Source organism: Cyprinus carpio, chromosome A6 (genome assembly GCF_018340385.1).
Source record: "Cyprinus carpio isolate SPL01 chromosome A6, ASM1834038v1, whole genome shotgun sequence".
Taxonomy (NCBI): domain Eukaryota; kingdom Metazoa; phylum Chordata; class Actinopteri; order Cypriniformes; family Cyprinidae; genus Cyprinus; species Cyprinus carpio.
The window spans coordinates 33,010,955-33,083,043 of NC_056577.1; the positions used below are offsets into that span (position 1 = coordinate 33,010,955).

The 72,089-nt window shown below is 33.9% G+C and overlaps 3 protein-coding genes and 1 long non-coding RNA gene across 6 annotated transcripts; 2 read left to right on the plus strand and 2 right to left on the minus strand.

Annotated features, from left to right (window-relative positions):
• The first annotated feature begins 5,867 nt into the window (after positions 1–5,867).
• Positions 5,868–41,120, plus strand: LOC109057630 (eyes absent homolog 2-like). 2 transcript variants are annotated; one of them, XM_042759089.1, is made up of 16 exons: positions 5,868–6,155; positions 20,685–20,738; positions 20,835–20,875; positions 22,414–22,533; positions 22,620–22,736; positions 25,786–25,862; positions 26,146–26,326; positions 26,787–26,923; positions 27,631–27,714; positions 30,517–30,606; positions 34,555–34,613; positions 35,735–35,895; positions 36,861–36,975; positions 38,176–38,297; positions 38,375–38,475; positions 39,680–41,120. In XM_042759089.1, the coding sequence occupies exons 4-16, from the start codon at positions 22,431–22,433 to the stop codon at positions 39,758–39,760; spliced, it is 1,428 nt and encodes a 475-aa protein (XP_042615023.1). In that variant the 5' UTR covers positions 5,868–6,155; positions 20,685–20,738; positions 20,835–20,875; positions 22,414–22,430; the 3' UTR covers positions 39,761–41,120. The 2 variants fall into 2 exon arrangements, with proteins under 2 accessions (XP_042615023.1, XP_042615022.1); XM_042759088.1 differs by having other exon boundaries at positions 5,873–6,155; positions 26,784–26,923.
• Positions 23,933–30,585, minus strand: LOC122145382. The gene is made up of 3 exons (XR_006160314.1): positions 30,446–30,585; positions 30,172–30,289; positions 23,933–24,336 (listed from the first exon to the last, which is right to left on the minus strand). It is a non-coding gene; the product is annotated as an uncharacterized LOC122145382 (long non-coding RNA).
• Positions 41,121–57,972: 16,852 nt separating the features above from the next.
• On the plus strand, positions 57,973–64,887 carry LOC109057669 (1,25-dihydroxyvitamin D(3) 24-hydroxylase, mitochondrial-like). Its single transcript, XM_042759090.1, has 12 exons — positions 57,973–58,400; positions 59,313–59,503; positions 59,591–59,684; positions 59,769–59,862; positions 59,944–60,035; positions 60,191–60,302; positions 61,374–61,519; positions 61,876–62,042; positions 63,482–63,560; positions 63,794–63,991; positions 64,081–64,192; positions 64,310–64,887. The coding sequence occupies exons 1-11, from the start codon at positions 58,161–58,163 to the stop codon at positions 64,189–64,191; spliced, it is 1,524 nt and encodes a 507-aa protein (XP_042615024.1). The 5' UTR covers positions 57,973–58,160; the 3' UTR covers position 64,192; positions 64,310–64,887.
• Positions 64,888–70,238: 5,351 nt separating this feature from the next.
• On the minus strand, positions 70,239–72,022 carry nat8l2 (N-acetyltransferase 8-like 2). Of its 2 annotated transcripts, XM_042759092.1 has the most exons (3): positions 72,004–72,022; positions 71,851–71,912; positions 70,239–71,088 (listed from the first exon to the last, which is right to left on the minus strand). In XM_042759092.1, coding segments are annotated over exons 2-3 (687 nt in total). In that variant the 5' UTR covers positions 71,852–71,912; positions 72,004–72,022; the 3' UTR covers positions 70,239–70,402. The 2 variants fall into 2 exon arrangements, with proteins under 2 accessions (XP_042615026.1, XP_018930447.1); XM_019074902.2 differs by lacking the exon at positions 72,004–72,022 and having other exon boundaries at positions 71,851–71,995.
• Positions 72,023–72,089: the final 67 nt, after the last annotated feature.

The window sequence follows — 72,089 nt, forward strand, 5'->3', positions numbered from 1 at the left end:
TCTTCCCACAGCTCCACATCTATTATTAAATTTGCTGATGATACTGTGGTTCTGGGCCTCATTTCCAACAATAATGAGACCGCATACTTGGATGAGGTAGAGAAATTAACATCATGGTGCCAGGACAATTGTCTCTCTCTGAATGTGAGCAAAACTAAAGAGCTGATTGTTGACTTCAGGAAGAGACAGCAGCAGCAGCCTTATACTCCTCTTATGATCAGCGGGACCCCTGTGGAGAGGGTGAGCAGCTTCAAGTACCTCGGTGTAAACATCTCCGAGGACCTGACTTGGACTACACACATTCAAACACAGGTTAATAAGGCCAGGCAAAGACTGTACCATCTGAGACAGCTGAGAAAATTCAGGGTTTCACCTGCAATCCTGAAAACTTTCTATTCAGGGGCCATTGAAAGTGTATTGACTCAGTGTATATCAGTGTGGTATGGGAACAGCTCTAGTCAAGACTGCAAAGCCCTGCAGAGAGTTGTGCGCTTAGCTGAGCGCATCTCAGGGTCTGCTCTCCCCTCTCTGCAGGACATCTACCTCAAACGCTGCAAAAGCAGAGCTGTTAAAATAATCAAGGACTCCATTCACCCCAGTAACCATCTTTTCACTTTGCTGCCATCTGGTAAGCGTTTCCGTAGCCTGATGTCAAAAACTGAGAGACTTAGGAGGAGTTTCTTCCCCCAGGCCATCAGGCTCCTAAACTCAAAACCAGCCTCTTAACATCTTCATGTCTCCACTTAATATTCACTTTATCAGTAAGACATTCATCGTTCACTACCTCACATTGACATACTGTAAGTGTCAACCTGTTTGCACATTTGCCTCTTGTACATTCCTGTGTATCTTATTATTTAAGACTACAGTTTACTTTCATGCACATTATTTTCCACTATATATTTAATTCTACAGTATACATCTCTTTATATATTTTATATTTTATTCTTATATTTTTATTGTTTACTTTTATTTCATTCTTTCTTAGCTATATTTATGTATATTTTCATCTGTGTTGTATTCTTTAATAATTGCACTGTCCATGGAGTGGACTTGACTCACATTTCACTGCTGGTTATATATGCTCTATATAATTGTGTATGTGACAAATAAAAATCTTGAATCTTGAATCTTGAATCTTGAAATACCCAGTTACACTATACAGTTAAATTCTACAGAATCCTCTAGCAGCCGGGACATGAATATGAGGACAAACACCACAAGTACTCAATACAAAAGTATTAGTGCAGTGTATGCATATATAAGTTTGAATATGCAGTGTAGACATATAAACAGTTTTTTTTTTTTTTTTTTTTTTTTTGTAACTAATGGAAGGTGAGTAAATGTTGATAGAATTCCATTTCGGGGTCAACTATCCCTTTAAACTGTAAAGCAAAAAAAACACATGGAAAAAGTGCTATTTTAGTGTGTAGACAGGGCAGTGGAAGCAAACTGGATGTGACTGCAGTGGCTTTTGTTGTGGCGGTATGTAGTGAAGGTGGGCTTGTAGGGTCAGCTGAGTCTCCAGAGAGATCACTTCTATCTGAACTTTATCGGCTGAAACATCTGTTGTAATTTCTGTCAAATGAAACTTTTATTACCTGATCATTAAAGTCCTGGCGATGGAAAAAACAGATGTCGGTGCTGTTCTTACGACCACTGCGTTTTATGGTGTTGGTGAAAATTGAACCAAAGGGAGGCCTCCCCTCCACCTCCATTATAAAATTAAGGGGGAAATTATTTCCACATTCCACGGACAAGAGGGGCACTAGCGGGGCGCTGAGAGACTAGCGGCCGGTGTGTGACGGGTTAGCTGAACTACTCACAGAACCACCACAGACTGAGAGTTTATTAGTGCTGGGAAGGGCTCTACTGTGTTTATTGGTGCCGGACCGAGACTCGAGTACATTAAAGGAAATATACTTTATGACATTGACTTCAGTCATGTACAAAACCAAAAGTCACAATGATAGTGTTGTCGCTATGTGGTTGCTAAGGTGTTCTGGATGGATTGTTGCATGTTGCTAGGGTGGTTGCTAAGACATTGCAATGCGATTTAGTTATGCGGCTGCAATGGCTATTACTATGTGGTTGCTAAAGTGTTCTGGGTAGATTGTAACATGTTGCTAGGCAGTTTTGAGATTATTATAGGTGGTTGCTAAGACATTACGATGCGGTCGCTATAGTTTTTAGTTATGCAGTTGCTAGGGTGTTGCTATGTGGTTGCTATGGCGTTCTGGGTAGTTTTTAGCAATTTGCTATGAAGTTTCTAGGTTGTTCTGGGTGCTTGCTAAGACATTACAATACAATTGCTATAGTATTTAGTTATAAAGTTGCTAGGGTGTTGCTATGTGGTTGCTAACGTCTCCTGAGTGGATTGTAGTTCAGTTGCTATGTGGTTTCTAAGGCACTGTGGTTGCTAAGACATTGCAATGCCGTTGATATAGCATTTTGTTATTCAGTTCAATTCATGTTTATTTGTATAGCGCTTTTCACGATACAAATCGTTGCAAAGCAGCATCACAGAAAATTAAAGTTTCTACATTCTACATCTGGCAGCTGGAAACAGATGTAATCTACATATATTGAGGAGCAGCTTATCAGGGGACTATGTCAAGGTGATGTCCACATGGCAGATATACAGAAAATTAAAAAAACACACGCAGTTGGTTAATGACGTGTGTTATGCAGTTCCAATGGAATCGCTAGAGCACTGCTGTGTGGTTGCTAAGCTGTTCAAGGTGTTTTTATCATGTTGTTATGCAGTTGCTAGGGCAATGCTGTGTGGCTTTTGAGCTGTCCTGAGTATTTTTACCATGTTGCTATGTGGTTGCTAAGATTGCTAAAGGTTATAAAGGTCTTCTGATCGGTTTGTTGTTTGTTGCTATGCATATGCTAGGGTGTTGCTATGCAGTTGCCGAGGTGTCCTAAGAGGTCATTGGTGCATTGCTATGTGGTTTATAAGATGCTCAGTGTAGTTTGAAACACGTTGCTATGTGGTTGCTATGGTGTAGTGAGTGGTTGCCAGGGGATTTCTACAGTATGTGGTGTCTAAGGTGTTCTGAGTCTTTTTTAGGATGTTACTAGGGTGATTCAAAGCAGTTGCTAAGGTGTTTCAGTTGTTAAGTGGCTGACCCAAAAGTCAGAAGTGTCCTCAAAGTGAAAATCATCTGAAAAAGAGGTGAAACAACCTTCTTCAACAAGACGCACGATTCAGGGAATCGTTCATTTCTGGAGCAAAGATGCTGCAGAACTTTATTACATTATTCATTAAAGTATAAGCAATTTAAATGCGTATGCTCTGCTTTTTCTCTAAATATATTCACTACCGCTTTATGGTTTTAATATTAGTACTGGCATCAGCAAAATTCAGACTTAAATAGAAACGAACTTCATCTCTTTTGGGGAAAATTTACATGATGTTTTGGAAATGGGTTCTAGTTCTTTGCTCGTGAGGGATGGCAGACAGAAGTGAACTGGTGAATTGAGAGGAAACTCTCCCTGATCTCTTGCTGTTCACAGCGTGTTTGACCGGCTCAACAAAACTCCAAGAGAGGAATAAAGATAAAGACAATGGCTGCTTTTATTTTCTTTTTTTGGCGCACATTCCACAGAAAGCGTTGAGATCGACCACCCTCCTCGTGAAAATGAATCACGGCCAGACAAATTCGTGTCTGGGTTGCGTTACTTAACTACAGACATAGGTAAGGTTACCAGATTTTTCCTCATCCACGCTCACTCTCTCCTGCATTCAGACTCTTTCTACCTTTCTGTCTAGGGAGCCAGACTGTTGCCATCTCTGGAAATAAATCTAATCCACTAGCATATCACACACATCTGAATCACTGCTTATTGTAACCAGATGATGGTCACTGTATAAGGTATTTTTTAACATTAATAAAGTGTGAACTTGATTTGACCCCCGGATATAGAGTGTTGTTACAACTACATGCACTACAATCTGATATCTGTATTTGATTTTAATTGCATTAATAGACAGACCGGGGCTAGTTGGCATTTTTTATGCCAGTTTATTTTTTAAACCCACAGACACAAAACTTAAAACTCTTAACTGCTAAAAGCTATTGAACAGTTCAGATACAAAATATCATTAACTAGTTAAACTAGGTGTTTGAACACAGCATATACAACCACTGATTGTAAAAACCTGCATTTGCACAATTAGACATTTGATTCAAGGTGCTTGTGACAACTTTCTTGTGTGACAACAAGCCCCTATCATTGTATTTTGAGATGCTTCTTTCAAACATCAGCTGTGTGAGAACTGCTGAGAATAAACAAAGGACTCATAACAACATATCTTTAAGGCATTTTCAACATCACTGTTGAGACGCTCACATTAATCTCTTATCAGATTATTTACAAGCCTTGTAAACTAGTTCAAACTCACCTCACAAATCTGGTATGTATTGGGAAACTAGTCAGTGAAAGAAAGAGAAAATGCCATTAACAACTTGATTGGCCTGAATATTTTGTTTGCTTCACCTCATGTTTAACAAAGTAATAATTGCAAAAAAGAATACAAGTTAATAGATTTTTATCAACTTTCTTAAAAAGACACAACATCTTATGGAAAGCTGTATCCGACAGGGAATACATGATTTATTTATTTATTTATTTTTTAAAAGGTAATTGTGACTTTTTTCTCACAATTCTGAGAAATGTTTTTATAAAGACAGAACTGTGAGATATAAAATCAGAATTCTGCATGTTTATATCTTGCAATTCTGACTTTTTTATTCATGTAACATCCACATAGTTTCCAATGACAAAATAGTTTATATAGAATACAATTTTACTTGAGAGTTGCTATCAAATTTTGTATTTCATAATAAAGGTATATTTACATTTATGTACATACTTATGAAGAACATGGGTATGAGTATGAGTATGAACATGAGTATAATGAAACACCACAACACTTCTAATGCAAATGAAAATGTACACACATAATGTAATACCTGAGGACATTTCTGCTGATAACGATATGATAGTGATTTATCCTTCTCTTTTAACCACTTTTGAAATGAAACTTTGGAAACAAACTGTCACTGTCCATTTCCAAGGGAACCTCACTGCTCATAATAAAAGGGAACTCTGCAAAAAGAGGAACAAAAATCATCATGTTTATCCAGTTAGGTTAAAACTAGTTTATAATTATTCTTTCACATTGGCTGGAAATCATATATTATATTTGATTTCAAGTTACTTTTTTACATCACAGTTGTGTGAGGCTTCATTCATAGCAATTTACTCATGTAAATCTACACTGTATGAACACTGTGCCTTCATAATGAAGTCATACATCATCATCATTTAAATGTGATAATCAGGATTTACTCTGTAACTTCCCTTGAAACATACATTAATAACTTTGCATACAGTTATGGGGATCATACTTGTGTTTAAACCATTGAGATAAAGTTTCTCCTTCACAATCACACATTTGTTTTTCCTATCACTGACTTGCATTGTTTTTATACTGAACTAAAGATATTTTCTACCCCCTGCTATTAAACACACAAACCTTTATGTACTCATAAATTTCCAGTAAGACATGATTTAGTGTGTTTTTAAACAATGTAGATTCAATTTTTGTATTTTTTATAAACTTTTACAAAATCATAAATAAATTATATATATATGGCTGATTTATATAGTATTAAAGAGTCATGCAAATGGACTTTTATGTCTGTTTTTCACGTTTTGCTTTATTAGTGTGGTGCATTTTCTAAACTTTAGCCCTTACAGTACAAGCATAGATCAATCTGCGTGAGCAGGACGGTCTCAGTGTGGTGGAGCTGCACGCGCGCGTTGAGGACTCGAGCAGTAGGAGGAGGAACTTCATCTCGCTCATTTATTGAATGTTTCTTCACATCAGTGCGCACTCGAGTTCGCCACACACACAGGGAGCGAGACACAAGAAGCAGTGCTCTCGATCACACGGCGATCTGAGCGCGCGCGCAGCCGGATCATTCAAAATTTCAAAATTCGAATGTAACAGCAGCGGCGAGATGCGACATTATATCCGTCTGTCGGCGCTTTGAGCAACGCGCGTCACGCAGGATGGAGAGGAAATTTTGCTGAACTTAAAGCAGTTGTTTGTTTTTTTTATTTGCTTTGCTTCAGACATGGTGAGTGCATTGTTTACTCACTGATATTGTCTTGTTGTGTGTTGTATTTGTCAATAACGAACAGGTAATACTTCCTGTCTTTATAATGCTTCGTACTATGAGTTATGTTGTTAGAAAATCTCTTAAAACCAGGAAAGTGCAGAGGGACGCGTTTGTTAACATTTTGAGGATGCTGAAAGGAGGGTTGAATGTGCAGATATCTAAATACATTCTTAAAAATAAAGTTTAATTTAGGATCACAGTAGTGTTATAGTGGTATGTCATGGGAGAACCTTTTTATTTTTTTTTCCCTTCCTTGTGCATTAAATGAAACCTAAACACTGATCTGAAGAAACAATAAAGAAACATCACTATTTTTAGAACCATATAAAAATTCAGAACCCTATAACTCTGTTTTTAAAGGAGTGCAGATAAAGGATAGATCTAGTACTGTATGCAGTGCATTGAGTATTTATGTTTTATTTAAGAAAAACAGGCACTTGCATTATTCATATTATTGATTGCATTCATATATATTGCAGAACACTTTAATCAAACAATGTAAAAATGGCTAAATTTAATCATGCTATAGTTTGAATTGAATAGAAGATTCTAGTTGAGAGGATTCAGTTTAACTCGAGGATTTTGAATAGTTACTAACTTCAGAACCTTCTGCTATATCAAGAGCTATATTTGGCTCTGTAGAGTAAAATAGATTTAAGATAGATGAATAGATAAAAAATCTGGATGTGTTATAGATTTATTTTATTATTTAATTTTTTTTTGTTTCTGGGTTCTTTAAATAATCTAAACATAATAATAATAATAATAATAATAATAATAATTTGTAATTCATATTTTAGACATTTCATAAACAAAACATTTTATGCAAACAGAATTAAAATTACTACAATTTGTATACAATTTGAATAAAATATTTATTTGTAAGTCAAAGTGTTCCAAATCAGGTAGATACACATTTTGTATTTGTAATCATTTGTATTAATGTAGTACCTATTTTTAAATCGAGACTTAAGCATCACACTGACCAAATGCACAAAAGGAAAAAAAATAAAAATAAAATGACGATCACACACTTTTGGGACCTTTTTCCATCAAAAACTAGTATCTGCTACTAAAGTGAAATTTAAAAGTGCAATGAATGTTGTTTCTATTTTTGTTTATATCATGGGAAGCTCATCATGATTAAAATGCTAACACGTTTTTAACCAATTTACTTGAGTTAAAATTCAGTGTAATATTGTTTCAGATCACTACCTGACATTGCAGTAGTTTTTAATGGGCCACTACTATTATCAAAAACCAAAGAAACTTTAATTAGTGCTATTCAGAACCGTCTTTTAAGACCATTGGACAGAATACTTTGTTTTTTAGATCTAAACTTCTGTGTCATTCTTAAATTAATTTTTGCTTCACTCTGTACAATCATGCTAATAATAATAATGTAATAGTAATGATTTTTAGTCTGATTTTAGGAGCCTTAGTTTATGCATACGTGTCTATTCACACAAGCAGATTTCTTTTACGAAATTTAGCTGTTTGAACTAAATCAATGGTGGATTTCACAGAGCTGGATGATTACTCTGAAATCGCCGAGGCGATGTTTAAAGTCAGGAAGCTAATAAGGTAATTTTAGGGTGCCTTGCTAAGCATTTTTCAAAGAGAAGCATTCATCGTCCTCGAGAAGCTCTCACAACCCCCTGCTCAATACATTCACCGCTTTGTTTCACGAGAACGCAGGGCACTGTTGCACAATTCCAAATTATTAACCATTCAGGTCCACAGAAGACATCAGGAATCGGATGCAGAGATCCAAAACCAGTTACAGATGTAGCACTGATCCTAAACGTCAATGCGTAATTCTACCATCATGACTTTGCAACACCACAAACAAGTCCAAGAAATATTGACTCATGCACGGCAACTCAGCAGATTCTGTTTTTCTAACAACATAAAATGAATAATATATCTCATTTGCACAGGCATGCAATGCAATTATCTTTGACTTTGGTAACTCAACATATTGTGATTATTTTGAAAAATATTGTGATATGATGAACATTTATCATCTGGTGATTTTTAAATATTAAAACTGAAAGAACAAAAGGGCATTACATTATTAAATTATTCATATTAAATTTAATATCCTGCTGCCAGTAGAAATCCAGTCCGTTCACACTTGATTCCACTTTAAAAGAACCAAATTTATAGAACTTAAGAACTTAAATTTATTAACCTATTAAATTCAGTCTCCTGCTGCTGATTGAAGTGGTTACTTTCCCGATCTGTTTAGATTTTAAAATAACCAAATTCAAACCTCTTTGACTATCACAAAAATTTATAAAAAAAAAAAAAAATGAACACCATTCTCTTTGCATTCACATTTCACATGCTTTGAAAATGGAGTCAGATCTCTTATTCTCAGTATGACGATGGAGATTTGTTGTATGTGCATTACACCATTTGGTAGCATGCAGATATTTTTTGTTAATTTATTCAAAGCCATTTATGGATAGGTCAGATCACAAATGAATTAGTCTGAAATCAGACATAAATGCACCCAACACTTATTTAGATTATTTTTCCCATTAAAAATTGTTATACGCACATCAAAGGTCATGTGCACAGGGGCAAGTTTGTTTTAAAGCTCTCGTTTTCAGTGTATAATAACATCAGGTCTCACTCTAAGCTCTCTTTCCGTCATGGTTCTGATTACTAACCCTAAGAAATTGTGAATAAGCTGCACAATTCCTGCTCGAGCAGGCAAAGCGAGGCCCGAGTTCCCCATCCTGAGACGCCCCCTCTTAAGAAAACACAAATTAATTCCTAAAGTCCTCTGTAGCCAAAGTTTTCTGGAATGATAAATATTTTCATAGGAAGCACAGCTCTTCCTGAGTTTATCAGCGCTCGGTTCATTACGGGCCGGCCGGTGTTAACCCCTCGGTTTTAGGGTGAGGCTGGAGGCCTTGAACTCCGCTTCTGCTTTGAATTGTCAACCGATCCTCTGCTTCCAGATGGAAGATAACCTTGCTCGTAATGAGCAAAATATTTAGCTAGCGCCCACAGAGGGATTCCCGAAGTCTTGTGAGTCTTGCGCAACTGGATGTGATCAGTAGCAAAGAGCCGTTGTCACAGTTAACACTTTGCCACATCATCAGACAGTCGCGACTGTGGCTCGGAGTCCAGGCCAATGAATATTTCACTGCTCAGGATTAAAGGTATGAAAAGCCTATAATGCAAATATAGGAAAAAGGAGCCTACTGAACAAACATGCATTTTAATAGTGCAAAATACTTACCAAGAATTTTTTCTGAATCTCTAGTCTGTCTTTTCCCAAAACAGCTGTTGATTTGAGTGTACAGGAATGCTTTAGCAGCGCAGTTACGGGCAGAGGCCCGACGACTCACTTTGATCAGACAATGCTCTAAATGTCTTTGATTACAACCAAACTTTCTTTTGTAAAGCGAAGAGACTGTTGTGATCAAATGTTGGATGTTTTGGGTGATTTGCATTACCTTTGAAGGTTTAAACATTGATTGTTGATTATGGTTGGCTTTCCAGACAAGAAATATCAGAGGATTTGTAAAACTGTGATCTGGAGGTCCTTTCTAAAATGGCTATTATTTATTTATTTATTTTTTTCGAGATAGGAATTATAGCTTTAAAGCCATAAAATATTACAGAGTATGTATACACACACACACACACACACACACACACACATACATACATATATATATATATATACATATATATATAAGTGTGTGTGTATATATATATATATATAGAGAGAGAGAGAGAGAGAGAGAGAGAGAGAGAGAGAGAGAGAGAGAGAGAGAACAACACGATCAAAAACAATATTTTTGCGGTTTCAGTACCTTTGCCAAGTTACTAGGGTGTTGCTATGGTGATCTGGGAGGTTTCTAGGTGGTTGCTTATTGCTCCGAGTGAAAAGTCTCTGATATTTACGTCTCATGTTCATCTTCATTGTAAATCTGTGGGAATTGCATCATTTGGTTAGTTCAGATCATTAGCCAAATGATGAGTAACACTAATAGTGATGCTTGACCTAACAAAAGACAATATACTGTGTGGAGAGATTGTGTATGTTAATGTGAATAGGAAGCAACATAGTTTTGTAGTTCCCTTTCAGTCTGTCTCACACACACACACACACACACACACACACACACACACACACACACACCCACACACACAGTCTTCCAAACTCCTCCTTTTCTCTACAGTCTTATTCAACAGCAGCTGGTTCTTCAGCAATTGCCAACCTTTAGTCCCTATCTTATATCTTAAGACACACACACACACACACACACACACACACACACACACACATATGCAGCCAATGTCACATGCATCACAGCCTTTTTTTATTATTTTCCCTTTTTATTTAGAACATGATGGATGCAAAGCAAAATATAACATTCATGCAACAAATGAAGGCTGATATGAAAATGACGTCATTACTGTTGATTGAGTGATGGCACCCAAGCAAAATGACGCAGTACATACCGTTATACCCTCCAGCGCTGATGCGAATAATGTTTATATTAGGATTTTTTTGTGACACTTACTGTGTTAACAGCTCCAGCAGTTGATAGTCAAGAACAACAAAACTCAACACTGCAGTCAATAACTTTTCAACATTTGAATGATTAAAAGATTTCAAAAAATTAACTATATTCTCTCTCATAATCGATTTCCAGGTGCCAACTGAAAAACTTGGACCATATACAATGTAAACAAATTAGTTCTCTTGAATAAGCTGAAATGTTCCTTGTATCTGCCACTCAGACACGTTTACACATGCTAACCGCCCTCAGGGCAAATGAGCAGGAACTTTTTCAACAGGTTTCTTTTATAAAGTCATATATCATTCAGTGACTGTCCACAACAATGTAAGCCGAGGATATTAGCACTTGCAGCTTGCCATGTTGCAAGGTTAGAAATTCAAGACTGCTAACTGAATAAACTACTTAGTCTTCCTGGGCTGCACACACATTATGTAGACGACTGTTTTGCAAGTCATGCGAAAGCTCAGGTTTTAAAATCCAAGTCAAACAAGCAGCAAACTCAATTTCAAAGGAATATTCCAGGATAAATACAACTTAAGCTCCACTGAATAGCATATACTTTAAACCAAAGTATAACATTTGTCATAACTGCAGTATGCATAACATTTGTCATCCTGCAGTATGCATGCTACGTACTTGAGGTGTGTTGTTACTTTTCTAAGCATCCAAGCTGATGATTTTCACCTGGTGGATGATAAAACTTGAATAAACTCTTTACCATAGTGACTTGGGCTAGTAAGAGATCATCAAAACACCCTAAAAACACTCTTAATTCAGTAAAACCACCCAGACAATCTTAGCAAATGAATCGCAACACACTTGCAGCGTGTTTCGAGCTTTGCAAATGCAAACACCACTCACAATTTCTTTAGAAGTGAAAAAAATCTAGCTTCGAAACTGGATGAAAAGCATGTTTGCAAGCCTGAAAGATGATTTTACCATTGTGAAAAAGAAGTACACTTTAGCTTGTGTTTGAAAAGATTACTTATAGAAATAACTTAAATTTTTCTAATATACTTTAAAAGAACTTGCTATAATATATGCTCACTGAAATGCATGTTATTTACAATGAAATAAAAATGTATTAAATGCAATTATATTATGGATTATGCAAAATTCTATTAAATGCAAGTAGATTTTGTCCCCCAAAATAGGACCTAAGTATATATTTCCATGTAATTTCATAATAAATTTGAAATATGATTAAATTGCACTGCCAAACATACAAGCATTTATGGTAAACTAAACCATACTTAAAAGTATTTTCTGTCAAAACTTGTATGTCATGTATTTAAATATATTTGTATACATTTGTAATGATGAAATTGCAATTTAGTACATTTCAAATTTTACTTTAAATGTTATATCAAATAGCACACTACAGTTAATCTAATCAAGTGCTTTAGTATGGTAGTCAACACGTCAAAATAAGTGTACTTCTTTAAAGCACAAGTGCATTTTTTTAAAGTGTGCTTAAGTGTATTAAGAAACAGTTGTGAAAGTGTACTGTGGCCTTTAATTTCATTATTGTATTATCTGCAAGCACAGTTTTTAAAAATATATACTTTCAACATCTGAAGTAATGAAATGTTATCTCAGAATAGCTGCTCATTCGTTGTGCATGTGATTTGCATGCAGTGAAAACACACAGCTCAGTCTCTCTCTGATGCACTCGAGCTGTTTTAAAGCAGTTTGAGCCTCCCGAATACAACAGGCCAGATGTGTTACCTGACCGATCCTCTTATAAGATGGATCCTGGGAGGTCCACCAGCTGTCCCCATCCATGACCCACGTCTCGGGGCAGTGCTCCGGGGGTGAAGGGTCCAGCAGACCTGGAGGCTGGCGGCAGTAGGGATGAGGGGGATGGGTAGGATGAGAAATTGGGAACCTATGGAACGAATGTCTGAACGGAGGGGGTCAATTACACATCAGTCGGGGGTTTTTGGGTGGGAGAGGGGATCCTTCCATACAAGCTGGCATGAAAGGTGGTTTTCTCCTCTTGGAGGCTGTCATGTGGAAAGCAGAGCCCACCATGGCAGGCGGTTAGTATTACACACAAACATGGTGGCCAGGAACGTGCGGCCGAGCCCAGGCTGGGCTTTTTAATAACAGAAGCCAATAAATTAAAAGTCTATCTGCACGATGGAAAACTGATAGCTTTCCGAAGCTTTTCCTCATGGGATTTTGTGTGTGCTCATTTGTTTTGCACTTTGTCTTTGCTGTATTTTCTGGACGACAAGTATTGAACAACTAAAAGGAACTTGGAAAGAATAGAATGCTTTAGAAATGATTCTTTTTTAAAAACAGAATTGTACGGCAGTTTATATAGTGTAGTAGTAAAAATGGGTAAATATGTCTTGATTCTGGCTGAAAAGCAACAAGTAACTTAAAGATAAAAATGTAAACATGATTCTTGTTTTAATACAGAATTTTACACGGCAGCAGTAAAACTGTGTAAATATGGACTTTCCAAAATGTATTTCGTGTATGCTAGCTCACTTTACTTTCTGCTCTCTACTTTAAAATACAGCATTGTCGTTATTCTGGCTGACATGCAAAGAGGAAGTTGGAAAGAATACAATGTTTTAGAAATGGTTCAATTTGAAACCTGTTCTACACTTTCTTTCCTGTATTTTCTGGACAGCAAGTACTGTCATGATTCTGGCTGAAAAGCAATGAGGAAAGATTCTTTTTTAGTACAGAATTTGCACAAGAGTTTATTTTATGCATTGGTAAAAATGTGTAAATATGGACTTTCCGTACTGTATTGTAGCATGCTAATCTGTTTTACACTTCTCTTCGCTGTATTTTCTGGACAACTAAATGATGCATTTTATGTTTATTTTATGCAACTGTACAAATGTGCAAACATAAAAATATAATGAAATGATAAAAATGTGTAAATATGAACTTTCTGCACTGTATTTTACTTTCTACTTTCTTGTCCAGAAAATACAGCATTGTCATGATTTTGGCTAAAAAGCAAAGAACTTCTCAGCAGAAAAGTTTTGCACAGTAAAACATTTTTATACAAAGAATAAAATGTTTTAGAAATTATGCAACGGTAAAACTGTGTAAATATGGACTTTCCACACTTTTGTGCGTGCAGTCCCGTTTATTACTTTTCTTTGCTGCATTTTCTGGGCAAATATTGTCATGATTCTGGCTGAAAAGCAAAGAAAAACTTGGAAAGAATGAGTTGTTTTAAAAATTATTCCATTTGAATACATATTTGTACAGAAGTTTATTGTGGTGGGACAGTAGAAACATGTAAATGTAGACTTTCTGTATGGTGTTTTGTGCGTGTGAAACCCGTTTTACATTTTTCTTTGCTGCATTTCCTGGACAACAAGTATTGTCATGATTCTGGATGAAAAGTGCATACACTACAAATACTCAAACAAGCTCTTTGCCACTCAGCAGAAAAGTTTTGGTTCAAAGATTAAATTGTTTAAGAACTGATTGATTAGAAAACAGAATGATACAATGGTTTAAGTTGTGCAACAGTAGAGATTTTGGCATAAAGTGAAAAAATAGTTGCTTTGTAATATCAGTTTGACTGTTTTGAGTCATATTTTGCATTTCATAAGTTGAAACTGTTTTTGCACTAATGTCAGACTTTGTTCGTTTTGAATAATCTTGAATAATCCATCAAATTCCAAATAAAAAGAGAAAGTAATCAAAGCGCCTCTTATTTGAAAACTCCTTAATTCCCAGATTTTCTAAAAATAGGGGGTTACTACATAGTTATGTAACGCACACATCATTTCTAATTGAATTCCCGGCATCTATCATAATTTATAGCATTATCGCTCACCTCTGTATTGTACATTACATCATTGTGCATATATGTCTTCATCGAGCCTGTGCAACACTTATCAGGGTTCCCATGCTCTGCAGTGTTCAAGCATTGATGAAATCTCTGGACAGTGATGTAAGCGCCGCCGCATCTCAAGAGACCATTACTAGGCTGTTACAGCCCCCCCATCACTCCATTAGCGAGCTAAAGAGCAGACGCGTGTGGCCGGCCGGCTTTATTTACGAGAGTCCGAGTTCAAAGGCTGCAGACAAGCTTGAGCCCCAAAGGCAAGCATCCACAGACGAGCTGTTCAGTTTGTGTGTGCGTTTCAAATAAAGAAACGCAGCTTAGCGCATCAATTGAAAAACTCCCACAGCATCCAAAGCCAGAGCCCTGAGGTTCAACACTATGCCGCAAATGAGCTAGAGTACTTCTGATGTTTGAATAAGACTATTTACCAAATGTCTATTGCATCACTGAACTATAGTGTGAGGAGAAGTGTGAGGTGAGGAGACTCAATGACAATCACTTTTCACTAGAGTTCACAATACGAAACTACTGATTTTAATGGAAAAGTCACATATTAAGAATACAGAAAAACACATGAAGAAAATTTTTGCCAGGAAAAGTGAAAAAAAAAGTAAAAAGTAAGTTTATAACAATGAATTAATTATTTTAGCTAGCCAGAATAAGTTTAATGTTTGGATAAGATTATTTACTAAATGTCAATAGCATCACTGAACTATAACGAGATGAAGTGTACGGTTTTGAGTCTCAACGTCAATCACTTTTCACTAGAGTTAACTATTAAAGGCCATTTACGCCACAGAATAAAAAAAAAAAAATAAAAACTGTGACTTTTTATCTTACAACTCACTGACTACAATTCTGTCTTTTTTGTTTTCACCACAGAACACAAAAGAAAAAAAAAGTAATTGCAACTTTTTTCTCGCAATTGCAAGTTAATACTTTTTCAAAATGTTGACTTTATATCTTGCAATTCTGACTTTTTTTCAGTCAGAATTTTGAGATAAACAAAAATCACAAGTAACTTTTTTTTACTATTTTTTTTTTTTTATTCTGTGGCAGAAATGGACTTGATTTCAATGGAAATGTTGCATATCAAGGATGTACAGAAGCAAAAAAAAAAAAATGTGCAAGTAAACGATTTGACACGCGGACAGAATTGTCAATAGTTTCTGATGAATATAAAATGTGTTCATATTGGTCTGCTGCTACTGCACTTGTTTTTCAACCTGCAATGCAGGTGTTAGCAATGATTTTTCAGGAAATGTTGAAATCAAAAAACTGAGATTTTTTTATTTTCTTTTTTTTGCAAATCAGACAGAAAGCAAACTCAAGCAGACAAGTTTTGCAAGGAAAATCTATTTGTATTTGTAAATTTGTAGCACTTTTTGAGATTACTCTTAGAAAAAAGGGTGAAAATTATGTTGTTGGTTTTTTTCAGAAATTGCGGTTGTTATAGGGTTGTTATTTTGTGTATTTATTGTATAGTGGCTCAGGTTTGATTTTCAGACTGACCCTCACAACCCTGACCCTCATATTAAACTGGGACACAAGAAAGCATTGCAAAAATGACACAATTCGACTTTCAAAAAACGACGTGGAAGATGGTCTTATTTTAAACGCCTTTGGATACATCCTTCAGAAAAATAAACTGAACAATGGACCCTTTTTACAGACTGTAACAATGCATTTCCACAGTTAATAACATTGTAAATCTTGTTAATTTTATTTTTTTATATTATATAAACAGAAACGCAATCATGGATTTTCTTTTGCTATTGGAGCAAATGGGAATGCAGGAGTTACATTTGTGGTAGTTTCCATTCACCACTATAGAAATGTAGCCCGGGGATATGTGAAAAGGGTCCATATTCTGCTCATTCTCATTTTTGGAGCTGGACTACCTGCTCCATTGATCCCTCAGCGAAACCCCGTGTGAGTTTAGAGGAAATGAAAGGGCAGATGGCTGCTCGCAGTTTGTCTGGAGTCATGCTGGAAATACAAGGGCTGCAGAAGTGCTGCATTGTTGTAGTGAGGTCACCGTGTCTCGCGGTTTCCCTTCAGGCAGTGCAGCGGTCAGCCGCGAACCCGCGCCCAGTGCCATATGGGACGTAGCCCTCAGCTACCGGCCAGAGAGCAGTTTGGTGGATTTGATTGAACGGTTTAGATCAAGGTTCAGGTTTGAGAGCTTGCTGTAAATCAGACAGCCATATGGCAAAGCTACAGCTCATGATTCATTTCAAAGACAGACAACCTGCTCTCTTAACCCGGTCATAATGATCCTGTCAGGACAGGTCCAGAAGTAAAAATCACATTTGTTTTGTTCATAGAGGAACTGATTTTAAACTATAACTAATAGACTGTTAAAGACAGAACAACTCTGAGCTTCGAGCTTGTTCATTGGTATATGCTTTTCATGAAGACATCATCATTTGTTAGAGATCCTGGTGAGAAACTACATTACCCATGATTCTGCAGAGAAAGTTTCAGTAATTTTGTTATGTGCTTTTGTCATTTTATTCACTTTTTAAGCATTTCTATTTATTTTCTAATTATTTTAGTATTCAGTATATTTAGTACTTCAACTTTAATTTTATTTCAATTAGTTGCTAAGGCAACATTTCTAATTTTCCTTTTTTAATCTAATATTTATATTTTATTATATTTTAATCAAAGAAAATTATTTTAATAGAAAAAAAATAATAATTTAAAAAATTTAACTTCCAAAGCAATTATCATGTTCTTCTAGTTTAACTTGAAGTGATAAAATAACTAAAACTAAGTTTTTAATTGTAAGTTTTTATCCAAAATTTATATTTTATTCTATATTAATTAAAGAAAATGATTTTTAATAGTTCGGAGAATCACAGGCAAATAGTGCCAAAAACACTCAAGTTCCTGAAGCACTAAACACTCTCAAGGTATATATAGTAGACTAGTTGTCTTTTATTTGCGATTCTTCATGGGATTGTAGTTCTTTCCCTCATTAAAGCTGTTAAGTTCACAGTTTTGAATCTTTGATTTGAAGCAAAAACATATTTGAAAATCTGCAAAAAATAAAAATAGACAAAGTTTGAAATGTTGGTTTCACTTGGTTGGTTTGGTTCATGACTTATCATTTTTAAAAATCTCAATGGAAAAAAATGCTTCCGTGACCAACGGCAAAGGTACAGCTGCTTCTGAGTGCTTCATCATGTGACCAGTTCATCAACAGGTTTTCCTTCAAGACCACATTGGTGCTGGGTAAAAAGAAATGCACATGTGACAGTGCACAGTGATGTATGATGTAAGGTGTTGTGTTAAATACGATAGCCATGAAAGACGCCAACGCTAGCAGAACAGCGGCGAGGCCAGGTGAAGCGCTCTGTCCCGGCCGTGCCCCGTCCCGGGTTTGTTTTAGCTCAGTTTACCACTGTGAAAGGGGGTAGAGTGTTCTTTCCCATGCCCTCTCGCTCCGGGACACGCTCGTACCAGGAAACACACTGCGCATCACAGGAACTCTGGGAGGAAGTCAGGACTCCGCTGGGCGGCCTGCATTCGTCTCTCTCTGGCCTCGTTTATTTCCTTGGGAAAGGTTTTGTTAGGAGTGGTGCGTCAGCAGGTGTGAGAAAACCATCAGTGTCAATCGCTGCATCTCTGACCTGGAGAACTGCTCTTTGTGTTTTCTGAAAACAAGCAGACGTGTGTGAGAGCGTGTTTATATGAGATTAAAGGGATAGTGCACTCAAAAATGAAAAAGTCAGCTACTCACCCTCATGTTGTTAGAAATTCATGTTATTCAGCACAATGTTGATCCTATTGTACTATTATATATTTTCCGCCATTGGAAAACTCATATCGATCAAATGCTCTCACACATCATTCAAAAGTACTATGCATTTCTTAAGAGCTAAAACTTTTGAAATGGAAAAAGTTCCACCTTAAACACATTAAGAAATGTAATTATTTCAGCTTTGCTGCCACGTTGATATGTTTCTTTAATCAAAAGTATTCCGTACGGTAGTGTCGCAACTGTTTACTGAGAAAACAGAGCGAGAAGCAGCGATACATTGTCTCTGTTTGTTTTAAACATTCGCTGGGTGCCACCCAACTGCAGGCACCAAAACATCATTCACCTCGCTGCTGTCTGAACTGTCAGATTAATTAAAAAAAGAGCTGAATCTGGCATGTCCCGATCTGCGTTTGAGGTCAGTCGCACATGTACATGCCCACTCTTGCTCTCGTTTTGGCTCTTATTTCACCATTTTGCTGCCCTTCCTTTCCATCTTTGCTCCTGACAGCAGCTGCTCTCTTGATATTGCTCACATCGAGCGTCTCTCGCCCGGCCGACAGATGGAGGAGCCCTGAGGGAGAAACAGGGAGAGGTTTAGAAGAAGACAGTAGCTTTTTGCTTCTTTTTGTCAGAAGCGACCTTACGGCAAGCGTGTGTCTTAGTTGAGACAAGAGCCAGGTTTTGGCAGCATGAGATGTTTATTCTGGTACCGCAGTAGTAGGGTTATTATCGATAACTAAAACTAAAATTAAAACTTACACAAAAAAATAAATAAAATAAAACAATATTTAAAAAAAAAAGTTATATACACTTTTTAATATTATTATTATTTTTTTTTTACTTATTTTATTTCAGTTGCCAAGGCATAATTTCTCATTTTCTTTTAGTTTAACTAGAAATAATTAAACAACCATAAATTAAATAAAAGTTAACAAGAACTAGACATATTTAAAACTGTGTTATTTTAGTATGAGATAACTATTATAATTTTTTATTAATATTTTGAATCTGTTTTTATTTTGGTTTTGTTTTCGGTTTTTTGTTTTCATTTTAATTAAAATGTTAGTTATTTTATTTGTGTTTTTGTCATTTTTAGTAGTTTTGTCTTTATGCTTTTATGTATTTTTATTTCCATTTTAGCTTTAATTATCTTAGCACTGTTAAACTAAATTAAAATGAGAAATGTTGCCTTGGAAACTAGCTGAAATAAAACATTTCAAGTAACGAAAATGTATTTGTTTTTCATTTTTGATTCAGTTTTATTATATTATTATTATAATTATTATATTATTATTATAAACCTGATTTAAAAAAAAAAAACTATTAAAAATTACAAAAACACAATAAAATTACAAAAACCTCAACTAAAATGAAAATAAAATTCTAAAAATAAACCCTAAATCAAAATTCAGTGAAAAAGTCAGTGATACTAAAACAACAATGCGCAGTAGTTTTCTCAAAAGTTAATGTGATATAAAAGCAAATATGATCATATTTCTCATAGACAGCAATAAGAAAACAAATACAGACTTTATTATATGACAGGCACAGTTTTCTGTCCTGTGTTGACATGTTTCCTTTTGAAACAGGAAGTTGAGGTGGGTCATATCACAACCAAAATCAGAGATCTCAATGCAAACTCCAAAATGTCTCATCAGATTCTCACAAATGAAAATGAATCACATTCATTTTAGCTCAGCTCTTATTAAGGTTTCTAAAATTTAAGCTGAAATGAAAGGTAACTAAGAGCAATAAAATGTTCTCTAGGTTAGTAAAAAAAAAAAAAAAAAAAAAGGTCATATGCAGTGTTTCACCTGTATCTTGTCTCATTTGTATTCATGCAAACCATACCAATACACATGTACCACACTTTGCCATTACCAGACCAGAAGAGAACAGGGACAGTTGCATTTCTTACATTTCAGGCACAATAACAACCCCGGTTATTCGGCCATCCTGAACTTCTGGCATGCAGTTCTGCCTGCGGTTTACGATGCCAAATTACACCAGGTTGAAGAAGCAGGTTACACATTGTTCTGTTCCAGGAACACAGTCCTACCGAGCCGGTTTATACAAACAAGTGTTTCACTGTTGTCTGTATCTCAGAATTCTAATTATGTGTGTTTTTGGAAACCACAGGTGCCTCGTCATTGAGAAATACTGTCTGTTCACCTTTTTGTCCCTGTGCAAGACACGATTAGACATGAATTGCACTTTGTGCATTCTTATGTTCTGGTTCCTTTTGCATATTTTTTACTTTGGAGATGCGTGATGTTGGACTGAAGCCCGGTGTGCTTTTTAGGTCACATATTTCTGACAAACAGGTCTGTCTTTTTCAGGAGAGCTGACAGCTGAACGTGTGCAAGCGGAAGTACAACGACACACAGCCACAGGTCTGCACACTTCACAGTTTGGATTAAATGAACTTCCTCTAGTGCATTCAGGGTGGTTCGGATAGAAAATGTTAAAAGTGTTTCTTTTATTCACAGGAGCCATTAGATCTACACATTGGGTGACATTTTTAGACCATGTGAGTGATATTACATCTATTTTTATTCACAATGGGCTTCACTTGTACACTGCAAAAATATGTTTTCTTAATAAATATTCTTATTTTCCAATAAAAAATCTAAATCATCATCCTTAAAACAAGATGCATGCACTTAAGGAGCAGAAAGTGCAAGATAAAACTTGTTTTCAGGAAACAAAAAGTGCATTTTTCTTACTCCATTGACTGATACAAAAAGAAGCAGCTCATGAGAGTCATTCATTCCTGATTCCACTTAATTATTCAAAATCCTTAAGGATTCCATTAAGGAATCTTTGTTTCAACAACTGATAATTCATCAATTAGAGACCAAGTCATTTGTTTGATTCATTAAAAAGAACCAGCTAATAAGAGTCATTTGCTTTTCAATTGGTTTCCACTTAATGATCAGATTCCTTAACAGTTCGAATAATGATTCTTTTACTTTTGAAGAATTGATGACTTATGGTTTTGAGATGTATGTACTTGAAGAAACAGCACAACCAGCCTCATATACATCGATTAATACAAATCAATCAATCGCGATTAATTGTATCCCAATTAAAAATTTGTTTACATAATATATGTGTACAGTATGTACTGTGTATATTTATATGTATATATAAATACATACACACGTATATATTTAAGTATGTACTTGTATATATATTCATATATGCTTACATATACTTAATATTTTATATAAATATTAATATATTTTACATATATTTCTTAAACATGCACATGTATGTGTGTGTATTTATATATACATATGAATATACACAGTACACATGCATATATTATGTAAATGCAAACTTTTATTTTGGATGCAATTAATCACGATTAATCGATTTGACAGCACTAATAAGCTCATAAGAGTAATTTGTTTAAAAAAATAAAAATAAAAATTAAAAAGGCATTCGCAAATTGGATTCTGTTAATGATTCCGATAACAATTCCATTATCGATTATTTCCTTTTAGTAAATTTGAGGAATTGAAAATTCATGAGTTTGAGACAGGGTTATTATAATTCACTAAAGAGAGAGAGAGAAAAAAAGTTATTTGAATAAAATAAATGTTAACTGAAATAAAAATAAATAAATATTACATAAATATTATTCTTATTTTATTTTCAAAGAAACTTTTCTAATTTTTATTTTGTATACCATGATGTATTAATATAAAACTGAAATTGAAATAAAAATGTATAAAAATACAGTATATAGACATAAAAATAATGTTTATATGTATATAGCAAAAAAATCATGTTTATATTTAAATGAAATAAAAACACAACCTTGATATTAATAAAATTATAAATATTAATAAAAGTTAATATTAATAAAAAATATTAATAAACACCTACCTCAATTATAGTAAAATAACACTTGTTTTTAGACTGTCAGTCTTTCTGATTAATCCATTAAAAAGAACTGGTTCAGCTTGTGTTGTTAGTGTTATTGAGAACGTCACAAAAGAAAGATGTTATCCATTTATTCTTAAGATCTGTTTCTCTAATTACAACTCTTTGCTTTGACAGACCCGCTGTCCTCAGTCATGGCTGCTTACGGACAGACACAGTACAGCCCTGCGTTACAGCCGGCCGGTCCGTACACACCGTACACACATCACACACAGGGCTACAGCATGACGTCCTACAGTGAGTGTCATTTCACACCCGCCCTAAGTAGTGCACATCACTGCTGACCTGACAGCTGGTCGTCTCTCTTTCTCTCACCTGATCAGATATTAAAACAGAAGATGGTTTGAGTCATTCACCAGGACAGAGCAGTCTGCTGGGATACACGTCCAACTTCAGCGGCACTCCACCTGCTCAGACGCTCTACAGTTACTCTACACACGGTCAGTGTCACAACCGCCTCTGAAAGAGCCACGTATTATCATTTCATGTGATAAAACAGTTTGGGTAACAATTTTGTCTACATGGTATTTTAGAGGTTGGAATGAGCAATAAAATATCGGAAATATGCATTCAGTCACTTTGCATGCAGAGGAAATAAGGACAAGTGGTGGGCAACTTACCTTTAGTCCCCCTTTCCTGTTAGTGCGTGATCTGCTGCCCCTAACATAAACACTGAGTGAATTATTGCGGGAATTATTTGATAATATATGGATTTTCTGAGCATGTAAATTCAGTAAATATATCTAGTTGCCAAAAAGTATCTGTCGTAATTTACATGACTGTTCAGTTAAAAAAAAATAACATTCTCTATATGTAATAGAATAACTTTAAAACGTAATTTGAAAAGGAATTTTAGTTTTTGAATGACTATATATATATATATATAAAACAAAAATGTGCACACTACTGTTAGTTTGGGGATCTGTAAGATATTGTTTTTGAAAGAAGTGTCTTCTGTCATCAAGGCTGCATTTATTTGATCAAAAAACAGTAATAATGAGAAATATTATTATTTATTATATTATTATTTCAAATAACTGTTTGCTATGTACGTATATTATAAGATGTCATTTATAGCTGTGATCAAAGCTGAATTTTCAGCATCAGAAATCATTCTAATATGCTGATTTGCTGCTCAAGAAACATTTCTGATTATTATCAATGTTGAAAACTGTTGTACTGCTTCATATTTTTGTGGAAACTGTGGTACATTTTTATTTTCAGGACTCTTTTGAAAGATCAAAAGAGAATGTCTTTACTGTCACTTTTAAATAATTTAATTCATCCTTGATGCACAAAAGTATTAATTTCTTTACAAAAATATAAAATAAATAACATACAGACAGCCTGTCATTGCCACAGAAAAATCTCTGACATGGAGATGGCATGATGCTAATGTAGCCATGTTGGAAATTGCTTACCGAACAGTCAATTATACAGTTTAGCATCATGCAAACATATTTGACCAATCAGAATCGCATATCCTAATGGTTGTGTAAAATATTCATGAACATTCTAGTTGATAATATTTAACTACACAATACAAAAGAATACACATGGTTCTGAACATCTATGTTGGGTTGACAGTTAGCAAAATCCCTCCCAACACACACACACACACACACACACACCTGTTCCCCATTATCCGCGGTCTGGCTCCTGGCGTCAGGCGTCTCTCTCTGCTCTCTCAGGAGGTCAGAACCTTTCTCCGCTCCCCTCCGCAACACGCCGACCATTGGAGGAGTGTGTTAGTGTGATCTGAGCATCGGACAGCCGTCAGTCCCCCCTCTTCTGCCCACAGTCCTGATTTTGGCACTGCAGTGTGAAATTGACCGTTCTCGGTCAAGGTCAAAGGTGAAGTGGCACCAGGCACGTTTTAAGGGTTAAAGGAACAGAATTATTTACTAGTCATCATCATTTACTCTCCCGCATGTCGTTCCAAAGCCTGATGATGTTTCTTCCGTGGAACACAAAAGGAGATGCTTTGAAGAAAATTGGAAGTGCTTTTTCCATGCAATGAAAGCAAATAGTTGCCACGGGCTGTCCAGAGACAAAACAAGGACATCGAGGGTGAAAAAGCAACATAAATGCAGATAATAAAGTCTTATAAAGCCATATGGTAGCTTTGTGTTGCCTCTGAAACTAACTGCAATACTTTTAAGCACTGAAATGACTAAATGGAAATAAATAAAAATTAAAACTGAACTAAAACTGAAATTAAAAAAGTTGTAATATAAAAAAAAAAAAGGAAACTAATAAAATGACAAAATTGCATTACAAAATGAAACTTAAAATGAAAACTGAAAATATAAACATTTTAAATAAACAAAAACTGTAATAGTAACTACTATAATCAAGCCAAACGTGTGAATGATATTAAGTGCTACAGTGGTAGGGAAGGCTTTCGGGGAATATTGATTGAATATCAGTTTATTCCTCACACAAAACTGTTTTCAACATTGATAATAATAATCAGAAATGTTTCTTGAGCAGCAAATCAGCATATAAGAATGATTTCTGAAGGATCATGTGACAGTGAAGACTGGAGTAATGATGCTTTACATCACAGAAATAAATCACATTTTAACATATATTTCTATAGAAAATATTTATTTTAAATTGTAATAATATTTCACAATTTTGCTGTTTTTACTTTATTTTTAAATGCATCCTTGGTGAGCAGATCGCAAGTCATAATGCACAAGACGTCTACTTCCTGTCTGTCTAATTAGCATGATCAATGAGTTATTAGTGCTTTTGCAGATAATATAATCTATTACGTATTACAGTGATTTACGGTAATTCATAAGCGTCCCGAGACATCATTTACTCTAAAATTGTCTGCTCGTGAAATGGATGGATTTCTAATGGGTCTGGGAAAACGCGCTTACTACGTCTCACGCTACATCTCGCCGGTCTCGTTTGATTTATAGGCGAATTCCAACAGGAGACCCGCTGTAGCATGAAATAAATAACCCTTCTCCGGGTGCCAAAGGTCCTCGCGTTTCACCGCTGTGGAGAAAATCAGAAACACGGCCCCGGCGTTCGCCCACTTCCCTCTCTCCCCCTTTGAAGACTTTTCGCTTGCTTCCTTGGAGATTTTGTGGTGTTTTGACAGAGTCATTTATCTAGGGCAGGTTTCAGAAAGCCAACGAGCAGGAATATGAAGGGAACGAGACAGAAAAAAGGGAACTAGACAGGCCTGGAGAAAGACATTCAGACTCTGAAAGTCTGATAACAGAGACGGATTTGCTCTGGGCTCCACGCTGCCCTTTCTCACCTCAACTGTTTTCGGAGTCATAAATCAAGCAGACTTTCTCTGAACGCTTTAAACGTGTCTGTATTTCACCAGCCGTCCACAAGCCATTCCTCGGCCGCTGCCTGTCGTGTTTCCTGCGCTGTGTTTGTGTTGGATCGTGTGCTTTGGAGTGTCTTTACCACAGTCAGCTCGAAGTACGCTCTTAAACTAGATTTGTGCTTCTTTTCCAGGCGGCAACATTTCTTCTGGAATTTTCCAGGGTGCTAACAGCATCACAGGCTCAACGCCATTCAGTCCTACACAGCAGGTGGGTCAAATTAGGAAAAATGCCTCACGCAGCACCTTCACTGATGGACTACAGCCAGCCTTGATATACTGTTGAAGCTTTGCAAAAAAAAGTGGCATGACTAAAATGATAAAACCATGGCATTTTTAGTACATTACAGTATCAGTTGACAACCATGGTATTTTAGCCAACCATTAATGAATGCTACCATCGGGTTTAGATGGTCCAGAAATGTACAAAACGAGACATAGAAAGTAGTATGTAGTAGACTGAGATGATTCATTCATGTCATTGTCTCCATCAGGACTTCTCAACATATTCTAGCTACAGCCAAAGTCAATATTCGCCATACTACAACACACACTACAACAGCCCGTACATCACAACCAGCAATATCACACCCTCAGCCATCACCGCGGCGATACCCTATCAGCACACAGATCATCCTGCTGTATCGACCAATCACAGCCCGGAATTACACACAGGTGAGCTCTATTGTCAGAAACGATGAGATTGAAGTATATACGCAAGTAAGTTTTTTTTTTTTTATATTAGGTATACAGAATGCTTATTAAAAATAGTAAGACTATATAAATATATATATATATATATATATACATATATATATATATATATATGTATGTGTGTGTGTGTGTGTGTGTGTGTGTGTTAAAGTGTTATGTGTTTTTTTTTGTGTGTGTTTAGGTAAGAATCACCCCCTTTAAAAGAATCCCATTTTGTTGCTTTGCAGCTTGAAATGAAGACAGACACAGTTTGTGTTTTATCCAACTGTATTTACTCAGTGCAACTTATAATATCCAAGTGAAAGATACATGCTAATATAAAACTTTCAAGACTATTTGCTTTGGTATTGAGATATTTGGTTGCATGTCTGTATGTATATGACATGTCATCACGTGTGTGTGTGTGTGTGTGTAACAGCAGAGTACCACACTCCCACGAGTCCTCTGACTCCAGGAAAGGAGCAGGAAGGCGCTCCAGCGAGACGCAGCTCAGATGTTAAGCTGAGAGGCAGGAAGCGGGCCAATGACCCCGTCCCCCCTCTGGACTCTGACATTGAGGTACAGATGCAGGCCTTCACGGTGTCCCTTACACAACGCCTTTCATTAACATTCCTGTGCTCCGTACCGCAGGGATTACTTTCACATCCGACCCAGAGTTGTGCAATGATGTCTGGCAAAGACCTCATTCAACACTCGGAGGAATAGACAATGAATTTAAACAGATAGTTCACCCAAAATTAACATTTTGACACAATTTACTCACCCTTTTGTCATTCCAAACCTGTATGAGTTTCTTTCTTTCGAACGGACTTTTAGCAGAACATCCAAATTAATCTTTTTCATACAATAAACAAATGAGGACTGATCAAAAAAATGACCAAAAGCACAATGAAAGTTTCAAAACTCACACAGGTTTGAACAAAACGGAGACTGAAATAAAATGACACATTTATGTATCCGTTGCCCTATTGATTCTATTGCATGTATTTCTTAATTTTATATGATAAAATATCGATATGTGTATTTGATTACCAGACAAAGAAAACTGTCAAATGTTTATGAAGAATGGATACAGAGCATTTTCCTGTCTGCCCATAAGTTGTGAAATGTGGCTTAACCGACTAAAATGATCAGCCGTTATTATCATATACACAGCACTGAGATAACATGCAGTGTTTTTGGAGTAAACACTTTTCTTGATGAGTAAGCAGATTATATTTGTGCTCATGCTCATCTCGTGTGTGTGTGTGTGTGTTGGTGTGTAGAGAGTGTTTATTTGGGACCTGGATGAGACCATCATCATTTTCCACTCACTCCTGACGGGGACATTTTCCACACGCTTCGGCAAGGTACAAACCTGTTCTTCCACTCGCACCACTGAACTTTACACTGCTTCAGCTTTGGAAGACAATACTCTGTTTTATTCATTGACCTTTTTTGTGGTATGTGTAATTCTATTTAACAGTAACAGTATAAACCACAAAAAAAAAATATAAATGTGTGTGTGTGTGTGTGTGTGTGTGTGTGTGTGTGTATAAATATATGCCTTATATACTTTTTGCCTTATATACACTACCATTCAAAAGTTTGGGTTCAGATTTTATTCTTTTATGCTCACCACGGTTGAATTTAGTTGGTCATAAATACAATAAAAACAGTCAAATATTATTTGAATTTAAAGTAACTGGTTTATATTTGAATATACTTCAAAATGTAATTTATTTCTGTGATCAAAGCTGAATTTTCAGCATCATTACTCCAGTCTTCAGTGTCACATGATCCTTCAGAAATCAGTCTAATATGCTGATTTGAGTTTTTCTGCTTCATAGTTTTGTGTAAAATGCATGTAATTAAAACACATATTTTGTAAATGTCATTACTGTCACTTTATCAATTTAATGAATCCTTGCATTTAATGCATCCTTTAAAAAATCTTACAGTGACCTAACTTTTGAATGGAGGTTTATGGATCCTATATACAGCAGAATTTGTTCATATCACTTTTGTTTGATTTTAATCCATTTAAAGCCCTAAAAGTTAGCAGAAGCAAAAGTCCCTCGTGATAAATTTTTCACAATAAATAAATATGTTCCACAGCTGTTTTAGAGTAACGTCGTCAGCAGACAGTAAATGCGGAAGAACTAAATGAACAGTGAAAGATATAATGACGCTCCTTCAGCTCCAGACTTGCTATTTGGCCGCTTTGATTTGAATGACGGCTCATGAACTTTCTACGCAATCTCCAGGCAGCTGATGAGGAAACAATGGTCATGTTTCTTTTTCTTGGCCCGCTATCTATTTTGAATTCCCACGATCCCTTGCGGATTTGACGTGACACATAAGAGACTGAGAATCGCCTGGCCGTCTCGAGCGCGCAGATCTCTGGACTTTTCTTTTTGAGGACTGCAGAAATGTTGCCGTGACTAATGTGTCTAATTTCAGATCCAGGAAAAAGACTCCAGAGTAGCTTATTACTGCGGCAGGAATCCACTGGAGATAGCAAATCAAAGAAAACATCCAAATGAAACTGAATTTGGGCTTGAGTTAAATAAGAACAAGTTTTGATGTGTGTCATGACAAAGCCGCTTACGGTCAGACAAAGAGCCGCGATTGCGTTGGCTCAGATTTCACATCTTTAAGTAACAGGATATTTAACTCGCTTTTTTTATTATTTTTTTTTTGTGCTTTATGTCAAAGCTATAAGCCCACCACTGTAAACAGCCTGTTTGGGTTGATTGGCCCACAGCAAGACTCGACCTACTGAATACAAAACCTCTCATGGTGATGAAAGACGCCCGTTGGCTAATGTGTTTTTTAAGCTGAGGTAAAAGTCAGAGGTTATTGGAGGTTCTTTCCCAATAGGATGTCATTTGTCCTTGGTGAATATGTATGTACTGTATGTACACATGACTTAACATCTGAATATGCACATAAATCTATGTGTTTTTTTTCCCAGTAAAAAAAATAATAAAATTATAATAATAAATGTAAATAAAAAAAGAATACAAATGAGTATATAAATGAATGTAATTGCATAAAAATAATCAAAAATAGCAATCTAAAAATTATATGTGAAAATTATAGATATATAGTTTTAGGAATTGTATTTTAAAGAAAATAAATATATTTATGATAAAAATGAATAGTGAAAAATGAATGAATTTTTGTAAAATTACATTATTACATTACATTTAAATTACATTATTTTAAACATTTTCTCATTGTTTTGATGGTACATTAAAACATGAGCATACATATTAACACTGCTGTATATGTATATGTACGTGTGTGTGTGTGTGTGTGTGTGTGTGTGTGTGTGTGTGTGTGTATCCATGGTAAACTTACACATGAGCTGAAGTAAATTTTGAAAGATTTTCTATTTTAAAATTATTTTTCTTTCAATCTAATTTGATCATATTTACAATATGTTTACAATAAGTTTCAAATGCATTTTGGCCAATATATATATATATATATATATATATATATATATATATATATATATATATATATATATATATATATATATATATATATATATATGATATAGATTATTATATTTTTTTTTTACCATGTTGAAACTTCATTACGGTCCTTCCTAAAATCCTTTCTCAAATGTTCAGTCGTAATTCTAAAGTGGTGCATCTATTATTCTGTGTTGGAATACCACCTGTAATAAAGTCGTCCATTCATGACGGCAGATTAGGGGTTATTATCTTCATTAAAGCAGGACCAACTCGCAGCTCCTGTGCTGACAATGGTTAGGCGGAGAGAAAGAGCTGTTACGCAGTTAATCTGACACTAACCTCTGGCTGACACATGCAGCTTGATCCGCTGCCAAACGGAGGAGTTAGCGGCTAGTTACGTAGCTGCCATAGAATGGGAGCGCACAATGGCTTAGCTTGTGTTAGCATGAGGCTTCACCTACAACATGAAGAGAAAATAAAGAGAAATAGCTGTAGTTTGACACGCTTCTGATTGAAAGCACAATGACTGCGCTGAATGATCAACATTCTTGTTGGACAAAAAAACCTGTTGCACCACACGCTTCTACTCTCAGTGAGATAATGTAATCATCACCTGTCACTTCTGTGGAAAGTTAAAACCAGGTATGAAAACTAATTTGACGTGCTTTCTATGTTTTGATCCAGGACTCTGGCAAGGCTGTTTCTCTGGGCTTGTGGATGGAGGAGATGATCTTCAACTTGGCTGATTCACGTCTGTTTTTCAACGACCTGGAGGTGTGCAAAACATCAGAATCCACAAAACACTTAGGATTTAATGCCAAACACACTTTTTTTGCACTTTAGCATTAGATGTATATTTAAATAATCACAAAAAATGGTGCCTATTATAAAAATACAGATAAATTTAAGTTTTATAATTTAAGAAGAAAGAGCAGAGAGTGATATGTATGGAACATGGTTTCCACATGGGATAAAAATTTAACTAAAAAAGGGAATTATCTCATAATTATCAGAAAAAAACTCAAGATATAAACTCAGTTGTGACATTCAAATATAAAATAAGTCGTAATTGTGAGATTAAATCTTGCAATTACCTTTTTATTTTTTATTCAGCAGCATTTAAAAACGGAATTGAACTCAGAATTCTAAGGGGGGAAAGTATTTTTCTCAGAATTGCAATTTACAACTCAGTTATTGTTACTTAAAATTCTGAATTGTGAGGTTTGTAATTTTTTATTTTGTAGTTCTGAGTTATGAGGTTTGGGTTTTGATTTTTAAACATGTATTTACCTTTTTATTTTATCTCTTTTCCTTGGCAGAAAAAAGCTTATATAGATATGAGACACGAACATTGATGGCCACTTCATAAATAAAAAATATTTAACACAGAATGTTGTGATTGGCCAATCAGAATCAAGTATTCCAGAGAGCCACGTAACAAACTTCTCTTATTGGTAGGAATCTGCTCCTCTTAGGTTGTCCAGTAGAACACCTGTCAATCATAACGCTCTACATATTCCCCACATGTCATGTCTTCATTTGTTAATCGTTTTTGCTCATTTGATGCCATTATGACAACAGTAGTCTCTCTTGCATTATACATGTTCTACCGTATTTAATTTAGTTCCTGCATTTTTTGTTTTTTTTGTTTTTTTTGTTTTGTTTGTTTTTTTGTTTTTTTACACATGCATGTAGTATTTGTCACATTAAACCACCCACACAAAAATATGAGGAACAAATCATGTGTCCTCATGTTTTTGTGACAGCTGAAGAAACTGGCCGTGCTGTTTGTCACAAATATGCAGCAAAAGAAACAGCTAAATAATTAATCAAAAAGACTAAATAAAATAAAAAGGTCGCGGTTGCAAATGAGAACCTGTTCTCAACCGATTAACCTGGTTAAATAAAGGTAAAATAAAAAATAAAATAAAAAACCATTCAAAGGTTTTCAAACATTTTTTAAAAGAGTTTAATCATTTAATTCAGCAAGAAATCGACATTAAATTGATCAAAAGTGACACTAAAGATATTTATAATGTTTCACAAGATTTCTATTTCAATGCTACTCATTTAAACATGATATTCATCAAAAAATCACGCAAATAAAAATAAAAATATTGTGCAGCACAACTGTTTTCGACATTGCTAATAATCAGAAATGTTTCTTGAGCAGCAAATCAGCATATTAGAATGATTTCTGAAGATCATGTGACACTGAAGACTGGAGTAATGATGCTGAAAATTCAGCTTTGATCACAGAAATAAATTACATTTTAACAAACATTCCTATAGAAAATAGTTATAATAATGTAATAATATATCACAGTTTTTGCAGTATTTTTGATTAAATGAATGCAGCCTTGATGAGCATAAGAGACTTCTTTAAAAAAAACATTAAAAGCTTGCAGACTCCAGACTTTTGAACAGTTGTGTATATAAGGCAAAATGCATCTTTACGGGTGGGGGGTATGAAATATCTATTAGTTATTGGAATTCAGTACTGTTTATGCATTAAGATGTCTGTTCAACAGTCCGTGACCTGACAGTAAATGTGTGAAAGACCTCGGTTTGCCCTCTGCATGAAGAAAGGAGGGATTAGATTCTCTAAAAGCTTTCGAGGAGGTGCAGCAGAAACCCTGACAACACCTGAGGTCTTAATTAGGGGTGTGTGGCTGCCACTGAAAAGAAAAATTTGTCCCGGGGAGGAACAACAGCCCGGGGGTGGAGGGCCCCCACACACCATTATTTCTTGAGCAGGTTTTAATGACGGCCCCCTCTCTCTCGTTCTGTTTTCCCTGTAATTGCCCTCAAATAGTCCAAGGCATCATTGAGCATTCAAACACTGAGAGTTCAGTCTGTTCAAAGGTGTCAGCTGGGAAACGGAAAGCTGCCGCTGGCAAAATAACTGCGCAGGGGTCAGCAGCTTAGACAAAAACTGATGATGGATAAATTGATAAATTGTGATTAATGGCCTAACTTGATCATCAACTTTAAACCTGGATGATTGTAACCACTCTAAGCTCGTCTGCCTTGGGAAACTTAGCGCGTCTCGGACATAGTGACAACACTCGTTGCCTTCTCTAGTGCAGCTCAACCAGGTCTCATCCCATTCGTCTATCTTTGTGTTTTTATTTTTTCCTGATATTACGAGTTGTATTCGAGTTGTAGTCCAAACGAGTCATTCGTTGTACTTTTTGAAATGTTAAATAAAACATCTCCTTTTGAAGTGGACTTTGAGCTTTGTAACTTTGCAGATCTTTCTTATGCTCAAACAGCAACATTACAGACTAACTAAAGTTGAAAAAGTGAAAAAGCATAATAGCACCCCTTTAATTAATCAGAAAAAAAAAATAATTAATGTCTGGTAGAGAGTTGCAGAATAGATCAAGAGTGAGAAGTAAAATATTGGTAAATTTCTGACCACTTCTGTCAATAATTTAAAAAGTAAAAGAAATAAATTAATATATATATATAAAATATTTTTTTAAAGTAAAAGCAATGGAATTATGTTATTATATCATAGTTTAGTAGCAGAAAAGTTATAATGAAATTGCTGATTGAAATTAAATTAATATTTTTATTCAGCAAAGAGATTTAATTGGTTAAAAGTGACACCAAAGACATTTATGTTTAAAATAATTTAAATAAATATTCTTTTGAATTTTATTCACCAAAAATCCTGAAACACAGTGAAAGCCTATTTCTATTATTTTTTAAACCCACACACACATAAAAGCATTGTATATTATTTTGTATATATAGATAGATTTATTTATTTGATTTTTTTTAAATAAATTTATATTTTTATTCAGCTAGGACACATTAAATTGATACCAAAGATATTTATAATGTTTTAAAAAAATTATATTTCAAATAAATGCTGTTCTTTTGAACTTTATTAATCAAAAATAAAAAAACAAACAAAAGCAGTGTATATTGTTTAGTAAATATATATAGTCAAATATATTTTCATCTTTTTATCGATTTAGTTTTATTATATTATTGCAGTTGTTTTAAATCTTTCACTGATTCATGAACTGTATGCATAAAAAAATCCTGGAAAAAAAATTACCGTGAAAGTCTACTTATATAAAAAAAGAGAGAGAGAAAGAAAAATGAGAAAATCTGTATAATTACAGCAATTTAGGAACAATAGAAGTCAGTGGGAGGTCGGCAACATGATATCATTACGATAAACATGACGTGTTAAGTCATATCTGTGAAAATATGAAAAACAACAGGAGAGCATAAACGTGTTTTGACAGTGCTGAAGGCTGAGTAATTGTTTTGTGAATCTGAATCCGAATTTTTATCAAATTTATGTGTTGCTAAAATAGCAAGGAGAAGCACGCAAGATAATAAACTCAGGTAGAGAGCAGATGTTCAGCTTATGCGCCGCTCACCACAATTATTGGCAGTCATACGCACAAACCCAGGCAAGACAAAAGCGTTAATTAATGTCCAATATCGGGTTTAGTTGGTGTTCTGTCTGCCATCTTTCTGATATTTTGCCCTCCGGCGTTAAAGGCGCCTTCTTGTCTTGGGTCGTGGTGGCCTGGTTTTGCGTTTTTGTTGTTGGTCTTTTTTAATATTTCACTCTTGCTCTCACCATGGTTCCCCGAGGCTCGGCGGCGGGTGAACCTGTCTGTACACAGTTCATCACTTTACACGGCTGTAACGTATATCCGCCTCATGCGTATCTGTTTTCCTTTCATTTCCCAGGAATGTGACCAAGTTCACATCGATGATGTGGCTTCGGATGACAATGGGCAGGATTTGAGGTAGAGTATGACTTTCCTTCATCTTGCGAAGCGAGCAGCAATATGAGCATTTCCAATAAAACAGATGTTATGTGCCATAAAGGGATCCTGTTCTTCATGCCACTGACATAATTGAGTATTAAACGTTGTTGGTTTTTATCATAGTTTTGAGCCAAGCCCTCGCTCTGCTTCCAGACTTTTTATAATGGACATTAATCACACCTTTATGAGCATGTCTACAGAGTTATTAAAGGACTAGTCCTCTGAAAATGACATATCTGTCATTATTTACTCACCTTTTTATTCCAAACCCTTATTAATACTCCAAAAAAGCCCCATGAAAGCGGTCTATATAATTTAGTGAATATCTTTTATTTTTTTTTAATGAAAATATTTAAATTTACTGAATTTATTTTTGTTTATATATATATTTTTTAATATTTAATTACTATTTAACTGATCCTATATGAAAAAGCAGCAGGAATGTTTTTTTTAAAAAGCTCCACAATTTGAAAAATACTCTGAAAAGTACTATAAAAGTAGTCTATATGATTTCATAAATGTTTTATTTTTAATTATTTTAAAATATTTTATTGATTTTTGCTGAAACCATCGTATTTCCATCTTATTTACTGAATTTTGTTCAGTCTGTTTATTTACTATGAACCAGTCATGTATGAAAAAGCAGCAAGAATATTTTTAAAAGCTCCAAAAAATACTCCAAAAAAGTACAATAAAGGCAGTATATATATTTTAGTATATTTTAACATCTTTTTTTACTGAAAATATTTAATTTCAGTTTACTGAATTTTAATTTTATTGATTTAATTTACTTACAATAAACTGATGCTATATGAAAAAGGAGCAGGAACTTTTTTTTATTCCTTTTGTGGAATGACATGAGAATGAATAAATAATGGCACAATTTTCATTTTTAGGTGAACTATATCTTTAACATAACAGCATGCTGACATGCTGGTTATTATAGTTTCTTATCACAGTTTGTCGGCAGACTCTTTCTCTGCTTCCAGACATTTTACGATGGACATTAATCACACTTTTAGGAGTGTGTCAGGAGAAGCAGTGTTTGGAGGTGTAGAGCGGATCTAAAGCTGACCGTGTGTGTGTGTCTGTACTTGCAGCACGTATAACTTTGGCACGGATGGCTTCCAGAGCCCAGCAGGTGGAGGCACGCTCTGCCTGGGTTCAGGTGTTCACGGCGGGGTCGACTGGATGAGGAAACTCGCCTTCCGCTACCGCCGAGTCAAAGAGATCTACAACACCTACAAGAACAATGTAGGAGGTGAGAAGAGAACACCGCAGCATTCGACACCCTGCTTTCTGCTTTCACAGCTGTGAACACAAGCGTGATTAAGTCCTGAAATGACTAGTACACAACAGATTGATCCTGTTCTCAAATCTGATTGGTCCCACCATGTTGAAGCCGTTGTAAAATAGTTAAAGTACACGCACCTGTAGCCACACATCTGTTTACGGGCATATTATTACATCAACCGTAAACACTGTATAAATATTAGTTACATAGTTATATTTAGTTACATTTATTTATATAAATATCAATTGTTTATTTGAGATATTGGCTTTTGCGTGCTGGATTTTACAAAATAAATACAGACAATTAAAAACAAATTCACAATGAGGGACAGCTGTAATTTGTGATGTTCTCATTAAATATGTAATCTGTAAAAATGTAAAAAAATATTTTTTTTTTATTTTGGATTTTCAGTTCTTTGAAATTAAGTAAAAATAAATTAAGGCACGGTAAAAAGTTTACAATGGACTTTTAATGTGACCTTTATATATAAAAACATTTTTTTTTTAAATTAAAATAAATAATTAAAAAGAAAAAGAAAAGTTAGTAGTAGCAGTTCAAGAAATTATTACTATTTTTAATTATAATTATTTATTTATTTATTTTTTAAATAAAAGAAAATAAAGTGCTGTAGTTCAAGAATTATAATTAAAAATGGTTTAATATTAAATTATTTAGAATAAACAATTATTTATTGTACATCATGTTGTTGTTGTGGTTATATTATAAAAAAGTCACTCAAGGCCATGTGTTACAATGGTTTTAAGCAGGTTTTTACTTATGCCACATTGTTTTGAGCCAAACAACTTTGTATCATTTTTAGTGATCTAAAACTTTGTAATCTTTTTAGTTTCGTGCATTAAACATCAGTTTGATGTTCAGTTGGATCTTGAATGGGTTTTGTGTCTGGTGATCATTGCTGTTGTGTTCTGTAGGTTTGTTGGGCAGTCCGAAGCGGGAAGAGTGGCTTCAGCTGAGGCGGGAGATGGAGGTTTTGACGGATCTGTGGCTGACGCAGGCACTGAAGGCCCTCGCTCTCATCAACTCCAGGTGAGGACAGCACACACATGACAATACAGGATCATCCCAGCTTAAATAAATGAGTTGCATGAGTGTTGTTGAGTTCAAGAGCAGAAGCTACTTTCTGTGATAACCGGCAGCGCACCACAGATACTGAATCTGGAATATTCCTTTAACAATAGACTTATTTTACAGCAAGTCACAGCAGTTTTGTGTCACTCAAACATAATGGGTTTTGGCAAGCAAAGCACACTGTCAGCATGAGAGACTGATGACACTGACAGATGATGATTAATAGCACTTGATTTGCCAAGATACTTCTGTCTCATAACTTTTAGTTAACACAAAAGTGAGATTGAGCAGAACATCTGAGCTGCTTTTCTCCATACAATGGAATCAACATAGTGACCAAGATCCCACAATTCAGACTTTTCTTTCACCTCAGAATTGCAAGTTTATCTTTCGCATTTTATATCTGCAATTATGAGTTATATTTCACAATTCTGAGTTATGTTTCAGAATTATGAGTTTTATTTGGGAATTATGAGTTTATATCTCACAATTATGAGTTTATATTTCACAGTTGACTATTTTTGCAATTCTTTTTTATTTAGATTTTATCTCGTAAATAAGAGTCTTTTTTTGCAATTATGATGCTATATCTCACAGTTATGAGTTTATTTTTCGCAGTTCTGCTTTTATATCTCACAATTCTGAGTTTATATTTCACAACTGACTATTTCACAATTTTTTATATAACTTTGATCTGAGTTTATATCTTGCAAATATTTCACAATTCTAAGTTTATTTCACAACCGTTTATATCTTGCAATTAAGAGTCTTTTTGCAATTATGATTCTATATCTCACAATTATGAGTTTTTATCATAATTCTCAGTTTATATCTCACAATTCAGATTTTTTTGTCTCGCAAATAAGTTTATATCTCACAATCATGAGTTTATTGTTCGCAATTGAGTTTATATTTCACAATTGGGTTATATTTTGCAATAGAGTTTGTATCTCACAATTCTGAAAGAAAGCCAGAAAACTGAGATAAGTCACAGTTGCTTTTTTTTAAGTTCATGTCAGAAATAATCTTCCATAAGAAATAGATGTGAATGGAAGCCTTTATTCACTAAAATCTTTGTATCCATCAAAGCTCTAAATCTGTAAATTTTTACAGAGAAACTAAATCCAGACCATGAATTACAAATGTTCCCTTTCTCAGACCGAACTGTGTGAACGTGATGGTCACCACCACGCAGCTGATTCCAGCGCTCTCTAAAGTGCTCCTCTACGGTCTCGGAGGAGCTTTTCCCATCGAGAACATCTACAGTGCCACCAAAACAGGTTTGTAGCCTCTTCATACACTGCATTTCAGCCAGTTTTCCTGATCTAGAAACTGAACTGTTAACGGTGTGTTCTAGGTAAAGAAAGCTGCTTTGAGCGCGTGACTCAGAGGTTCGGCCGGAGAGCCGTGTATGTGGTTGTAGGGGATGGTGTGGAGGAGGAGACGGTCGCCAAGAAGGTATAAAGGAATAATGCCAAACTGCTGAATTAGTACTGTAATGCATTATGGTATTAAAAATATATTTATTATTACTGGTATTGTTATGGATCCATGTCAAGAGAAACATGGTATTACTGTACCATTGCATCTTTTTATTGGCAAAAGGCTAATTGAATTCTAACTGTAAAAAAAAAAAAAAACATTAACTACCACTACACACATTTTAAAATAAATAAAGATTATATATATATATATATATATATATATATATATATATATATATATATATATATATATATATATATATATATATATATATATATATATATATATATATATATATATATATTATACATAAAGCATTATTTTAATTTATTATATATTTTAAATTGTAATATGATGTTCATTTAATATTATTTCAAAGTATTACTATTTTTATATATTTTACAATAAAATGAAAAATACTTTTAAAATAATAAACATGATATATTTATTATTTAATTATTTGTAATAATCCTAGTTTTATTTAAAAATATAATAATTTTCATTAGAGTTAGCATTTATATTATTAAAAATTATAATTCAATAGATTTTAATATTATTCATTATTATATATTTTTAAATATTTTTTTTTACAAATTATATTTAATTATATTATGGCTTATGTTGTAATATAATCTTTTTTTGTAATCTTTTGTAAATATGTAAATATATTTTATATTGGAATTAAATGTATTTTAATATTATTAGATTTTTTATAAATAAATATTTTTAAATTTCTAAAAAATTATATATTTGTTATAATTACTTTTTTATTTTGTTCAATATATATGTGTGTAAGTATATATATATATATATATATATATATATATATATATATATATATATATATATATATATATATATATATATATATAATATTATCATTTATACTGCAATTCAAATCAGGTTAATATTAAAATGCATTTAAACAAACAAAATGATGTATTAAAGTGCCTATCCTATTCTTTTCAAAAATCTATCCAAATCTTTATTCTCAAAACACTTTTCAGACAGTTAAAAAAAAAAGTTATTTTAAAAGCGGAGTAAACCTTAACATCCATATACGTATACTTAAACATAAAATATAAGATATGACCTATCTTTTTCTGTAGTTTCATGCCTGACGATCTGTAATATCATCACCCATGACAAATAAATGCTACTTTGTGATGTCCCGCAGAAGAACATGCCGTTCTGGAGAGTGACGTGCCGTGCGGATCTGGAGGCGTTGAGTCATGCACTTGAGCTGGATTACCTCTAGAGGGCAGCACCTGCTCGTCTGCCAAGAACTGCAGGACCAATCAGCAGGGAGCAGCAATCTTACTGGAAAAGTTTGCTTCAGATCAATCCAAGAAAAAAAAAGAAAAATCTCTTTCTCGCTCTCCACTTGAGAGACTCAGCTCTTTCACCCATTCGCTTTTCTTTACAACAGCACTGCACTGAAACCAAAGACCCATCAACGAACTGATTCAGAAAGCCTGTGTTCGGATAACATCCTATCATACTACTCATACTATTTCTGCAGTACGCAACATATATACTGTGCACAGTATGTGTATTTTCTGTTTGTGCAGAAACCCAGAAGACAGTAGAGCACAATGCATGGATATCCCAGAATGCAATGCACTTGACTTGAGTTTTTACATCTCATCTCTTTGGACTGCCAAAAAAATTAAACCCGTTCATACAAAAACTGGATTAAAAATGCAAAATAACTATTTTTATTTCTGAGATGATAATTAGAGGTCCTGTGACATTAATGCAGCAAACTACTGTTTGAGATGTTTATCATGATGCATAATGTCTACTATTTTTATATTAAGCAGTATGCAGTGTAAACTGTGCAGTATGCTGTAATGTTTGTTAGTATTGCTTTCTGAACATAGCCGTTCTGAAACAACCCATTTTACAGATGAAAGGGGTGTCAAAATAGAAGATTTTAGCATGAAAAAAAAAAGATTTTGTAAAGCATGAAATCATATGCATTTCCATGGGGAAAAAAAAGACCCAATTCATAAGCAAAGAGAGGGGGGAAAAAAAGAAAAAGAAAAAGATTTGATAGAATTTTATGTAATCATAACTGATTTTTTTTTCTTGCAATATCATATTAAATAGACTGAATATCGCACCATACATAAAACTAATCATTAAATAAATGTTAACTGAATTAAAATGAATTGAGACAAAATTAAGATGTGCTGTTGTACTAAAACTGCTGAAAAACTAACCCCTCACGTTTTATACGAGTTCAAAGTACTGCAAATCCACTGTTTGAATGATAAACCCATGAAACTAACCATGAAATTTGCCAAAGTATTGTAGCAAATGATACTGCTACTGGTACTAAAAGAAAAGACATGATTAACTTATGAATGTCAGTGTCCTGTGAGTCTCAGACTTCTTTTCTTCATGTGTCTCTGACGTGTGCCTGGATCTTCATGTGGTTAGTTACTGATGTATATTTGTTACTTTGCTGAAGTTGATGTACTGTATACTGTATGTGTCGCTCTGATCTGCATGTGCTCTTCACAACTGCTTCTGTTCGCTTTGATTTGTATATAAGGTTTTATTGTTGATTATTTCTGGGCTTATTATAATAGAATAAAGATAAATTAATTTCATTGACAAGTTTCCTTCTTAAAGTGCCATTTGCCTTGTGTAAAGGGAAATACACAGTTATGGAAAACTGTTACTTCGTCTTTTTTAGAGCATTAATCTCACAAAAAAAATAAATAAATAAATAAATAAATAAACACATTTGTTAATTAATTAGAAACATTAGCTAATATTTTAAAATATAAAAAACATAAAATCTAAAATGATTATTATTAAGCCTTACAGAAATTATTATTATTTATTTTACGTTAAGTAATGTGAATTTAGAGTGTAATGTGCTTAACTTGCATCATGTTGCAATGCAAAAAAAATCTTAGAAACATAGGCTTAATTTTCTTCCTGCAAAACATTATTACCAATTGTTTCTGTTTTTATTGTGTGGTTAAATATGGTACAGACATAAAGAAATAAAAATAAAAAAATTAATTATAACTTTTCAAATATCGGTTGATTTTCTGTCTCAAGCTACATTTATTTATTTATTTTTTCATAGTTTGACCACATACATATTAGAGCTCCAGCTTGTGTCTGAAAATAAATACTGTTAGTCCCAGGTTAATAGTGGGAGAAAATGATGGCTTTACAGTTAAACAGATAAAATACAGTCATAAAAGTCATAGCAATAAACACGTTTATGACAGTCTATATCTAGTCTCGGGTAATATATCAGCACTCCAATATACAGAGACTTAGAGTAATAGGTTCAGTCCTATATTATATTATATTACTGTATATTACATTATATTATATTATATTATATTATATTATATTATATTATATTATTTTTTTTTATATTATACAATATTATATGAAAATGTTTTAAATATTTCTAATAAGACTTTTTTTAATATTAAATATAATACCTTTTTTTTGGTGACACCTGTATTATAACTGCTATAAAATAAGCTTTGCTGCCATCTGCTGGAACTTCACCTCTATTACATCGGCTTATCTTAACAAGTCCTAAGTGTATTTGTACAAGAGCGTATTTTTAATGGCCCTTGATGACACTTCTACCATCAGTCTGGACATGTTGTTGTCATTGCAGCTTTGCACCTTGAGTCCGTGCCACATAGTAGAACAGAGACACAGCGGTAAACACAAGCTCTTGTGTGTTCAGCACTTATTTGATCAGCTAGTGTTGACAGATCATACCTAATGCTCATAAAGGAATGTTTGGATGAGTTGCTCCGAGCTCAGCGGCCCCTGTGACCCATCGCGCCCTTGAGTCAGTTTGATCTGAGAGCAAATGTCAATGACACGCCTCACAAGTTTGTTTTTCAGGTGAAGGTGTAGCGGAGAGCTTAATCTGTCATCATATTATGATTAAAAACCATCAGTTGATGTTTAATATATGGCTTGTGTAATATCTCGCTTTATATAACATAAGCAAAGTGACAGACCTGAAAATCAGAGACAAAAAAAAAAACACCACTGCTAATCTGATAAAGACGAGGAATTAAAGTGTTTTGTGGAAAGAGAGATACTTTTCTCATTCATTTCTGTACAGAGACATAGCAACGTTTAGCATAACACTTGATCAGTGATGATTTGAACACTTTGTTTGTTCATTTGTTAGTTTTGGCATGGCTGTCATTATAATAAACTAATGTGAATGTCACTGGGTTTAGAGCACAGGTAGATCTATCTGGCATGATTTGAAACCACTTACACGTGTTTGCTAAAAATAATATTAACTTTGAACATTTGATTATTTACTTTTGTAAAGGTCCAGACCCCCCCCCCCCCCCCCCCCCCCCCCCCCCCCCCCTTTTAAATACAAAGATTAATCCTTTTTTTTTTTCCATTATAGAGAAATTGTCTGGAAAGTGTTTTAAGAATAAAGATTTGGACAGATTTTGGAAGGATGAAGACTTTGATGCATAATTTTATTTGTTCCTTAGCATTTTAAATGTTAACATAAAAATACATATATTTTAAATGTTTTACATTTTTAATGTATTGTAATAAAAATTGTGACTATATTAAAGTAATTGTATTATAAAATAAAAAAGAATTTTTTTAAAATATAAAATATATTTTTTTATATAAAATTTCATTTTTGTATTATTTTTTTTTATATTTATATATAATAAAATAAAAATAATATAAGTAATTCTAATTATTATAATAATTATAAATAACTATACAAAAAATAAATGTATTTATAATAAAACATATAGAATTACATGTGATTATATAAAAATGTTGTTTTTATAAATATATTTAAAACAAATATAATAATTGTAATAATAGAATCGAAATAATATAAATTGCATGCAATTGCAAATATAATAATTATAATAATTTTGTTTGTTCCACTGCATTTTACTGTATTTTTACAGTTTTATTTTATAATATATTGATCGATCATTCATATTAAAATTAAATCTAAAATCATACAGTACATTATATGATTTTAAATTTAATTGTAATATAAATAATATTTTATAAAATAAAACTGTAAACAAACATAATTCAATAAATATATTAAATATGAGTATAACAATAATAAATACTTATTTAATAAATTATATTACAAAAATAAATTATGAATAATGTTCATTAATATAAGTATTTAACAAATTAGTATCAAGACACACACACACACACATACATACACATATATATATATATATATATATTACAAACTTAAATATTTAGGTTCATATTATGTAAGTTGGTAGTATTTAAAAGCATAATTATAATGCAAGTTATAATTATAATACAAATCATAGAATCAAATAAATATAAATAATAAATGTATTAATAATAAATAATTAATTATATAGAAATATATATTTTTAATAAACTATATAACTAAAACAATAACTGTAATAACAATATAACTTGTATGCAATTGTAAATATATATCAGAGATATTTAATTTTAGTAAACTTTAAGAATGAGTTACTACTATGAGTTGCTATTATTATTATTAATTATCTAAATTAATGTTATTTAGAACAACCTAATTACACCAGACACGTTCTCTATTTAAATTTCTCTCATTTCTTTAAAGACATTGAAACAGCTGCTTTAAAAGGTATCCTTCACTGAGCCTGAACGTCCCTTATGAGCTCAAATACAGCGTTTCAGCCGCACACCGACTTGAACTGGTTTATTTGTCCCAGCGCCCACTAATAACGGGGGATCAATTCTGCCATGAAGCTCATCATGCAAAGCTCACGTAATCAAAGGCACACACTTACACAAGTCACTCGCTCACCCCGACTGTTGACTCCCGAGTTATTTGTCATCCAGCATTCAGCATAACAAGTTTATGGCTACAAAGTCTACTATGTTCCAGAGTCCAGCCGAAAGAGACCTTGAGGAGTCATTTCAGAGAGAGACGGAGGGGAAACACAGAAACACGGCATTCAGAAGGGACTGTGACCTCGAGCGGCCGCTGATTACGCAGCCACACGCCATCAACATGTAACAGCAGCGAGTTCACTCACTCTAGTGCCCTTGATGCACTGACATGTACCGTGATACAGCACTTATCACCTGCACATTCACACAGCTGCTTTTAGGGACATTATTACCTAATTAGACAATGCTGTACACCTCCAACAGACCAGCAAGTAATTTTATTCAGTTTACTTTATTTACGCAACTCAACTCAAAATATTGTAGAGCACAAAATGCTTGATTTAAATTTATAGGTTATGATAATATTTGCTGTGCAAACAGTCATCAAATCACAATCATCATTAAAAGTATGGGAATTATGAAAAACTGACACAAAAGTGTTAATTTGTCATGAAACCATTGGCTATTATATCACTGTTAATTAAAATAAATGAATAAGTAATATTGTTATAAAAATTAATGACGATTGAGCTTTAAAGTGTTATGCTTTTTCTTTATGTAATATTTACTATTGCATAAAGAAATAGTTATTTTTCTTCTTTTGATTTTTAGGGTGGATTGCAGAAATAGAATACATAAATGCAGAAACAGCTATTTTTGAGAGATTCTTTTAATAAATATTCAGATTACAGACTTTATCCCCTCAAATTACTGTATAGTGCACAAAATACACTTGATCTAAATTGTAAAATATTAAGAAATCATGTTAGTATTTGCTGTACTATATTGTGCTTTTAAATTTTGTTTTTGTTATTTTTTTATTTCTTTTATCCCAAAGCGACTTACAAATGAGGACAATGGAAGCAATCAAAATCAACAAAAGAGCAATGATATATAAGTGCTATAACAAGTCCCAGTTAGCCTAAACACAGTATACGTAGCAAGGGATTTTAAATAATATAATAAATAAAAAGAAAACAGATAGAATAGAAAAAGAATAGAGCAAGCTAGTGTTAGAGGTCTTTTTTATAATTGTCTAATAAATGAAAAGAAAATAGATAGAATACAGAAAGATTAAAAAGTTAGTTAGATTTTTTTTTTTTTTTTTTTAAATAGAATTAGAATAGTGAGTGAAAAAGTTAGAGGGTTAAATAAAGATTTAACAAACAGTCATCAAATCAGAATCACTGAAAAACTTATGAAAAACCTCTGACACAAACATGCAAACTTGTCATTTAATCAGTGACTAAATTGCATCGTTTTTATATGTGTATCATTTAATATCATTTAATATCAACAATGATAATATCAATATCATGATTAAAAAATTAAAAATATATATATTTTTAAAATGTAAAAATAATGGCAGAATAAATATTCTAATGTTAGGTATTTTACTCTTTATGTAATACATATATCCTATTGCATAATCATTTATTTATTCTTTTTCCTTTGATTGCATGGAGGCTGAAATGCAGGTATTTTTTTGCGATTCCTTTCATTATTGGTAAGGTGAATGAGTGAAGAGCAGTGTGAGTGGATGCTGGCAGAGGTCATGTGGTGCATGATGGTGATTGAGTGTGTGGTTGTAGTTCTGGAGTTCAGCACACAGAACACAGGCACTGCTTGAACCCGAGCGCTGGCTTCCATCCAGCAATACACCAACACTGACCTCCTGACACACACACACGCACATACACGCACACACACATGCACACAAACACCTGCTGAACGGCATGGACATATACATATAATAGCTTTATTTCAACACAGTGCATGGCTTTACATAAAGCTGCACACATATTCAAAACTTTTATTATACTTTAACGTTTACGTTACACATTTCATGTCACATTTCATATGAAAATGTGTGATGGTTTATATAAGAAAAAAAGTTTACTGAAAGCTAACATTACAATTTTAGGATTTTTGCAAGTCATGTGTGGTGAGTGGAAAATCAGATTAGGCATTTATATAACCGAGTGAGATTCACAAATAGACAATTTACAAATAAGCAAAAAATACAAATATATAGATATATATCAATGTATTTAAATCTCATAACTCCTCATTTTAGTCAATATAATGTATAGTCACATATATATATATATATATATATATATATATATATATATATATATATATATATATATATATATATACACACACACAAAAAAAAGTGGCAATTTCTTATATATTGTTTAATATACTGTAATATATTAAAACAATATATTATTCTGTATATTTTCTGTAAAAATGAAAAATTCTAATTAAAAACTGAAATACAATTGCTAAATTTTTAGGTATAATCAAATGGCTTTACAAGTTATTTCAGCTTAAGTTATATTAAACTGACTTTATTAAATTTAATTTAATCTTGTATAACTTAAAAATGAAGTTGAAATTGGTTAAATTAATTTGATGAGTTAAAGTAATGGAAAAACATACATCGCAATGACTTATTGATCATGTCATTTTTTACAGTGACAATAAATAATTGAATATGGATTGTTAATTAATATATATAAGCAAATCTATTTTCTTTGTGTAAGGGGTACTCAGCCATTTCATGTATGTTTTTGCTAGAAAAAGTGTGAATGTGCTACAAAACACTGTTTGTGATGCACATGAGGCAACTTGGCCAAATGTAACTGCATTTAGCAACTAAATCAAAGCAAAGAAAATATGATGCAACTGATGTGTGCAAGCAAATAACAATCCAGTCTATCAAAATCACCAATTTCTGGTAATCTTGCTTAGAAACGCTTAAGATTAGGGTTGTTAACAAACTCTAATTATAAGAATCTGCCTTAGCAAATATTCCTAAATATAAAAATATATGCCATTCTGATGCATGCTGGGAATTAATGGATAGTTGTTTACAACTTCATGCAAAGCAGCTGTCCCACAGAAAACAACTACAGCACATGAGTCGATCTCAAGATTGTGTGCTGATTTTTCGGTTTCAGTTTTTCAGTTTGCGGCGCAGAACAGAGCGTGTCGTATGGGAACTCACTGAAATAATCATAACAATCATAACAAGGTGTCCCTGGCAGCACTAAAACATATCTGTTGTTTGACTTTAGCACAGAAACAGCCCCCAGGCTACAGTTTCCCCATTGTCTTTTATCAAGCGGAAGAATTTGTGGTTGCACAACATACTCGTAAATTTAGTGTTACACTCAGGGAACTCAAGGAAGCTGACGTCATTTAAGAAAGCAAAGTGGTAGGCAAAACAACCACCTCTAGAAAACAGGCCTGGGCAGGTCATTAAGAGCACTCAGATACTCATGTGTGAGACATGAATGAGACAGAGATGAAATCTGGAGAGTTTCCACCAGAGGCTGAATGCAGGGGAAATGTGGTCGGGTGTTTGTAACTTCACTCTCTCGATCAAAGAACAGGCATTACAACATTTGTCCCAAGAGTCAATGTGCCAAAGTTATGCGGGTCTGGTGAGGTTTAAGGGAATTCTCTTGACCATGAATGGGAGAGGCCAACAAAGCCAAACAACATGCCTATAAAATACGTCAAGCATCTGGAAGTCAAGAGAAGGACAAATTGTTATGTTAGTGGCATATTGTACTGCAGATGTTCCCAAATATGTGATATTTTTTTCTGTGGTGTCGCAAGAATCACTATAACTACTGCTCATGCTTAGCTTTAGGATTGGCTCTAGATTTCAGGGTAGGCCAGTAAACAATTACATAGTAACACCCTAGCAACCACTATTACATGCAGAAACAAACACATTAGGAAGAAACTAAGAACCAACCAAAAGAGCCTAGCAACCACCCAGTACACTATAATAACTGCATAGATTGCGCTAAAAACTACTCAAAACTCCATTGCAAGTGCACATAAATGCAATAAAAACCAGCTGGCACATCCCACCAATCGCATAGCAGTGCCCTAGCAACCACCTATCAAAGCTCTAGTAACCCTAGCATAGTAAACTATATACCAATGCAACAAAAACAGACCGAACACATGTGCAAGTGTATGGCAATGAACTTAAAATCCATTCCAAACATTCTAGCAACTGCATAGCAACACCCTAGCAACCACCCATTAAAGTTCTAAAACACTAACGTAATAAAGCCTATATATAATGCAATAAAAAAAAATAACCAGAACGCATTTACAAATGCATAGCAATGAACTTAAAATCCATTCTGCTCACTGTAACAAGTGCATTCAGCATAGCAACACCCTAGCAACCACCTAACCTAGTAAGCCACACAACAATGCAATAAAACGCGTAGCAATGAACTTAAAATCCACACACTCTAGCAAATGTATACTATATAGCAATGTCCTAGCAACCACCTATCAAAGACCTAGCAACCAAAAGTACACTCTGAAATACACTAAAAACTATTTAGAACACACTAGCAACTGCAAAACGATGCCCTAACAACCACCTATCAAGCCCTAGTAACACTAACCCAGGATATCATATACCAATGCAATAAAAACAGACAGAATTCATTTGCAACTGCATAGTAATGCACTTAAAGCCCATTTCACACACCCTAGCAACTATATAGTGCATAGCAATGCCCTAGCAACAAAAAGTGCATTCTGAAATACACTAAAAACTATTTAGAACACCCCGGCAACAACATAGCAATACCCTAGTAACCATATATTAAAGCTCTAGTAACCATAAACTAGTAAAGCATGTCAATGCAACAAAATCTGAAATGCACTAAAAACTATTCAGCACACCCTAGCAACTGTATACCACATAGCAACACCCTAGCAACCACCTATCAAAAACCTACAGTAGCAACCAACAGTACATTGTGAAATAAACTAAAAACTATTTAGAATACACCAGAGCCACTGGAACACACTAGCAACTGCATAGCAATGCCTTGGTGCTCAATATATCAGTAGACCATTCCATCAGTAAGGGCATGATACTATGTATCCAATTTGTAACCCGTCATATTTAGAACTTTAATGTGACATCACCTTTTCTAAACAGCATTCTTGGACAGCATGCACAGACATTTGCTACATTTTTTATATTTATAGAAAATGACTTATTTGAAAGGCTTAAGTGAGAGCTGAGTGATTTCAATCAACCAGTAGATATTGTACTTAGATGCTGGCCAAACATCAAGAAATATTAGGCAATCATTGTGAAGAATTGTCAGCTATTGCTTTGGCTTGTCACTTATACAACACTCATCTTAACAAACAGTGTCACTTCTGAGGAACATCGGTAATGGGTAGAGGGAGATCTTCCTAAACATTTGGAAGAATTTATGGCACGGCCGTCCCAAAAGGTTAATGGTCCTTGCTGGAGACATGTGGCTGTAATACATTTCCTGCATCTGTTGGGTGCTCCTGAAAGCATTATAAATAGCGCTGAGGCTCAGCGATGGTGGTCCCTGCAGTACGAGCAACACTGCTGACGGTAAACCAGAGCATGTTGCCAAATGGCCCTTTGAGGGTGCTGAATGGTTCGAGTAACACTGTAAACACCTATCAGATAGTAAACAGACACTCTGATTTGTCTATTTATTCTTCTGTTTTGTCTCAATAGATAGAGCGAGTAAACAGCCACCGAAAATACCCCAGCAACTAATCAAAGCACCCTAAAAACTGCCCTAGTAATACCCTGGCAATAAGTGAAGTGAAGCTACAAGCCATATAGAAACTAAGCAATACCCGATAGATAGATGGATAGATGACAGACTGACAGATGGATAGATAGATGGACGGACAGATGGGCAGATAGATAGATAAATGTATAGATAAATAGACAGAGAGATGATGGATAGACAGACAAACAGACAGATACATTAAGAGGCATTAAACCCCTTATTAAGATATAAGGCCACATAAAAACTCCCTAGCAACAACAGAGAATACCTTAGTGACCATATACTGGCAACTAACCCTAACCACCATTGAGTACACTCAAAGCTATTGAAATATATATTTCATTCTGTAAAAATCTAGTAACATTAGTTCATTAGCAGTAGGAAAACTCTTAGAAGTTCTATGGAAGAGAAAGCCATCAAACGGCTGGAAAAGAAGGTGCAATAAAGAATCTACAATTAACTTCATCAAACTGATCAATAGGTTAGTGTTCGAGTTCTTAAGTGATTGATGTGTGTAGAGTAATGTGCAGGCTGACATTTTCTGTGCTCCTGTTTGCTTACTCATAGCATGATAAGATAAGGCCAGCTGATTTCTGCTTGTTTCCGAAAGGCTCTGCACCCTAGATAGGGTTTATGCGTCCTGTGGGACACAGTATCTAAGGTCAAGAGCTTCAGCAAATTTACCTGAAGCTTTAAGTAGCTTGGTCGGGGTCATGGGGGACGAGGGGTTTCATCACCTGTGAGTCAGGCAGTTCACTGGCTCTGTGCATCCGCTGAGGGTTATGAGTGAGTTTTGACTGTATAGGCTTTGTTTCAAAATCAGATTTTTGGTTTATCTGACTTAAATCTTTCCAATTGTTTATAGTCTAAAGAAAAACAAATTGAAATGTGTTCATCACTTATATAAGTACATTTTATATGTAAATTAATAACAAAAAAAAGTTTAACGATTCAAAATAAGTTTAGAAACATTTAACTTTGATACATGAATTAATAATTCACAAAGAAAAAAATTTTTGTTTTTACTTTTAAACAATACTGGGATGATTTAAATAAATAAATAAATAAAAAAGCAAAACACCTCATGGGGTTTTATTGTAACATTACATCCTGAATGCTTAAAAATGGCTTTCTGTTAAACTAAGTGGATGTTGTGCATCAGAGGGTTAAGAAAAACAAATCTGGGTTTGTTGCTTTGTTTTTTTGGGAGACTCTAACCCACGTAATCAACTCACTAGTTCTCATGGCAGTGAGCCACCGGTGGTTTTAAAGTGTTTTTGTTTATCCTCTTGACTCAAGATTACGACATCAAAACAGTTTGTTTACTAAGTACAATGTGCAAAAACAAAATAACGCAGCCTACTACATCTTACGGGAAAGACACCAGATATCAGACCTCTTTAACATCTCAAGTGTTTCTCTTAGAAAGCAAAGATACTGAATGGAGAGCAAATGAACTTTGGACAAAATTTCTCACTTCTCAGATGTTCTTCCTGAGAAGATGCGCATGTGATCTCACATGCATCTCCTTTAGAACTTCTGCAATAAAGAAGTAAGAAATCTCAAACTTTTCTCATCACATTTTACCTAAATGACCTGAGCTGCTCTCTGCATTCATTTTATAGCTCTGTACTACTGACTTATGTGTGACTGGTTTCTCTTGAGGAATACTTAAACATCACATCATGAGCTATAAACTGTTCCTGTGCTCTTCTTCATGCTGTCATCTTGTAGCCGAAGTCTCTCAACCCATCCATCTGAAAGCAGGAACATTCCAGTGGAAGAATGCTTTGTACATGCGGGCACAGGATGAGCTCAAAAATTTTAATAATCTCTCTCTGCTGGCAAATGGGGACATACGTTTACTCTGTCATATATGCAAATAGAGGAGGTGGTTTGGGGAAACAGCTATTGATTGCACCCGTTGATCTATTGGCTCACTGTTAACCCATTCCTTCCCAGGCTGTGCAAAAGTAGAGCACCAAGTGTATTGGGTCCAATTGGATAAGTGATTTTCGGTGTGGACTTTGTGACAGTCATGCTGATGGAACTGAACTGGTTTGGCTTTAAATACTTTACATTGAATATCAAGTGGAGACTCTAAGCACAGAAAATCGTTATCCAATAAAAGTCAATAAAATGTCCACTTGACTGAAGATTATGACCCAAAAACCATTGTTTGTTTATAATGTACCTGTGTGCAGAAACAATATGACAAACGTCTTATAGGAAAGAAAAATCAAAAATGAAATCATGTTATGAAACAAAATAAATTTAAATATCCTTTAAATCAAACAATGAAATGTATTAACATTATTATGAACTGCATAGAGCAACAGGGTTTATATATATATATCTTATCTATCTTGATAAGAATGTTTAGATATTTATACTGGAAAACAAGATAAAAGGAAGAAAATGACTTTTGTGCAGTGTGATCAAAAGGTACAGCAAAAGTTACAGTTAAGCTGTAATTTTTGTCAAATTAATTAAAAAGTTAAGAAAATTGGTTGGAAGTTTTTTTTTTTTTGCTAATGCAACTTGAGTGTATTTCTTTAGTCATTTACATTTAGAAAACAAACTGACATTTGGACTTAAAATTAGCAGGAACTCTGAATTATTATCATTGCATATGCTGAAAGTTTGTATTAAAAAAAACTCATGAATTTTGGTTTCATGCTCTCTTTGGCCAATAATTCATCAAATAAATTGAGGTCGTTCTGAAACAAATGAATAGAGTTTGACTGGACGGCCTCTGACGTCAACAACAAAAGATATGGAAAGTCTATCTTATCTATGGTTAGTTGCACTTTATTTACAATTTGCATTGTTTTTCCACTAAACAACCCTGCACCAACTACCCATTTCATAAAAGCATTATGATAATTGTACATTGCAACAATGGCTCTACTCTTTGAAGTCTCAAGTATGTAAAGTAGAGGAAAGGCTGCTGCAGGGAAACCCTTAACCCTTTCCCGGACCTCCAAGTTGTTTGTGTAAGAAAAACCTCAGCGGGTCAGTGAGTTCACAGAGGTTTCCGAGGCTGAGCTGTTCTCAAATGTCAGCTATAAATCACTGTCCAGGCAGCGTAAAAGCACTGTAAATTGACAGCAAAATGATGCTATTGGACAGGATTAGTTCCACGGGTTTGCCTTGATGTGATAACAGTTATGAATGACACAAGAAGGGACATTTTTTTACTCCATTTCACACACACACAAATCCTTCAACACCTTGATGCCATGTGGAATGTGACCTAATTCTGTAAAGAAGGGACAGCTAAGGTCGTCAAATGGCATAAGAAACAGATGTGGCTGAGAAAAGCAGTATGAGAATTTGGGAACAAAGCACCGCAATGTTTTAACAATGAGGGGTGCGTTTCCCGAAAGCAGCTATGGACGTAAGTTCCGTCATTTCCGATGGAGTTCAATGGAACTAACGACCATAGTTACCTAATGGTGCTTTTGGGAAACGCAACCCATATAAGATCATCCTTGTGACTTTTAACAAATAATTGCCTTGAGTTAATCATCTAAAGCCCCTTAATCATAGAGGTTTTGAGTGTGTTTATTAGTGATGGGAAGATTGTGAAAAAAGTTGTTTTGTTTATTTGAGCAGAGTTCAGTTAAAACACACACACACAAACCTTTTCAATAGCCAATCTTCTTGAACATATCCACATATGCACTTTGATCAAATTCTTTTTGACCAAATCGCAACCAAATTATAAAAAAATAAATAATTAGTTCACCTCCTGAATCCATAAGCAATTCTTTCCTTCATTTGTCACATGCAAAACAAATTGCTCATAAATGATCTTTACTAGTGTTTATTATGTGCATATGTGTGTGTGTGTGTGTTGTCTCTAAACTCAATGGCCCCTATCAGCCGGGGTCGTACAAGCTTGAGTCATCGGTTTTGCTTCACTTCATGTGTTTTCTGCTTGTCTTAGATGTGAAAGCCAACTCTCAGGTCAAAGAGTTTATGGGACAGACACATTAGGTTCATAGAACATGAGAAAGCCATCAGGCTTCATATCATTTAGTCTTAATTAATGGTGTTTGTTAAGCTAAACATCACCTTATTGTTAAATTTCTGCACTATTTGTGCTACAGGCATAAAGGAGAGATAGCCTATATTTTAATATTTCCATCAATCTTTACCTCACAAACAGGTGAAAAAATTCCAGCCCTGAGCTGAAAATCACAAAGGCTACTAAGTAACCACATGGAAAGTATAAACGATGCCCTAACAACCATTTATTAATTACGCAGAATGCACTGAAAACAATCCACAACATCCCGACAGTGACTTCTGCTTTGGTTTTACAAAACCATGTGTATTTTAATAGACACTCTTGTGCAATTTTATCTTGTTTTCCATTTCTTCTGATCTACTCTTTCTAAGAAACTCAAACCGATGTTGGGCAATAAAAAAATCCAAAAATCCCAAGTATGAAAGAGCTTAACCAAAATTTACCAAAGAAAGAGTCTTGCATCAACCACAATGTTCTACAGCTTTGTACTGCCAAATAACCAAAAACAAGTTGAGGGTTTTAAGTCCCTGCATGGCTGTGCTTCTGTCAAAAGCTCTAATACCTTGTTTTTGCCAAAAAACGACCACCCATGTGTTCTGGAATAACCTGAGGACCAGCTGATAGTACATTCTTATAGTCAATTTAGTCCATTAAAGTTAACAAGAGTTAAAGTTTTATTGTGCTTACTGCATGTTATTGTCAATATGTTTATAGGTTTGTTTATGAGGGTTATTTCTAAACAAAAACAAGGCCTAACGACATCCACCATCTTGAGTTTCCTGTCACTATAAACGCCTGCTACTCGCTTCACTGATTCTAGTCCAAACGTCTCCACTGTTAACCAACAACCAATCCAGAGTCATTTCTGTTATGCAGTACATACATATGAAAATAAACGTCTGCTTCAGATATAATCATGCTAGCACAGATCAACAAAGTATTCATTAAATCCATCGCTAATACTCACTAATGTGTTTTTTCCCCCCAACATACAGTATAAAGGTACTGAACAAATATAAACTACAACAAAGAAATAGAAAATATATAGTATAATATAAATAATAATATATTATTATTATTATTTTAATTTAAAAAAATAAATAGAAAGAAGAAAGGGTATGTGTTAGTTATTCATATAAATAACATAAAAGCTTTACTCACTAATGTGTGTGCTGCTGATTTCCCTCCATAATGATGTCACTTCCTGGAGGATGATGTGATCAAGGAACTGTCTAATTTAAAGGGACAACATACTAGCAGGATTGAAAATGACAATGGGGACAATTAAAAATGATGAAATGATTATCGATTAAAATGCAATTCCTTCAAATAAAATTTTTGTTTGGAACATTTTAATAAGAGAGTGAAAAAAATGAAGAGAGACCTAGAATATATATAGAAATAATGACAGCAAGATGAGTCATGAACCAAAATCAATTTTTTTTTTATTTCTTTTTAAAATTTAATTTAATGTTTTTATTATTATTATTATTCAAATTATTTTATCTAATATACTATGACATATAAGATGCTAATAAAAATGTACAACATAAAAGTAATGACCCTTTAAACTTCCAGGTTCATTTTTAAAGCAGCATGTGACCTTAATGTGCAATTTGACCATCATGCTAGACGAGATATACATGATAAATCAGCCAATATTTGGCCACTTTGGGATAATTGGTCAAAAACCGAACGATTAACAAAACTACCATCAGCCATGTCAATGTGCACAAGTTGTGTTTCAAATAGTTCTGGTGAATTAAAAAAAAAGTCTGTTTGTGCTGTAATTAAACTGACCAGCATCAGATGCTGAAAAAGGCATTTTGTTTTTCCACTATTGATGACTATAACAAGTAAGTATGTTCTACATTTACAATAAGTTATGAAAACGTTATTTCTGAATATTATCTGAACATTCAAAAATGTAAAAAAAAAAAAAAAAAAAAAAAAAAAATGTGGTTAAGTTAAAGAAAACCTTAAGGGGAATGTTCCATTTTATTAATGTGCAAACATTATGGGAATTACTTCTGAATGTTTTCTGTGTGTGTTCTTGTGGCTCAGTGGTAGAGCATTGTGTTAGCAGCACAAAAGGTCGTGGGTTCGATTCCCAGGGAACACACATGGTAAAAAAAATTATAATAACAATGTATAGTCTGAATGTACTGTAAGTTGCTTTGGATAAAAGTGTCTGCCAAATGTATACATTCTCTAAACCATCTTAGATGAACAAACATCCAACAAAAAATGTTTTTGTGCTAACATTTTGAGAACGTAATGACAACTTGTAGAGAACATTCTATTCAAGTAACTGGAAGAGTGTTTGTTCATAACTTTGAGAGAACGTTCTAGGAACATTAGTTCTTTGTTAGTTCAAGTGTCTCATAGGCACTAGCAAACCCAGTCCGGATGACTCTGTTCTCTGTGTGGGGTGCCTTTATGGACGCAGTGTTGTTAAACACTACGGCAGCACAGCAAGCATTGCAGAGGGTTCAAGGTTATTTAAACAAGTCCTATGTATGCTATGAGTCAACATGTTTACTGTACCGCATTTCTCTGCTTTGGTAAAATTACACTTTGTCATGAGCGTGGGATTACCAGAGGGGCTTGAGTTCATATTGGGTACCTGGGCAACATGCTTACCCGGCTAATTTTCTACCCAAACCTCATGCTCATGGGTCATACGATACACATATTAACAACATGGTCCAGCTAAACAACCCGTACAGAAATGTACAATGCTTAATGTACTTTGCAGCCAAATATGATAGTTAAAATGTAGTTTACATGCTGTTTTATGTGCAATAATTTATATGTAATAATTCACTTAAAGTTCCTTTTTTTATTGTTCTATAATTATTATGCATGCCGTCTTCATGACATCATATTCACTGAATACTTAATATTTGTACTTTAATGTTTATTTTAAAACACCAAATATTTTAAATACCCAAAATTATAAATATAATTATACATATAATAATTATTGTTTTAATTACAACTTTAAACAAGAAGAAAAAAAATACAGTGCACTGTAAAAAATGTTGATTATTGGAATATGTTTTGCAAGAAAATATTGTTTCAGTTTTTCTAATTCAAAATCCAGTGTTACTTGCCATTTCTTTATAATTATTTGTGAATTTTATTAGCAATTTCTGAGTGAAAATTGTTTCATGACCGATATTTTTTCCAAAGTGCATATTCTCACATGCAACTTTGTAATGTAAAATCTTGATGATCATGGACAAACATCCATTTTTCATAACTATCCTGGTATTTTTATTAGACAATATTTTGAAACCACACTACATTTATATTAATTTAATAAAAAAATAAAAAAATAAATAAATAAAAGGTGCAGTGCATGCCTTCCTGACATCAAATTCATTAATTAAATATTAATATTTGTATAGCTTGTCACACTGCAGGAACATTTAGATATACACTTCCTTTTATGCTACTTTTAATCTAAAATTTTAATGCTTATGGACAAATACAGCTTTCCTGATGTACTTATTGTCAATACTGTAAAAATCTCAATTCAAAAAAGCTTTTAGAAGAGTTTCTTTTCAAAGACAAGTTCACTATGAATCAGGTGCTGCACTTGCACATAGCGATGCTTAATGATGATGATATGTGAGATCTCATCAATGAAATTCCACGTTGGCATGTTCTGGAGCTCCATCGCAAATATTGTACAAACAACCGCGATTGCCGATCGCCTTTGGCCACGAGTGCGCACAGGAGATACTGAGCAAATATTTGCGCGTCGTGGCGTCGCGTGGTCTCAGTGTTTACTCAGAGAGAGGAGTTGAGGGCAGCTCAAAGCGAACCGCGTTACCTCCGTTAGGTTTATTTATAAAGCGCGTTTGAGGGCACTTCCTCCGTCTATGTGGGGTCATGCGGTCCTTACCAAAGCGGATCCATAAATGAATGGTGGGCTCGACTTCCACACACGATTCCTGATTGGTCGCCGCGTCCGACCGAGATAAACACAGCCGCGAGTATATATATAGTCGCACTTAAGAGAAACTTCACGATCACTTTTACGCACGCAGTTTTACGCACTCGTCAAGATGAGAGCGCATATCCAGAAAGGTCCTCAGATTCTGGAGCTGTTGAAGAAGAAGTCTATCGGGCTTCAGCACTGCAAGCCCACATCCTCCGTCTGCGTTCTGGACTCGAAGGATGCTGCGGGGAGCGCGCCCTGCGCGCACAGTCTCGACTCCATCCCTGGACCAACCAACTGGCCGCTGTTCGGAAGCCTCATCGAGCTGCTCCGGAAAGGAGGTCTTAAAAGACAACATGAGGCGCTGGTATGAACCTCTTTATTGTTATACATTATGCAAAAAAAATAGAATAAAATAAAATAAATTATATATATATATATATATATATATATATATATATATATATATATATATATATATATAATATATATATATAGATAGATAGATAGATAGATATATATTTAGATAGATAGATAGAGTTTTTATTTAAAACGTAATTATTTTAATGATTTTAAATCAACTTTCCATTTCTATTTATTTTTATTTACTCCAATTAAAAAAAAACTTTATATGAATAATTCTTTTAAAGTTAATTTCATAATTACATTTTGTCTATAAAATACAGTAGTATATAACAGTATGCCTTGATTTCCATTATTATTATTATTATTATTATTATTATTATTATTATTATTATTATTATTATTTTAATTCATGTTGGATTTTCATTTATATTTTTCTTATATATACACTATAAATAAACTTAGTTAACAGTATAAATTAACAAAGTTATTTGAAACATTCATGTATTTATGGTCATTAAAATAAAATATAAATGCGTGATTTTAGGCTTTTTAGTCATGGATTTCAGTCATGTAGGCTTTTCATTTATCATTTTCTTCTTTATATATACACTATAACATAACTTTGATGTGTAGTGAAGCTTACAGATTTTGTTTTTATAATAAATGCATGATTTAATTTAATTTGTTGTGTGCTAATCATTTATATTTTTATTTATATATACACAATAAATTAAGCTTAACTTAAATTAGTAATTTTAGTGAAACATTTTTCTATTTATTTTTGTAAGCTATTATTATCCTAATATAGCTTAAATAAAACATTATTTCATTTAAACGCGACATTCATTCATTCCTGTACATTTCTTCAGTTTTAAGGGTTTTTTTTTCTTTGCTATTGTGTTTTCAACCTCAGATAAATTACCATAAGAAGTTTGGGAAGATCTTCCAGATGAAGCTGGGCTCTTTTGAATCGGTTCACATTGGGGCTCCATGTTTATTGGAGGCTCTTTACAGGAAGGAGGGCAACTATCCTCAGAGACTGGAGATCAAACCATGGAAAGCCTACAGAGACATGCGAGATGAGGCATATGGGCTGCTCATACTGTAAATATTATAGTTCAGTTACAAATGCATGTGATATTTTATTGGTTATTTCGTAATATTCTACAATGTAAATGAATACATTTGCAGGGAAGGAAAGGACTGGCAGCGCGTGCGCAGCGCTTTCCAGCAGAAACTCATGAAACCAACCGAAGTCATGAAACTGGACGGGAAAATCAATGAAGTGAGTTCTGCTTGAGAAACATCAAGTTTAATTCACATATATGCACAGATTGTATGAATGACCGCTTGTTGTCTTTATGAAAAGGTTTCAGCTGATTTGATAAAGAGGATCGGAAGAGCCCAAGTCAACGGGAAGATCAATGATTTGTATTTTGAACTGAACAAGTGGTCCTTTGAAAGTGAGTTTCCATGTCACAGCTGCTACATACTGACTTGCTATAATGAAATGCATTACATTTCTTTCTCTTTTGGTCCTTTAGCTATTTGCTATGTGCTTTATGACAAACGGTTTGGACTCTTGCAAGACAATATCAGCCAGGAGGCCATGGATTTCATCACGTCAGTAAAAACGGTAAATTGACCATCTTTTTGACCCAATTTATAGTTTAAACAGTGAGTAACACACTCTAAAGTGCATAAGCTTTATCTACATCTCTTCTGATGCAATGCAATGCAAAGTGTTTCATAATTCCAAAACAGATCAACATGGTGTTTCCTCACTTTCAGATGATGAGCACCTTTGGGCTGATGATGGTGACGCCCGTGGAGCTCCACAAGACCTTCAATACAAAAACATGGCAAGATCACACAGCAGCCTGGGACCGTATTTTTAGCACAGGTACTAAAGAGCTCCTTAATCAGTTGAAATGTGACCCATAAAGCATTAATTTCCAGTTAGGTGATGACAAGTGAACTTACGGCTATCTGCTCCAACCCACCGTAGCAGATCTGTGCTCACAGCAGGAAAGAAAGAGAGAGAGTAAACCACAGTAGTAAATGCAGTGACCTAAGTGCATGAGAATCCAGCCAAATATTTGTAGTAGCAGGAGCAGAGGGAGGGAGGGAGGAATGTTGATGTGAGACTGAATTACTCACAGTTTGTTGTGCTGCTGTGGCTCCATTAGTGGCAGCTCACTCGCAGCATCTGTCACACATTCACAAACACTTCACTTTCCCTGCAGCTAAACAACAGCAGCACGTGCTGTACCTGACTACAAGTAGGGTGTTCCCCACATAGGCCATTTAGACAAAAGTGGTAATACCTTAACAATTTTTAACTTATTGAATAGAATATTTACACTCATGCACTTGGCAGATGCTTTTATCCAAAGTGTATTCAAGGTATACACACTGAATGCTTTGCAATTGATGCATACCTTTGTTGCACAATAGTAATTCTTTAAAGTGCTTTGCATAAACACACAGATATTAACATAATAGTTAAGGTTAAAAATCACTTGTAATTTAAAATGATAAATGTTTCTTGAGCAGTAAATCATCATAGAATGATTTCTGAAGGATCATGTGACACTGAAGACTGGAGTTATGATGCTTAAATTCAGCTTGAATCACAGAAATAAATAATATTTTTTAATATATTACAATAGAAAACATTTACTTATTACAACATTTTTACCGTCTTTTTAATGAAAAAGTGCAGCATTGGTGAGCATTTGAGACTTCTTTTCAAAAACATAAAATCAACTCCAAAGAATGGTAGTGTGTTTATATAAATATAATGTATTTAAAAAATTATGCATTTGTTGTAAATATATTGAGAGAAAAAAAATGATTTACTGTACTTCTATTTTCACGAAATACCATGCACACACTCAAAATGTCATGTTTTAAAACTTTCAAAACTAGCAAAAATATCACCAACTAATCAAGTAATCCATCATTTCAACAGCAAAACTTTATATTGACAAGAATCTGAAGAGGCACTCAAACGGCAACACAGGAAGCTTTCTCTGCGACATCTACCACCAGAGCCACCTGACCAAGAAGGAGCTGTACGCCGCCACAACCGAACTCCAGATCGGAGGAGTGGAGACGGTACGCCTTTATTCGGCTGCTAAACTATAGAATAAATCAATCTTACACTTATACCTCAAACTATTAGTATTTAGCTTTTTGATACTAGTAAATAATTGTTCTATTTATTACTTTCATGACCCCACACAAACCAACTTGTATTTCAGCGAGCTTGTTTTTGAGTCACACGCGAGTGGGCTAAAAAAACAGTTGATTTAACTCGTCTTTGTTCTGCTCTTATCCAGGCTAAGATTGAACAACACACAGCTTAGCTCAATCAAGCACATAAGTCAGAAGAATGAGGCAGGGCAGGCGTAGTGGGCCTGTACAGTGTGGCCCGACTGACCAAGCAAATTCTTCTTGTTTTCCTCTTGCAGACCGCTAATAGCATGTTGTGGGTTATTTTCAACCTCTCACGTAACCCCTGCGCCCAAGCTAAACTTCTGAAAGAGATCCAGGATGTGGTGCCTGCAGGTGAAACACCGTGTGCCGAGCACATCAAGAACATGCCCTACCTCAAAGCCTGCCTGAAGGAGTCCATGAGGTGGGCAAAATATAGTAGATAGTAGAAAAATTGAAATAGTATTTTTTTTCTTGCTATTTTCTGCCTTCCTTAGATTATTAAAATGCTCTCCACACTAAGAAAAACATGGTTCTTTAAGGATCTGTTTATTGAAAAGTTCTTTGGGGAACCAAAACCAGTTGTTCTTTATTGGCATTGATGGTTCCATGAAGAATCTTTAACACAAATGGAATTTAAAAAAAATAAAGGTTCCAAAAGCATGTTTTGCATCAATGTCATTTAAAGACCATGAGTAGTTCTTAAAAGAACCATTATTTATTTTGTGGAATGGAAAAGTTCCATGGATGTTGAAGGTTTTTCATGGAACCCCTTAATGCCAAAAAAAAGAACCTTGTGGAGAATCTTTCCATTCCAAGAAAGATTCTTTATAGTGGAAAAGGGTTCTTCAGATAATTAAAATGTTCTTCAACACTCTGAAAAATTAAGGTTCCAAAAGTAGGTTTTCACAGCATTGTCATAGAAGAACCATTTTGGGTTCCCCAGAGAACCTTTCATTGAACAACTGAAAATAAATAAATAAATAAATAATAATAATAATAATAATAATAATTACTTAGTCTGAAGAACATTTAAATAATCTAAAGAACCATTTTCTACTATAAAGAACCTTTAGTGGTTCCATGGATGTTATAGGTTCTTTATTGACTCATCAATGCCAGTAAAGAAACTTTATTTTTAAGAGGGCAAAAGTGAAAAATGAGGAAAAATGGTTCTTTTAAGAACTGTTACCTGAAAAGTCTTACACTCTTAAAAATAAAAGTTTTTTTTATTGGAATCAATGTTTCCATGAAGAACTTTTAATGTACCTTTCATGTACCTTTTGGAACCTTCCAAGGGCAAGGTTCTTCAGATTATTGTAATGTTCTTCAAACTAAGAAAAAAATGGTTGTTTTAAGAATTGTTTGATGAAAATTTCAAGGAACTAAAAATCGTTCTTCTATTGCACTGTTGCAAAAAACTCATTTTGGAATCTTTATTTTAAGAGTCGTCCCTTTGCTCTTGTCTCTGCATCAGCTGTAAAAAAGTTCATATGAGATGAATCATTCCTAATAGAATGGCATTAAATTAGGCTGGTCATTCCCAGATCCAGTCAGCTGACATAATAGTCCAGACTGGAATCCGAAAGCGCATGGAAGCATGTTTATGCCTCATATGCTTTCATGTTTCAGGCGACAGTCATGCGTTACAGGAAGACACAGACATTAAAGCAGGATAATGCTGAAGCATGTGCTGGGAATGTTGATGGTGTATTTGTGGGATTATCTAGCCTTGACTTGCATTAGCAGCATAACGTGCCTCATACCTTTCAGCTTACGCGCTCACGCATGCAAAAAATAAGAGGACATTTACAAGAATTCTCAAAAGCGTGAGGTTCATTGTTGTCTTTTTTCCCCCCGCAGAGTTTCACCGTCTGTGCCGTTCACCAGCCGTACCTTAGACAAAGACACCGTTCTGGGCGATTATACTCTGTCCAAAGGAGTGAGTATCTCATTATTAGATCTGCTCACTACTGCCCCCTATATGAACCCTGATTCAAAACCTAGTGAGCAACCTTCTTAAACAGCATCCTAACTGAAATAAGAGTGATTTCAAAAGCTATAAATTATAAGCAAAAAATAGGCTCACTAGATTTTACAAAAGAGACACAAGACTATAACTAGGTTGTGTCTCGTTCGTCACTTATTTATCCCTATCTCTCATGATGTTCCCAGACTGTCCTGATGATCAACACTCAGGCTATTGGTTCAAACGAGGAGTATTTTGACAACGGGAAGCAGTTCAGACCAGAGCGCTGGATTCAGGAGAAAAGCTCCATCAATCCTTTCGCACATGTCCCATTTGGGATCGGAAAGAGGATGTGCATCGGCCGGCGACTCGCTGAGCTACAGATCCAACTCAGTCTCTGCTGGGTACGTTTGCTGGACAATAGAAGCTTAAGCAATTTTTCTAGGTCTTAATATGAGTAGATTGATATCATTTTTCATGCTCTTCATCACAGATACTACGTGACTATGAGATTGTGGCCACAGATCATGAGCCGGTGGAAGCGCTGCATTCAGGAACTCTGGTTCCCAGTCGAGAGCTTCCCGTGGCTTTTGTCCGCCGATGAGGTATGAAAATTACTTCTCATTCAAGGCCATGAGGATATTAGCAAAGGTTTGATGCTCCTGTGTGCATTTTAAGGCTCTTCTCTTGTGTTTTGAAACCCTCTTTTTTTTTCTTTGCAGATACTAACCTGAAAAGATGACTCCATATTAATGGATCCAACACATTGCGAGGCCTTTATACTGCTGCTAAACTATAGAACAAATCAATCTCACACTTATACCTCAAACTATTAGTATTTAGTTTTATGATACTAGTAAATAATTCTTCTATTTATTACTTTATTAAAATGACAGCTTAAATTAAATATTTAAGTGTTTCTTATAATTGCTGCTACCTGCTACAATACTATAGTAAATATATTTTACTGAAATTTTAAAATTATTATGGAGAGATGGTAAATTTTCTATGCACTATTTTTTAGTACTGAAATCATTCCATGTACAGTCTTATGTTAAATCTTTTATCTTTTTTTAATAAAAAAGTGTAGAAATGTTGTACATACATGTTATATAAAAAATAAATGTAATATTCTATTTATGTACTCATAAATAAATATGTATAATATGTTTAATGTATGTCTGTATGAGTGATGAAAAAACAATGAGTGATTGTTGAAAAGAAAATCACTTAGAAATTCAGTTTAGAAATTCACTGGATATTGTTCACCACTTTTTCTTAATAAAACGTTTAAATGTAATGCTGTGGTCTGATATAATTTGAATTCAGTGTGTATGCCACAAAAAACAACTTTGCTTTCACTTATTAAATAAAAAATAAAAATGCTGTGCCATCTGGACATCATAATCATTTCATTCTATAGTGAACCATGGTTTTAATTTATATATATATACTGTATGTATATATATATATATATATATATATATATATATATATATATATATATATATATATATAAAGAAAAATTAAAAAGAAAAATTAAAATATATATATATAAAAAAAATTTATAAAACTGTTCTTTCTGGTCCTCAAATCTGATTGGCTGAGAGGAATGCAATATTCTAGTGATAACAGAACTCACCATTTGTATCACGCCGCTTCCTGTAAAGTAATTGTTTTGACTTCAAATATGCGGTTTATTACTAAAAATCTCATTATGTTATATTTTATGTAACTTCAATGCTGTATATCAGAGTGCTGCATTTGTACTTTTGACTAAATTGAAATCAATACATAATATTTTATATAAATAACAGTGGTATTTAATAATGGTATTATTTAGTACTGAGAAATGGTGCGTTTGTTTGTTCATGATGGTGATATTTGTTACATTGTTTCTCCATTAGATGAGTGAGTAAACAGCTTTAAAGGCTTTTATACTGAAAAAAACTGAAACGCTTTTGTAAACAAGAAAGTTATTTTTACTTTCAAGAACAGCTTGTAAGATGCAGTTAACAAATGTCAGGATAGTACGACAAAGATATCGATTTCTTCAGCGGACATTCAAACTCATGTTTTATATATGAGATTGAGCTGAAGAATTAATTCTGTATCAGATGCAGGTAATCACTCGCTCAGATTATCTCTCTCTCATAATACTCGACTTTTAAATACAGTGATACAATAAACTTTCAATTTAGAAACTCAACGTTCCTTTGTTACTAAAGTTCTAAAGTGATGTTTTCGAATTAGTAAGGGATCTTGAGCTCAGCTGTTAAACTATCAAACTGAGATTTGAATCCATGGCGGAAGGAAGTAGTTCCGCACAAAAAAAGGGTTTTTAAAGAGACTCCATCATTGTCTTATTTTTTTTTCATTTTGTTTTTTTTATAAGATGCATAAGAAATTAAGCAAACACTTTAGAATAGGGAACACATATTTACTATTAACTAAGAGTTTTCCCTCAGTAAACTTCTAATTTGCTACTTATTATTAGTTAGTAAGGTAGTTGTTAAGGGGTAGGATTTCGGTATCTAAAATATGTTTGTGCAAAATAAGGCATTAATATGTGCTTTATTACCTTTATAACTACTAATAAACAGCCATGCTAGTAATATGCATGCTGATAAGCAACTAGTTAATAGTAAGTATTTGTCCTTAAAATAAAGTGTTACCGAAATTAATCCAACACACAAGGACAAAAACCTGACGAATGTCTTTGAATACAAGATCTGATCAATATTTGAAATGTGGTAGCCATAGTATAAGCGGAATAATTGGTGACGGCCGTTGAATTATTAGAAAATATTTTTAAAGTGTAATTTATTGCTGTGATTATACGTTGTATTTTCAGCATCATTACTCCAGTCTTCAGTGTCACATGATCCTTCAGAAATCATTCTAATATGCTGATCTGCAGCTCAAGAAACAGTTATTATTATTAATGGTGAAAATATTGTTTTTTTGATGAAGCAAATACAGTGTTTGTTTGAAATGAAATTTTTATTTATTTTTATTTTATTTTATTTTTTATCAATCTTACCCTAAAGTTTTGAATGGTAATTTAACACAGTTCCAACAAAAATGTGAAGCAGCACAGCTGTTTTCAACACTGATAATAAGAAATGTTTCTTTAACTTTTTTTGTAAGGTAAAGTATATTAAAATATAAATAAGGTTATTAAAATAATGACATTAACATCTATATGTTGTTGTTTGTGCTCTGTGTGTTGGCCGTCCTGTATGAAGTGTTGACCCGTTCTCAGGGGTTTATGGGGTGGATGGGGGTGATTGGGTTAATTGGCCACTCTGAGCCTGTCAGCTGACACTGGACTGACACAGATTCAATAATGTCATCATGTTCTGGTATTTCACAAGCTATGAACCTGATGTTTTGACAGAAAGGCACACAAAAACACTGCCAAGTGATATAACAGCAAATACTGTAACTTTAACCCCAGTTTCTCAACGTCCCTTTGCTTTGGCCTGATGCCAGTGTCGTTCACCTCGAGTCGTGTGGGTTTAGAGCAAAAACAAACTCACTACACCAATAAAGCAATGCAATAAAGTCAAATGCCTGATTGCCGCTCCTGTTTATAGTAGTATTAGAAAACTGCAACTAAAGTCAAGCAGTGACTGAATCATCCAAACCTAATGTTTATTTCTTTTTCTTACCTGATCTTTACTGTAAGTGTGATGGAATGGCATTACTGTAATTAAGATGTCATGCTCTTGCCTTATTAGTTTTTCTGTGAGTTATTGTAGGATGCATTTATCCCATAGCAGAGCTGCTGACGCAAGACTGGATTCCTGTTTGATCAATGCCAAACTAAAACAACACGTTCAACACTGAGATGATTAAAATCCTGAGATTGGCATTAATTCCAGTTCACCTATATGCCGAAAGTTTTGCAGTTCACTTAGTTGATGAAAAATACAGAATTCCCAGACAAAAACACTGCAGTAATCAACAACTCTTGATTAAAAAAATAAATAAAAATAAAATAAACGTTTAATATACATTCAATCCTGTATGCTAAAAAAATATATTAAAAAAAATGCAAAAATTGGCAAAATAATATTTTTGCTAAAATATGTTTCACAATATATTTACATAAATATATTATCTACCAATATATTTTTGGCCAGTTTTTGTACATTTTTATAAATATATATATATTAACATACATTCATACATTTTTTAAGTATATTAATTAAATTCATTCACATATGTAATATTTAAAGATAATTATTTATTATTAATTAATGAGTAATAATTAATAACAATCTGATTAATTAATTATGTTTTTAAAAATTACACTTTAAATCAAGTTTTCATTTAAATGTAGATTACAGTAGAATTGGAAATTTGAGATTGTATTTTCTTGCCCCTGAAATACATTTTGAAAATGAATTTGGTATATGAAGGTTGAAACTAAATACATTTTCAAATTTAAAAATATATTTCATTGAACTTAACATATATATTTATAACATATGTATGTATGTATGTATGTATCTATATATATTTAAAATATTTTTGCCATTTTTATGTTTTTGATCAATTACCATATGCAATTGATCAATAGTGACAGTAAAACACCATTTATAATGTTACAAAAGATTTCTATTTTAAATGCTGTTCTTTTTAAATTTCTATTCATCAAAGAATTCTGAAAAAAAAAATGTATCACAGTTTCTGGAAAAATATGAAGCAGCACAACTGTTTCCAACATAATAATAATTCTTGAGCAGCAAATCAGCATATTAGAATGATTTCTGAAGATCATGTGACACTGAAGACTGGAGTAATGATGCTGAAAATTCAGCTTTGATCACAGAAATAAATTATATTTTAACAGATATTCACATAGAAAACATTTTTTAATTGCAAGAATATTTCACAATATTACTGTTTTTACTGTATTTTTGATCAAATAAATGCAGAATACAGAAGAGACTTCATTCAAAAACATACTGACTCCAAACTTTGAATGGTATCATAAATAACTATGACCTTTACACACACACACACACACACACATGAGCTGAATGAAATTAGTTTAACCTGTAGAAACCTTAAACATAACAACCTATATCCATGTTTTATATGTATTATCAGTGCTCTCCTTATCTTCCGTGCTGTTTTACTGTATATGACAGCAATCAATGTGGAAGTTTTCTTAATCTTTAAAAGATCTTTACTCTTCTCTGTACGAGCCGGCCATTACTACATCTAGTAATAGGAGAAGTCTTCAAAACCATTGTGTATTTGGTTTATTCTACTATGTGGTCAATTAAGATAAATCTTTCTACTTTCAATGTCAAAAATGACCCTGTGGCCTTGAATTAATCACTACGCTTGGAGAAATTGAGCAATACCTGTAATACTTTCAAATACTTTCTGACAGATGTGAAATTTTTGTAACGCATGATCATTGGTAGACTGTAAAATATCAATATTTGGCTTTAAAATAGATTTTTCTGATGTGATATGATCACTTATGATGCAACAGAACGTAATGAACTGTAAAAGAAAAATCTCTTATGTTGTATTAAAACTGCGGTAACACAGTTTAATGTTTCATGAAATGATGTGCAAGAACATATTCAAGTATAGGAAAACCGCTAAATGCATTACAATGCATTATTCAAAGGTACCAAATGATCTAACATGCAATTTGGATAGAAAATATATCTCTCTGATCCACATGAGGTGTGTTTAGATAATGGAGCAGCAATGGATATTTTTAAGGCTGATGCCGCCCTCTAGTGTCTGTTTAGAAGTAGTACAACAGTAGAGCGTTTATTGTAGGAGCATTGTTACTTTTGCTAAAGCACACTTTACCATAATTTATTATTAATTATTACTATACATCACTGCAAAAACAACAAGTCAAGTTCAGAATAAGCTCCAGGATGTTTACTTACTTGGATATTTTAAACATGCATTTGCTGGTAATTCAGCCGTTTCTGTCATTTTACAGTGGATAACTTTGTTCATTTATTGATATTAATTTATTTTTAAATTAATGTGATTTCCAATATACTATAATTATATAAATATTTATTAATGACTTTTCTGTGTCAAGTTTTGAATAAAAAATTTTAAGGAAATCTTACCAAGGCTGCATTTATTTGATGAATACAGTAAAAACTGTAATATTGTGACATATTATTAATATTTAAAATATCTGTAATTTATTCCTGTGGTCACAGCTGTATTTTCAGCATCATTACTCCAGTCTTCAGTGTCACATGATCCTTCAGAAATCAGTCTAATAATATGATTTGGTCCTCAGTTATTATTGGCATTCTATTATTGTTAACGGTTCTGATTATCAATGTTGAAAACAGGTTTTTTTTTTTTTTTTGGTACTTAATGTTTCTGGAAACGTTTTTTTAAATATATTCTAATAACAACAAAGATTTCTGAATAATCATGTCACACTGAAGACATATAAATGCAGCATTGGTGAGCATAAGAAACTTTTTTCAAAAACATTTAAAAAATCTTAAAAAAAAAAAAACCTTCATCTGGGTTGTGCAATGAAATTGATTAAAATAATGCACAGAAAAAAAAATAAAAGAAATAATGAAATGTAGTAATAATGCACAGATGCATATTGCATGCAATAAAAAAGGAACCAAATTCAAAAGTGAAAAATCTTTATTCAGTTTTTATTACATTTGTAAAATGTCTATAAAAAAAGTGCAACATTACCATGCAGTGTGATTATGAAAGAAAAACAGTACATCAGTCAGAGCTATAAAACTCAGGTTCTAGCATTTAAGCCTCAGATGAGAAGCTAATGATCAGATGTTCTTCTCCATGGTCAGAATCGTGGCTCTAGTCATCCAGATCACCCACTTGGGAGACTCAGATCGAGTATGAACCAGGACGAGTTTAAAACCCAGCCTAAAGTACAGCGCTACGGCTGCTTTCTGTGTAGACGAGGTGGAAAGTTCGATCTTTGAGAAGCGGCGTTCCCTACAGAAGTCTTCGGCTGTTTTGGCCAACTGTAAACCGAGACCAGAACGGCGACAGCTGGATGAAACAATCATCCGGTAAAGCTCTCCATACTTTTTTCCTTCACTTCCCGGGTCAGTTTTACCTTCCACAGCCACCATCCCCAAAACCTGAGGCCGGCCATGTATCTCAGCCTCAGCAACCCAGAAGCAGTTATCTGGATTACTGAGGTAGTAACCCGGGATGTCCTGCATGTCCGTGTTCAGTCTCGCCCGGACGTAGCCGGTGTAAAACTCAAAGCAGCAGAAGTACACGAGGCCGATCCAGGCTCCTCCAGACACCAGGGCCAGAACGACGGACTGTCCACCCATCACATACGCGCCCATGTAAAAGAACAGGCTTACAGTGATGTGCAGCGGACGGGTCATGGCATAAATGAATGCAGGATTGATGTGCTCCATTATTCCATCCCGGAAAACGGTTTCCACAGCCTCCCGGTCAGAGGGCTGATATCGCCGGATCACAGCGTGCACTGGTGGATTGTAAAGAGGAATAAAAACAGAAATGGATAGAGTAAAATCATTACAACATGGAAAATTATTTAAACAAAATAAACTGTAATCTACATGAAATAATGTATATTATGTATATAGCGTCACAATATATACACACATATATACATACATATACATACATATATACGTATATACATACATATATACGTATATACATACGTGTATATATATATATATATATATATATATATACATACATATACACACACACACACATATATATTTTATATATATATATATACATACAATACATACACACACACACACACACACACACACACACACATATATATATACATACACACACACATATATATATATATATATATATATATATATATATATATATATATATATATATATATATATATATATATATATATATATATACATATATACACACACACAGACACACACACATATATATATATATATATATATACACATATACATACATACATACAAACATATATATATATATATATATACATATACATACATACACACACATAAATATACATATACATACATATATACACAGTAAATAATCAAAGAATTTTCACTTTTTAGTGAGACTACAATGCATACATTAAAATGTTTTCAGGTGTCAGTGAAAGTCTAGATAGATAGATAGATAGATAGATAGATAGATAGATAGATAGATAGATAGATAGATAGATAGATAGATAGATAGATAGATAGAAATGTTTGCTACTTACTGTTTGATTTGGTAATTAGTATCCTTTATTTCCAGACAATGGTTGCTCGTGTATGCACTGCGCTGCGATCACATGATGTTTGTGGTGAATCACGTTATCAGCGGTTCAAAGTTCACAAGGACATTCTCCAATCAGAAAGGACATTTTACTCACTTCATTTGGAGTTCACAGTTTCCTAAACATATACAGAAATGTCCTGATTTTTAAATAAATATATGCATGCATGTGTGGGCATTTAT

Excerpts from the sequence above, each read along its gene's own strand:
- LOC109057630 (XM_042759088.1), top strand. The coding sequence starts at position 22,431 with ATGGCTGCTTACGGACAGACACAGTACAGCCCTGCGTTACAGCCGGCC. Across the intron at positions 26,327-26,783 it reads CAGCCCGGAATTACACACAG|CAGAGTACCACACTCCCACG; the intron begins GTGAGCTCTATT and ends TGTGTGTAACAG. Across the intron at positions 38,476-39,679 it reads AGGAGACGGTCGCCAAGAAG|AAGAACATGCCGTTCTGGAG; the intron begins GTATAAAGGAAT and ends GATGTCCCGCAG.
- LOC109057669 (XM_042759090.1), top strand. The coding sequence starts at position 58,161 with ATGAGAGCGCATATCCAGAAAGGTCCTCAGATTCTGGAGCTGTTGAAG. Across the intron at positions 61,520-61,875 it reads AGATCGGAGGAGTGGAGACG|ACCGCTAATAGCATGTTGTG; the intron begins GTACGCCTTTAT and ends TTCCTCTTGCAG. Across the intron at positions 63,992-64,080 it reads TCCAACTCAGTCTCTGCTGG|ATACTACGTGACTATGAGAT; the intron begins GTACGTTTGCTG and ends TCTTCATCACAG.